Consider the following 56,036-nt stretch of genomic DNA (forward strand, 5'->3'; position numbering starts at 1 on the left):
CCTGGGTGCCCCCCCAAACCCCTGGGTGCCACCCCGGACCCCTGGGTGACCCCCCCTGGACCCCTGGGTGCCCCCCCCGAGCCCCTGGGAGCCCCCCTCAAACCCCTGGGTGACCACCTTGACCCCTGGGTGCCCCCCCCCGGACCCCTGGGTGACCCCCCTGACCCCTGGGTGCCCCCCACCCCTGCATCCCCCACTCATAGCCCCTCCCCCCCAGGCACCCCCCGCACCCAAGGGTCCCCCCCCGGGTGACCCCCCAACACCCCTGGGTGTGTGTCCCCAACCTTGGGTTCCCCCCCTCCATCCCACCCCCAAATGGGTGCCCCCCCCCCCCCATGGGTGCGTCCCTCCCCCATGGGTGCCCTCCCCCATGGGTCCCCCCCCCCCCATGGGTGTCCCCCCCCCCATGGGTGCCCCCCCCTCCATGGGTGCCCCCGCCCCCCCCCAGGTGCTGCCCCAGCTCAGCCCCGCGACGCTGCAGGAGCTCGAGACCCTCCTGGGGGAGGCGGCCACGCCCTAGGCCACGCCCCTCCCCTCCCATTGGCTGCCTCCCGCATGAGCCACGCCCCCTCCCCTCCAGCTGGCTCCAGGCCCCGCCCCTCGGGCGAGGGAGGGGGTGTGGCCGGGGGGGCGGGGCCCCGCCTGGCCCTTCCCTCCTCGTTGGTTGGTTGAGGGGGCGGAGCCGGTGAGCAAAGCCCCGCCCACCCCTTCCCACAATGCCTTGTGCCCCCGGGAGGGGGCGGAGCCATGTAAATGAGAGCAATAACACCGCCCCCCCGCCAGGGGGCGGCACCTTCGAAGCACAAACCCCGCCCCTCTCTGTCCGTCCCCCAATCGCAGCGCTTCCAGTGGGGGCGGGGCCCCGCATTGCCCCGCCCCCACCCCTCCCCCCCCAAAGGTGGGGCAATAAAGCGGCTTTTCCCACGCGGGGGGAGGGGCAGCGGCCTCGTGTTTGGGGGGGGGGGGGCTGGAGGGGGGAGGGGCTGGGATTGGGGGGCTGGAGGGGGGGAGGGGCTGGGATTGGGGGGCTGGAGGGGGAGGGGCTGGGATTGGGGGGATGGAGGGGGAGGGGCTGGGATTGGGGGGGATGGAGGGGGGGAGGGGCTGGGATTGGGGGGCTGGAGGGGGAGGGGCTGGGATGGGGGGGCTGGAGGGGGAGGGGCTGGTATTGGTGGGGATGGAGGGGGAGGGGCTGGGATTGGGGGGCTGGAGGGGGGAGGGGCTGGGATTGGTGGGGATGGAGGGGGAGGGGCTGGGATTGGGGGCTGGAGGGGGAGGGGCTGGGATTGGGGGGGCTGGAGGGGGGAGGGGCTGGGATTGGTGGGGATGGAGGGGGAGGGGCTGGGATTGGTGGGGCTGGAGGGGGAGGGGCTGGGATGGGGGTGGTGACGCGGGGCGGGGGAGGGGAATCCAGGTCACCTCCTGCTTTCGCTCCTTCCGCCGGGTTATTTTTGGCTGCGGCAAAACAGCCCCAGTTTTGGGGGAATTTAGGTCAAACCCGCGATTGCCGCAGCCGCCAGGTTTTCGGCTCCCCCCGCCCCACCCCCCCTGCCCCTCCCCCACCCCCCCACCCCCACCCCCCCAGACCACAGGGCCTGCCCCACAGCGTCAGAGTCCGGGGTTAGGTTGGGCTTTAGGTCAGGGTTAGGCTTAATGTTAAAATCATTAAGGTTAGGCTTAGTTTTAGGGTCAGGGTCAGGTTTAGGCTTAGGTCAGGGTTAGACTTAGTGTTAAACCCGTTAGGGCTAGGGTCAGGTTTAGGGGTAGGATTAGGATTAAGACCATTAGGGTCAGGCCATTTTGTTTTAGGATCAGGTTTAGGGTTAAGATTAGGTTCAGTTTTAGGGTTAAATTAGGGTTAGGGCCCTCAGGGTCAGGTTTAGGCTTAAGTCAGGGTTAGAATTAGTGTTAAAAAACCCATTAGGTCTAGTGTCAGGGTGAGGGTTAAGCCCCTTAGGGTCAGGCTTAATGTTAAGACCAGTAGGTTTACAAACCATTAATTTTACGGTTAGGGTTAAGACCATTAGGCTTAGCTTTATGCTTAGATATAGGCTTAGGTTTATTGTTAACACCATAAGGGTTAGAGTTAGGGTTAGGACTATTACGGTTAGGCTTTAATTTAGGTTTAGGGTTAGCGTTAAGTCCGTCAGGCTTGGTATTAAGCTCATTAGGGTCAGGGTTAAGCTTAGACTTAAGCCCACTAGGGTTAGGCTTGTGGTTAAGCTGCACTTTTAGACCAGGGCAGTTTGCCTTAATGCTGGGCTGCCTTACGCTCTGCTTTGGCCTTCCCGGGGGGGATTAAGCCGGGCTTTTAGGACTCCGCTGCCTTAAGCCAGGCCTACACTCGGCTGCCTTGGACCACCCCGTGTCACAGGCTGGGCGGGGCGGGGGGGGCGGAGCCTCGGGCGGGAACGACCTCGTCAAGGTCACCCAAGCGGCTCCACCCCCCCTTAATGAGCATAAGGCAGGTTAAGCGGAGCCCAAAGCAGGTCTTACCTCGTTGGCCCCGCCCACCCCCGCCCCCGCCCCCATCGGCAGCGTCGGTAACGAGCAAAACTTCCGAAATCCAGTTTCAGAATGGTCTAAATTTCTGACCTCCGTTTTTAGCACTTCCAAAATTTCCAAAACCAAATTTCAGCATTTCCAAAATTTCCGAGGTTCAATTTAAGAATTTCCAAAATTCTGGAACCAAAGTTCAACATTTCCAAAACCAAATTTCAGCATTTCCAAAATTTCCAAGGTTCAATTTAAGAATTTCCAAAATTCTGGAACCAAATTTCAACATTTCCAAAACCAAAATTTCCGAGGTTCAATTTCAGCATTTCCAAAATTTCCGAGGTTCAATTTCAGCATTTCCAAAATTTCCAAGGTTCAATTTAAGAATTTCCAAAATTCTGGAACCAAAGTTCAACATTTCCAAAACCAAATTTCAGCATTTCCAAAATTTCCGAGGTTCAATTTAAGAATTTCCAAAATTCTGGAACCAAATTTGAACATTTCCAAAACCAAATTTCAGCATTTCCAAAATTCTGGAACCAAAGTTCAACATTTCCAAAACCAAATTTCCGCATTTCCAAAATTTCTGAGGTTCAATTTAAGAATTTCCAAAATTCTGGAACCAAATTTGAACATTTCCAAAACCAAATTTCAGCATTTCCAAAATTTCTGAGACTGAATTTCCGAATTTCCGCCATAAATTTAGGTTTTTGGGGTTCCCCCCCCCCCCCCCCCCCCCCGTTTCCGCCCAGGGCTCCCGTAGCTGCACCGGACCCGGGTGGGGGCGGGGCTGGGGGGCGGGGCGGGGGCGGGACCAGCCAGAACCGGCGCTAAGCCGAGCTGGGGCCAGGAGCAGCCTCTTCCCTGACGGCTGGAAAAGCCCCGCTGGGGAGATTTAGCCTCTTAGGCTGGGCCTTAACCGCGCTAGGCTGGGCATAAACCGCGCTAGGCTGGGCATTAACCGCGCTAGGCTGGGCATTAACCGCGTTAGGCTGGGCATTAACCGCGCTAGGCTGGGCATAAACCGCGCTAAGCTGGGCATAAACCGCGTTAGGCTGGGCATTAACCGCGTTAGGCTGGGCATTAACCGCGCTAGGCTGGGCATTAACCGCGTTAGGCTGGGCATTAACCGCGTTAGGCTGGGCATAAACCACGCTAAGCTGGGCATTAACCGCGCTAGGCTGGGCATTAACCGCGCTAGGCTGGGCATTAACCGCGTTAGGCTGGGCATTAACCGCGTTAGGCTGGGCATAAACCGCGCTAGGCTGGGCATTAACCGCGCTAGGCTGGGCATTAACCGCGCTAGGCTGGGCATAAACTGCGTTAGGCTGGGCATTAACCGCGTTAGGCTGGGCATAAACCGCGCTAGGCTGGGCATTAACCGCGCTAGGCTGGGCCTTAACCGCGCTAGGCTGGGCCTTAACCGCGTTAGGCTGGGCATTAACCGCGCTAGGCTGGGCATTAACCGCGCTAGGCTGGGCATTAACCGCGCTAGGCTGGGCATTAACCGCGTTAGGCTGGGCATTAACCGCGCTAAGCTGGGCATTAACCGCGCTAGGCTGGGCATTAACCGCGTTAGGCTGGGCATTAACCGCGCTAAGCTGGGCATTAACCGCGCTAGGCTGGGCATTAACCGCGCTAGGCTGGGCATAAACCGCGCTAGGCTGGGCATTAACCGCGCTAGGCTGGGCATTAACCGCGCTAGGCTGGGCATAAACTGCGTTAGGCTGGGCATTAACCGCGCTAGGCTGGGCATAAACCGCGCTAGGCTGGGCATTAACCGCGCTAGGCTGGGCCTTAACCGCGCTAGGCTGGGCCTTAACCGCGCTAGGCTGGGCATTAACCGCGTTAGGCTGGGCATTAACCGCGCTAAGCTGGGCATTAACCGCGCTAGGCTGGGCATTAACTGCGCTGGGCTGGGCATAAACCGCGTTAGGCTGGGCATTAACCGCGCTAGGCTGGGCATTAACCGCGCTAGGCTGGGCATAAACCGCGTTAGGCTGGGCATTAACCGCGCTAGGCTGGGCATTAACCGCGCTAGGCTGGGCCTTAACCGCGCTAAGCTGGGCATTAACCGCGCTAGGCTGGGCATTAACCGCGTTAGGCTGGGCATAAACCGCGCTAGGCTGGGCATTAACCGCGTTAGGCTGGGCATAAACCGCGCTAGGCTGGGCATTAACCGCGCTAAGCTGGGCATTAACCGCGTTAGGCTGGGCATAAACCGCGTTAGGCTGGGCATTAACCGCGCTAGGCTGGGCATAAACCGCGCTAGGCTGGGCATTAACCGCGCTAGGCTGGGCATAAACCGCGCTAGGCTGGGCATTAACCGCGCTAGGCTGGGCATTAACCGCGTTAGGCTGGGCATAAACCGCGCTAGGCTGGGCATTAACCGCGTTAGGCTGGGCATAAACCGCGCTAGGCTGGGCATTAACCGCGTTAGGCTGGGCATAAACCGCGCTAGGCTGGGCATTAACCGCGCTAGGCTGGGCATTAACCGCGCTAGGCTGGGCATTAACCGCGTTAGGCTGGGCATTAACCGCGCTAGGCTGGGCATTAACCGCGCTAGGCTGGGCATAAACCGCGCTAGGCTGGGCATAAACCGCGCTAGGCTGGGCATTAACCGCGCTAGGCTGGGCATTAACCGCGCTAGGCTGGGCATAAACCGCGCTAGGCTGGGCATTAACCGCGCTAGGCTGGGCATTAACCGCGCTAGGCTGGGCATTAACCGCGCTAGGCTGGGCATTAACCGCGCTAGGCTGGGCATAAACCGCGCTAGGCTGGGCATTAACCGCGTTAGGCTGGGCATTAACCGCGCTAGGCTGGGCATTAACCGCGTTAGGCTGGGCATTAACCGCGCTAGGCTGGGCATAAACCGCGCTAAGCTGGGCATAAACCGCGTTAAGCTGGGCATAAACCGCGTTAGGCTGGGCATTAACCGCGTTAGGCTGGGCATTAACCGCGCTAGGCTGGGCATTAACCGCGCTAGGCTGGGCATTAACCGCGCTAGGCTGGGCATAAACCGCGTTAGGCTGGGCATTAACCGCGTTAGGCTGGGCATTAACCGCGTTAGGCTGGGCATAAACCGCGCTAAGCTGGGCATTAACCGCGCTAGGCTGGGCATTAACCGCGCTAGGCTGGGCATTAACCGCGTTAGGCTGGGCATAAACCGCGCTAGGCTGGGCATTAACCGCGCTAGGCTGGGCATTAACCGCGCTAGGCTGGGCATTAACCGCGTTAGGCTGGGCATAAACCGCGTTAGGCTGGGCATTAACCGCGTTAGGCTGGGCATAAACCGCGCTAGGCTGGGCATTAACCGCGCTAGGCTGGGCCTTAACCGCGCTAGGCTGGGCCTTAACCGCGCTAGGCTGGGCATTAACCGCGTTAGGCTGGGCATTAACCGCGCTAAGCTGGGCATTAACCGCGCTAGGCTGGGCATTAACCGCGCTAGGCTGGGCATAAACCGCGTTAGGCTGGGCATTAACCGCGCTAGGCTGGGCATTAACCGCGCTAGGCTGGGCATAAACCGCGTTAGGCTGGGCATTAACCGCGCTAGGCTGGGCATTAACCGCGCTAGGCTGGGCCTTAACCGCGCTAAGCTGGGCATTAACCGCGCTAGGCTGGGCATTAACCGCGCTAGGCTGGGCATAAACCGCGTTAGGCTGGGCATTAACCGCGCTAGGCTGGGCATAAACCGCGTTAGGCTGGGCATAAACCGCGCTAGGCTGGGCATTAACCGCGCTAGGCTGGGCCTTAACCGCGCTAGGCTGGGCATTAACCGCGTTAGGCTGGGCATAAACCGCGTTAGGCTGGGCATTAACCGCGCTAAGCTGGGCATTAACCGCGCTAGGCTGGGCATTAACCGCGCTAGGCTGGGCATTAACCGCGTTAGGCTGGGCATAAACTGCGCTAGGCTGGGCATAAACCGCGCTAGGCTGGGCATTAACCGCGTTAGGCTGGGCATAAACCGCGTTAGGCTGGGCATTAACCGCGTTAGGCTGGGCATAAACCGCGTTAGGCTGGGCATTAACCACGCTAGGCTGGGCCTTAACCGCGCTAGGCTGGGCCTTAACCGCGTTAGGCTGGGCATAAACTGCGCTAGGCTGGGCATAAACCGCGCTAGGCTGGGCATTAACCGCGCTAGGCTGGGCATTAACCGCGTTAGGCTGGGCATAAACTGCGCTAGGCTGGGCATAAACCGCGCTAGGCTGGGCATTAACCGCGTTAGGCTGGGCATAAACCGCGTTAGGCTGGGCATTAACCACGCTAGGCTGGGCATTAACCGCGCTAGGCTGGGCATTAACCGCGTTAGGCTGGGCATAAACCGCGTTAGGCTGGGCATTAACCACGCTAGGCTGGGCATTAACCGCGCTAGGCTGGGCATAAACCGCGCTAGGCTGGGCATTAACCGCGCTAGGCTGGGCATTAACCGCGCTAGGCTGGGCATAAACCGCGTTAGGCTGGGCATTAACCGTGCTAGGCTGGGCATAAACCGCGTTAGGCTGGGCATAAACCGCGCTAGGCTGGGCATTAACCGCGCTAGGCTGGGCCTTAACCGCGCTAGGCTGGGCATTAACCGCGTTAGGCTGGGCATTAACCGCGCTAGGCTGGGCATTAACCGCGTTAGGCTGGGCATAAACCGCGCTAAGCTGGGCATAAACCGCGTTAGGCTGGGCATTAACCGCGCTAAGCTGGGCATTAACCGCGCTAGGCTGGGCATTAACCGCGCTAGGCTGGGCATTAACCGCGTTAGGCTGGGCATTAACCGCGCTAAGCTGGGCATAAACCGCGTTAGGCTGGGCATTAACCGCGCTAAGCTGGGCATTAACCGCGCTAGGCTGGGCATTAACCGCGCTAGGCTGGGCATAAACCGCGCTAGGCTGGGCATTAACCGCGTTAGGCTGGGCATAAACTGCGCTAGGCTGGGCATAAACCGCGCTAGGCTGGGCATTAACCGCGTTAGGCTGGGCATAAACCGCGTTAGGCTGGGCATTAACCGCGCTAGGCTGGGCATTAACCGCGCTAGGCTGGGCATAAACCGCGCTAGGCTGGGCATTAACCGCGCTAGGCTGGGCATTAACCGCGCTAGGCTGGGCATAAACCGCGCTAGGCTGGGCATTAACCGCGCTAGGCTGGGCATAAACCGCGTTAGGCTGGGCATTAACCGCGCTAGGCTGGGCATAAACCGCGTTAGGCTGGGCATAAACCGCGCTAGGCTGGGCATTAACCGCGCTAGGCTGGGCATTAACCGCGCTAGGCTGGGCATTAACCGCGCTAGGCTTGGGAAAACCACGTTAGGCTTGGGAAAACCATGTTAGGCTTGGGAAAAACCACGTTAGGCTTGGGAAAACCATGTTAGGCTTGGGAAAACCATGTTAGGCTTGGGAAAACCATGTTAGGCTTGGGAAAAACCACGTTAGGCTTGGGAAAACCCACGTTAGGCTTGGGAAAAACCACGTTAGGCTTGGGAAAAACCACGTTAGGCTTGGGAAAACCCACGTTAGGCTTGGGAAAAACCACGTTAGGCTTGGGAAAACCATATTAGACACGTTAGACTCCGAGTCCCAGAGCCCCAGAATCCCGGGCTGGGCGGGACCTCAGGGATCGCCTCATCCCACCAATCCAGGATAATCCCGGCCTAGAGAAGCTGCTCCCACCCCCTTTCCCGCGATGCCTGAAGGTGCCCGACGTGGCCGATCCAACCCCTTCCCGGAGGGGGATTTTTCCAATTATTCCAATGATTCCAATAGCGTTATTCCAGTATTCCCAAGGTGCCCGGTTTCACTGGGAAAACTTCCCCCTCGTGGCCCATCGGGGTCTCCCAGAGGCAACCCTTGTCCCGCCCCCTTGTCCTCTCCCTGGGACCCCCGTGAAAAGGGACCCTCGTCTCCTTGTGGCTGCCCTTAAGTGCCGGTGGTGGGGACGGGACGTCGTCACCGCTGGGCCCTTGAGCTCGGCCTAACGGGGTCGTTGGGAAGGTTTTAGGCGATGGTCATGGCTCAAATCCGGGAGGAATCGCCCCAAAATGCACGTGGGCCCGACCCCAGGCTGGCGCGAACGTTATTTCTGCGGAAATGAGGCGGTTTACGCCCGACACCCGCCCCGGGGGAGGCCGGCGGTGGCGGCGGCGGCGTCCGCCTGACGAGCGGTGTTTGCGGCCCGTCCCCACCCGCCGCCGCCGCCGCCTGCTCTGGGACGCGGCCGCGCCGGAGGGTCGCGCGCTGGAGGTGGTTTCTCTCTTCCCAGGTCAGTTTGAACCCACCCCCCCACCCCAGGGGTGACAGGACCCCCAGTGTCACCACCCCAGGGGTGATGGACCCCAGGTGTCACCGCCCCAAGGGTGACGGGCCCCAGGTGTCACCGCCCCAAGGGTGACGGGCCCCAGGTGTCACCGCCCCAGGGGTGACGGGCCCCAGGTGTCACCGCCCCAGGGGTGATGGACCCCAGGTGTCACCGCCCCAAGGGTGACGGGCCCCAGGTGTCACAGCCCCAAGGGTGACGGGCCCCAGGTGTCACCGCCCCAAGGGTGACGGGCTCCAGGTGTCACCGCCCCAGGGGTGACAGGCCCCGGGTGTCACCACCCCAAGGGACACTGGGTGTCACCAGTCCAAGGATGGCGGAAAGCAGGAGACCCCCCGGGTTCACCCCACTTGGCCGGGCCCCAGGAGGTCCCGCAGGGGTCGTGGGGCTGGTGGCCCCCCCCATCCTTGGGGACACGGGGAGGGGGGGAGGGGACAGGGGGTCTCCCAGACGCCAGGCTGGGGTTGGGGGGCTCCCAGACCCACAACAGGCCCGGGACAGCACCTCCTCCCAGTGACACCCACCGGGACCCCCCCTCCTTGTCCGTCTGTCTGTCCACCCTTGGGTACCCAGCTCCCTCCACCCACCCATCCCCCCATCTGTCTGTCTGTCCGACTGTCCTGCTGACCATTCCCCAACGGATCCTCCATCCCTCCCCCTCATCCATCTGTCCCCTCATTCCTCTGTCCGTCCCCTCGTCCCTCCATCTGTCCCTCCCCGTCTGTCTGTCCCGTCGTCCCTCCAGCCAGGAGTCCCCGACCATGACCACAATGGTGGCCATGATCACCTGGTTGACCATCGCCATGGAGGCCATGACCGTGGCCATCCATGTGACCAGCCAGTGGCCACCCCCATGACGTTGGTGGCCACCATCACCCAGTTGACCATAGCCATGGTGACCATGACCATGGCCATCAACGTGACCACCTGGTGGCCATCCCCACGACCACGTTGGTGGCCATGATCACCCAGTTGACAATTGCTACAGTGGCCATGACCGTGGCCATCCCCATGATCACCTGGTGACCATCCCCATGACCATGTTGGTGGCCACCATCACCCAGTTGGCCATTACCAAGGTGGCCACTGCCATGGCCATCCCCATGACCACACCGGTGGCCATCCCCATGCCCACATTGGTGGCCACCATCACCCAGTTGACCATTACCTTGGTGGCCATGACCACGACCATCCCCATGACCACACCGGTGGCCATCCCCATGACCATGTGGGTGGCCACCATCACCCAGTTGACCATTACCACGATGTCCATGACCGTGACCATCCCCATGACCACGTTGGTGGCCACGATGATGTGGATGACCGCTCCCATAGTGGCCGTGACCATGGGCATCCCCATGACCACCTGGTGGCCACCCCCATGACCACGTTGGTAGCCACCATCACCCAGTTGACCATTGCCACGATGTCCAAGACTGTGGCCATCCCCATAACCATGTTGGTGGCCACGATGACGTGGCTGACCATTGCCATGGTGGCCATGACCATGGCCATCCCCATGACCAGACAGTGGCCACCCCCATGACATTGGTGGCCACCATCACCCAGTTGACCACTACCACGATGTCCAAGACTGTGGCCATCCCCATGACCATGTTGGTGGCCACGATGACGTGGTTGACCATTGCCATGGTGGCCATGACCATGGCCATCCCCATGACCAGACAGTGGCCACCCCCATGACATTGGTGGCCACCATCACCCAGTTGACCACTACCACGATGCCCAAGACTGTGGCCATCCCCATGACCATGTTGGTGGCCATGATGACGTGGCTGACCATTGCCATGGTGGCCAAGACCATGGCCACCCCCACGCCCACGTTGGTGGCCACCGCCCCCCCCAGGCAGCCCGTCCCCACGCTCACCCACGACCGTGACGGGTGACCGTCCCCACAGCGGCGCGGGCGGCCCCGCGGGTGACGGTGACGCCGAGGGACGAGCGGAGCCGGGTGCCGTAGCCAAGGAACCGGGTTTTATTCTGCTGCGGTTAAACAAGTGCCCGAGCCCCGGGGGGGGGGGCCTGGGGACACCGGGGGACCCCGGGGAGGACACCGGGGCCACCCGGACACCGGGGTCCCCCCCCCCGCCACCGGGGATATATATATATATTCATATTTATAGTTGCAGTGGTCCTCGTCACCCCCCCTCCCCCAAACACCCCCACCCCTGGGTGCTGCCCCACCCCCGCACCGGATTTAGGGTGAAACGAGGCATTTCTGGCAGTGTGCCCCCTCCCCCCCCGCCCCCCCCCCTCAACCTCCGCATTTGGGGGTGGGTGAGGGGGGGGTGGGCGGCGGCCCCGGGTGGGGGAGCGGGGGTGGGGGGGGCCCCCCACGGCCCCCCCCCTCCCTCAGTCGTCGATGCAGATGACTTCGCCCCCGCGCGGCTCCTTCTTCTCCGGCCCTTCGGCCTCGCGCTCCCGTTTCACCAGCACCGGGGGGCCGTTGGCGGCGGCTGCGGGAGGGGGATGGACCCAGGCGTCCGGGGGGGGGTCCCAGAGAACCCCCGCCCCCACCCCCCGACGCCTGACACCCTCCCGGGGACCCCGACATCCAGAGAACCCCTCCCCCAAGGGACCCAGGTGTTCGGCCACCCACCTCTGCCCCTGTGGACCCAGATGTTGGGGGGTCCCCACCCACAGACCCAGGTGTCTGGGGACCCCCACCCATGGACCCAGACATCGGGGTGCCCCCACCCACAGACCCAGGTGTCTGGTGACCCCCACCCACAGACCCAGGCATCCAAAGACCCCCACCCATGAATGCAGGCATCCAGGGGCCCCCACCTACAGACCCAGGCATCTGGGGACCCCCACCCATGAACCCAGGTGTCCAGGGACCCTCCCCACCCACGGATCCAGGTGTCCAGGGACCCCCCCCCACCCATGAACCCAGGCATCTGGGGACCCCCACCCATGGACCCAGGTGTCCAGGGACCCTCCCCACCCATGGACCCAGACATCGGGGTGCCCCCACCCACAGACCCAGGCATCTGGGGACCCCCACCCATGGACCCTGGTGTCCAGGGACCCCCACCCACAGACCCAGGCACTCGGGTGCTCACCGGTGATGAAGGAGCCAGGCGGCATCTGGCTGTAGTTGGCCCCTCCAGGGGGGAGGGCTCCGGCCGGGGGGGTCCCAAAGGTGCCCCCGTAGCTCTGGGGGGTGGCGTAGGGCCCCGGCGGGAAGGTCTGGAGAGACGGGGGACACCGCTGTCACCCCCTCCTGCTGCCACCGGGGGGGGGAGGGGGCGATTCTGGAGAGGTCTGGGTGGGGGTCGCCGAGGTGGGGGTCCCCAAGGGTGAGGGGTGTCCCCGGAACCGGGTTTCACTAGGACGGGGTGTCCCCAGGACAGGGTGTCCCTGGAACTGGGTGTCACTAGGATGGGGTGTCCCCAGGACGGGGTGTCCCCAGGATGGGGTGTCCCCAGGATGGGGTGTCCTTGGAACAGGGTGTCCCCAGGACGGGGTGTCCCCACGACGGGGTGTTCCCAGGATGGGGTGTCCCCAGGACGGGGTGTCCCCAGGACGGGGTGTCCCCACAGTGACGGCTGTCCCCAAGGTGAGGAAGACCCCAGGGGAAGGACGTCCCCGAGGGGGGGAGGAAGGTCCCCGAGGCGGGGCGGGGCGGGGGTGTGACTTACGGGCGGGGGGTGGCTCTCGGTGCCCTTGCTGGCGAGGCGGCTGAGGATGCTGCGCTCCGACATCTGGAGGCGGGCGGCGATGGGGGGGATGCGGGAGAGGGTGGCGGGGAGGCGGGTGACGTCCGCCTTCATGTCACTCAGCAGCTCCTCCAGCTGGTTCAGCACTGGCACCGGGGGCGGGGGGGGGGGAGAGAGAGAGAGAGAAAAAGAGGGGCGGGGGGGGCCCGTCAGCGCCAGGGGGCCGCCCCGCACCTCCTCACAACTTACTCACAGGTTACTCATAGGTTACTCAGAGGCTACTGGAAGGCGTGTGGGGGGGTGGAGATACTCACGTGAGAGCGGGGAGGGGGAGAGGGAGGGGAAGCCTGAGAGCTACTCAAGGGATACTCAGGGGACGCACCGGGGCGGGGGCATGCTCCAGGGTGGGGGGGACTCGGGGTTGTACTCTGGGTGTACTCCTTACACACGCCAGGTACCCTCCTTAAACGCACCGGAGATACTCAGATTATACTCTTTACTCCGGGTGTTTCCTCTAGACCCACTGGAGATACGTCAGGTTTACTCTTTCCACTCTGGGGATACTCCTGCGACACACCAGAGATACTCTGGGCATACTCCTTACATACTCCAGGTCTACTACCTAGACACGCTGGAGATACTCCGGGCACGCACTCCTAGAGACACCAGAGATCCTCCAAGCCTATTGCTCGGGCACCTGGGGGGGTCTACGCTGTAGCTACACTGGAGATACTCCAGTTGTACTCCCGGTACACTCGCCAGGCACCCCAGAGCTACTCCGGGTACAACATTTAGCAACACCCGAGATACTCTGGGTATGCTCCTTAGTCACCCTGGGCGTATTCTGTAGATACACCAGAGATACTCCTCCGACACTCTGGATATACTCCTTAGACACACTAAAGATACTCCGGGTGTACGCCCTGGTTACACCAGAGATACCCCAGCTCCATCCTACAGCCACACCAGAGGTACGCCGGGCATCCTCACCGCTCGCTCCTGCTCAGGGCTAAGAGGCCGCAGCCACAACACCGATACTCTGGGGATACTCACGCCACAGAGCCGTCAGCCTACAACAACGATACTCGTTGCTTACTCCAGCAACACCGCTGGCGAAGACATCAAAGACACCAGAGATGCTCCGGGCTTACTCAGCACCTTCCTCTGGAGTGCTCCGGGCTTACTCGTTAAATACACCAGAGATACTCCAGGCTTAGTCCTTAAACACACCAGAGATAGTCCAGGCTTAGCCCTTAAATACACCAGAGATTCTCCGGGCTTAGTCCTTAAATACACCAGAGATTCTCCGGGCTTAGTCCTTAAATACACCAGAGATACTCCAGGCTTAGTCCTTAAACACACCAGAGATACTCCAGGCTTAGTCCTTAAACACACCAGAGATACTCCAGGCTTACTAACTACATACATTCAGGCTACTCCAGGCTTACTCATTAAATACACCGTTACTCATTACTAATTAAATACACCAGAGCTACTCCAGGCTTACTCATTAAATACACCGTTACTCATTACTAATTCAATACACCAGAGCTACTCTGGGCTTACTCATTAAATACACCAGAGCTACTCCGGGGGTGCCCCAGAAGTGCTCCGGGGAAACACCGTCCCTGCTCCGGGGATACTCCGGGCCCACCCGCTCCACGCAAGCGGGGCCACCTCGCCCCGCATCAGCAATTACTCCAGGGATACTCTGGCCACGGGGCTACTCAATATACACCTTCCACGCCCCCACAACACTCCGGGTAAACGCCTTACAGCCTCCAGAAGCACTCGGGACGTACTCGGGACACGGTCCAGGCTCACGCGACAGATACTCAGCAGATACACCTTAGCGCAAAGCGACAGAGGCCCCCGCCTGCTCCTCACGCACCCCCAGAGCCCCTCGGCCGCCCTAAATCCACACCCCGACTTTACACCGAGGTTACTCCAGGTTTACTCACACCCCACAAAAACACCCCCCGGGGACCTTCCAGCAGCTTCCCCGCCATCTCCCCACCCCCCCCCCCCCCACCCGCCGACCCCCACCGCCGCCGCCGCCGCCCGCCCAGAAAGCACACGCAGAGCAAGGATACACCGGGAGCCGGTTGGGAGGAGAACCCCACTTTAATGATTGAGAGCGCGGTACAGAGGTGCGAGGCGCTACACGGGGCGTCCGCGCCGGGCGCGCCGGCCCACCCGCCTCTTACCCTTGTGCAGGACGGCGTTCGCGGGCTTGTTGCCCGCCAGCGACTCCTTGGACAAGTGCTGGTGGCTCTCGGCCAGGCACTCGACCTCGGCGAAGCGCGTGTTGAGGGCCATGGCGGGGTGGCTGGGGTCCTGCGTCATGTTCAGGTAGGCGGCACGGCGGAGCTGCTCCTCGATCACCAGCGCCTGCTCCAGCAGCTGCGGGGAGGAGGGGGGGGAACACAGAGAGGGGGTGCTGGAGGGGAGCCGGGTGTGCAGGACGCCCAGCCCCGACCTCGCACCGCGACAACACCCAGCGAGGACACAGGCGTTGGGCACCCAACTCTGACCTCGCACCGCAACAACACCTGGCGAGGACACAGGCGTTGGGCACCCAGCTCTGATCTCGCACCGCGACAACACCAGGCGACGACACAGGCGTTGGGGCACCCAACTCTGACCTCGCACCGCGACAACACCCGTTGAGGACACAGGCGTCTGGGCAACCAACTCTGACCTCGCACTGCGACAACACCCGGCGAGGACACAGGCGTCTGGGCACCCAGCTCTCATGTCACACCATTACAACACCTGTTGAGGACACAGGCGTTGGGGCACACAGCTCTGACCTCGCACCGCGACAACACCCGGCGAGGACACAGGCGTCGGGGCACCCAACTCTCATGTCACACCATTACAACACCTGTTGAGGACACAGGCGTTGGGGCAGCCAGCTCTGACCTTGCCCACAACAACACCCGGCGAGGACACAGGCGTCTGGGCACCCAACTCTGACCCCGCACCACAAAAACACCCAGAGAGGACACAGGCGTCGGAGCACCCAACTCTCATGTCACACCATTGCAACACCCGGCGAGGACACAGGCGTCGGGGCACCCAGCTCTGACCTCGCACCGCGACAACACCCAGCGAGGACACAGGCGTCAGGGCAACCAACTCTGATGTCACACCACGACAACACCCGGCGAAGGCACAGGCGTTGGGGCACCCAGCTCTGACCTCGCACCGCGACAACACCCAGCGAGGACACAGGCATCTGGGCAACCAGCTCTGACCTCAAATCGCGACAACACCCGGCGACGACACAGGCGTCGGGGCACCCAGCTCTGACCTCGCACCGCGACAACACCCGGCGAGGACACAGGCATCTGGGCACCCAACTCTGACCTCGCACCGCAACAACACCCGGCGAGGACACAGGCGTCTGGGCACACAGCTCTGACCTCGCACCACGACAACACCCGGAGAGGACACAGGCGACTAGGTACACAGCTATGACCTCGCACCACGACAACACCCGGAGAGGACACAGGTGTCTGGGCACACAGCTCTGACCTCACACCGTGACAACACCCAGCGAGGACACAGGCATCTGGGCACCCAACTCTGACCTCGCACCGCGACAACACCGGGTGAGGACACAGGCGTCCGGGCACCCAACTCTGACCTCGCACAACGACAACACCCGGCGAGGACACAGGCGTCTGGGCAACCAACTCTGACCTCGCACCGCGACAACACCCGGCTAGGACACAGGCGTTTCGGCACCCAACTATCATGTCACACCAGTACAACACCTGTTGAGGACACAGTTGTCTGGGCACCCAGCTCTGACGTCGCACCGCGACAACACCCGGTAAGGACACAGGTGTCTGGGCAACCAACTCTGATGTCACACCACGACAACACCCGGCGAGGACACAGGCGTCGGGGCACCCAGCTCTGACCTCGCACCGCAACAACACCCAGTAAGGACACAGGTGTCTGGGCAACCAACTCTGATGTCACACCACGACAACACCTGCCGTAGACACAGGCGTTGGGGCACCCAGCTCCGACCTCGCACCGCGACAACACCCGGCGAGGACACAGGCGTCGGGGCACCCAGCTCTGACCTCGCACCGCCACAACACCCAGCGAGGACACAGGCGTCTGGGCACCCAGCTCTGACCTCGCACCGCGACAACACCCGGCGAGGACACAGGCGTCTGGGCAAAAAAATCTGACTTCGCATCACAACAACACCCGGCGAGGACACAGGCGACGGGGCACCCAACACTGACCCCGCACCACAAAAACACCCGGCGAGGACACAGGCGTCGGGGCACCCAGCTCTGACCTCGCACCGCCACAACACCCAGCGAGGACACAGGTGTCCAGGCAACCAACTCTGACCTCGCACCGCGACAACACCCGGTGAGGACACCGGTGTCTGGGCACACAGCTCTGACCTCGCACCGCGACAACACCCAGAGAGGACACAGGCGTTGGGGTACCCAACTCTCATGTCACACCATTACAACACCTGTTGAGGACACAGGTGTCTGGGCACACAGCTCTGACCTCGCACCGCGACAACACCCGGCGAGGACACAGGTGTCCGGGCAACCAACTCTGACCTTGCACCGCGACAACACCCGGCGAGGACACCGGTGTCTGGGCAACCAGTTCTGACCTTGCACCGCGACAACAACCAGTAAGGACTCAGGTGTCTGGGCAACCAACTCTGATGTCACACCACGACAACTCCCGGCGAGGACACAGGCGTCTGGGCACCCAACTCTGACCTCGCACCGCAAAAACACCCGGCGAGGACACAGGCGTCGGGGCACCCAGCTCTGACCTCGCACCACGACAACACCCGGCGAGGACACAGGCGTCAGGGCACCCAACTCTGACCTCGCACCGCAACAACACCCGGCGAGGACACAGGCGTCTGGGCACCCAACTCTGACCTCACACCACGACAACACCCGGCGAGGACACAGGCGTCGGGGCACCCAGCTCTGACCTCGCACCGCGACAACAACCAGTAAGGACACAGGTGTCTGGGCAACCAACTCTGATGTCACACCACGACAACACCTGCCGTAGACACAGGCGTTGGGGCACCCAGCTCCGACCTCGCACCGCGACAACACCCGGCGAGGACACAGGTGTCTGGGCAACCAACTCTGATGTCACACCATTACAACACCTGCCGTAGACACAGGCGTTGGGGCACCCAGCTCTGACCTCGCACCGCGACAACACCCGGCGAGGACACAGGCGTCTGGGCAAAAAAATCTGACTTCGCATCACAACAACACCCGGCGAGGACACAGGCGACGGGGCACCCAACACTGACCCCGCACCACAAAAACACCCGGCGAGGACACAGGCGTCGGGGCACCCAGCTCTGACCTCGCACCGCCACAACACCCAGCGAGGACACAGGTGTCTGGGCACCCAGCTCTGACCTTGCACCACGACAACAGCCGGCGAGGACACAGGCGTCTGGGCACCCAACTCTGACCTCGCACCGCGACAACACCCAGCGAGGACACAGGAGTTGGGGCACCCAGCTCTGACCTCACACCGCGACAACACCCGTTGAGGACACAGGTGTCTGGGCACACAGCTCTGACCTCGCACTGCGACAACACCCGGCGAGGACACAGGTTTCCGGGCACCCAGCTCTGACCTCGCACCGCGACAACACCCGGCGAGGACACCGGTGTCTGGGCACCCAGCTCTGACCTCGCACCACGACAACACCCGGCGAGGACACAGGCGTCGGGGCACCCAGCTCTGACCTCGCACCACGACAACAGCCGGCAAGGACACAGGCGTCGGGGCACCCAACTCTGACCTCACACCACGACAACAGCCGGCGAGGACACAGGCGTCTGGGCACCCAGCTCTGACCTCGCACCGCAACAACACCCGGCGAGGACACAGGCGTCGGGGCACCCAGCTCTGACCTCGCACCACGACAACACCCGGCGAGGACACAGGCGTCTGGGCACCCAGCTCTGACCTCGCACCACGACAACAGCCGGCGAGGACACAGGCGTCTGGGCAACCAACTCTGACCTCGCACCGCGACAACACCCATAGAGGACACAGGCGTCGGGGCACCCAACTCTGACCTCGCACCACGACAACAGCCGGCGAGGACACAGGCGTCTGGGCACCCAAGTCTGACCTCGCACCGCAACAACACCTGGCGAGGACACAGGCGTCGGGGCACCCAACTCGGACCTCGCACCGCAACAACACCCGGCGACGACACAGGCGTCGGGGCACCCAGCTCTGACCTCACACCACGACAACACCCGGCGTGGACACAGGCGTCTGGGCACCCAACTCTGACCTCGCACCACGACAACACCCAGAGAGGACACAGGCGTCTGGGCACCCAGCTCTGACCTCGCACCACGACAACACCCGGCGAGGACACAGGCGTCTGGGCACCCAGCTCTGACCTCGCACCGTGACAACAACCAGAGAGGACACAGGCGTTGGGATGCCCAACTCCAACCTCGCACCACAACAACACCCGGTGAGGACACAGGCGTCGGGATGCCCAACTCCGACCTCGCACTGCGACAACACCCGTTGAGGACACAGGCGTTGGGGCACTCAACTGTGACCTCGCACCGCAACAACACCCGGCGAGGACACAGGCGTCTGGGCACCCAGCTCTGACCTCGCACCGCAACAACACCCGGCGAGGACACAGGCGTCGGGGCACACAGCTCTGACCTCGCACCACGACAACACCCGGCGTGGACACAGGCGTCTGGGCACCCAGCTCTGACCTCGCACCGCAACAACACCCGGCGAGGACACAGGCGTCGGGGCACACAGCTCTGACCTCGCACCACGACAACACCCGGCGTGGACACAGGCGTCTAGGCACCCAGCTCTGACCTCACACCGCGACAACACCCGGCGTGGACACAGGCGTCTGGGCACCCAGCTCTGACCTCGCACCACGACAACACCCGGCGAGGACACAGACGTCGGGGCACCCAGCTCTGACCTCGCACCGTGACAACAACCAGGGAGGACACAGGCGTCTGGGCACCCAGCTCTGACCTCGCACCGTGACAACAAGCAGAGAGGACACAGGCGTCGGGATGCCCAACTCCGACCTCGCACCACAAGAACACCCGGTGAGGACACAGGCATCAGGATGCCCAACTCCGACCTCGCACTGCGACAACACCCGTTGAGGACACAGGTGTCTGGGCACACAGCTCTGACCTCGTACCGCGACAACACCCGGCGAGGACACAGGTTTCTGGGCAACCAACTCTGACCTCGCACCGCGACAACACCCGGCGAGGACAACGGTGTCTGGGCACCAAGTTCTGACCTTGCACCGCGACAACAACCAGTAAGGACACAGGTGTCTGGGCAACCAACTCTGATGTCACACCACGACAACACCCGGCGAGGACACAGGCGTCGGGGCACCCAACTCTGACCTCACACCACGATAACACCCGGCGAGGACACAGGCGTCGGGGCACCCAGCTCTGACCTCGCACCACAACAACAGCCGGCGAGGACACAGGCGTCTGGGCACCCAGCTCTGACCTCGCACCGCAACAACAGCCGGCGAGGACACAGGCGTCGGGGCACCCAACTCTGACCTCGCACCACGACAACACCCAGAGAGGACACAGGCGTCTGGGCAACCAACTCTGACCTTGCACCACGACAACACCCGGCGAGGACACAGGCGTCGGGATGCCCAACTCCGACCTCGCACTGCGACAACACCCGTTGAGGACACAGGCGTTGGGGCACCCAACTGTGACCTCGCACCGCGACAACACCCAGCGAGGACACAGGCGTCTGGGCACCCAGCTCTGACCTCGCACCGCAACAACACCCGGCGAGGACACAGGCGTCGGGGCACACAGCTCTGACCTCGCACCACGACAACACCTGGCGAGGACACAGGCGTCTGGGCACCCAGCTCTGACCTCGCACCACGACAACACCTGGCGAGGACACAGGCGTCTGGGCACCCAGCTCTGACCTCGCACCGCAACAACACCTGGCGAGGACACAGGCGTTGGGGCACCCAACTCTGACCTCGCACCGCAACAACACCCGGCGACGACACAGGCGTCGGGGCACCCAGCTCTGACCTCACACCACGACAACACCCGGCGTGGACACAGGCGTCTGGGCACCCAGCTCTGACCCCGCACCACGACAACACCCGGCGAGGACACAGGCGTCTGGGCACCCAGCTCTGACCTCGCACCGTGACAACAACCAGAGAGGACACAGGCGTTGGGATGCACAACTCCGACCTCGCACCACAACAACACCCGGTGAGGACACAGGCGTCGGGATGCCCAACTCCGACCTCGCACTGCGACAACACCCGTTGAGGACACAGGCGTTGGGGCACCCAACTGTGACCTCGCACCACGACAACACCCAGCGAGGACACAGGCGTCTGGGCAGCCAGCTCTGACCTCGCACCGCAACAACACCCGGCGAGGACACAGGCGTCGGGGCACACAGCTCTGACCTCGCACCACGACAACAGCCGGCGAGGACACAGGCGTCTGGGCACCCAGCTCTGACCTCGCACCACGACAACACCCGGCGAGGACACAGGCGTCTGGGCACCCAACTCTGACCTCGCACCGCAACAACACCCGTTGAGGACACAGGCGTCGGGGCACCCAGCTCTGACCTCACACCACGACAACACCCGGCGAGGACACAGGCGTCTGGGCAACCAACTCTGACCTCGCACCACGACAACACCCAGAGAGGACACAGGCGTCTGGGCACCCAGCTCTGACCTCGCACCACGACAACACCCGGCGAGGACACAGGCGTCTGGGCACCCAGCTCTGACCTCGCACCACGACAACACCTGGCGAGGACACAGGCGTCTGGGCACCCAGCTCTGACCTCGCACCACAACAACACCCGGTGAGGACACAGGCGTCGGGATGCCCAACTCTGACCTCGCACTGCGACAACACCCGTTGAGGACACAGGCGTCTGGGCACCCAGCTCTGACCTCGCACCGCAACAACACCCATAGAGGACACAGGTGTCGGGGCAACCAGCTCTGACCTCGCACCACGACAACACCCGGCGTGGACACAGGCGTCGGGGCACCCAGCTCTGACCTCACACCGCGACAACACCCGGCGTGGACACAGGCGTCTGGGCACCCAGCTCTGACCTCGCACCACGACAACACCCAGAGAGGACACAGACGTCGGGGCACCCAGCTCTGACCTCGCACCGTGACAACAACCAGGGAGGACACAGGCGTCTGGGCACCCAGCTCTGACCTCGCACCGTGACAACAAGCAGAGAGGACACAAGCGTCGGGATGCCCAACTCCGACCTCGCACCACAAGAACACCCGGTGAGGACACAGGCGTCAGGATGCCCAACTCCGACCTCGCACTGTGACAACACCCGTTGAGGACACAGGTGTCTGGGCACACAGCTCTGACCTCGTACTGCGACAACACCCAGAGAGGACACAGGTTTCCGGGCAACCAACTCTGACCTCGCACCGCGACAACACCCGGCGAGGACAACGGTGTCTGGGCACACAGCTCTGACCTCGCACCGCGACAACAACCAGTAAGGACACAGGTGTCTGGGCAACCAACTCTGATGTCACACCATTACAACACCCGGCGAGGACACAGGCGTCTGGGCACCCAACTCTGATGTCACACCACGACAACACCCGGCGAGGACACAGGCGTCGGGGCACCCAGCTCTGACCTCGCACCACAACAACAGCCGGCGAGGACACAGGCGTCTGGGCACCCAGCTCTGACCTCGCACCGCAACAACAGCCGGCGAGGACACAGGCGTCGGGGCACCCAACTCTGACCTCGCACCACGACAACACCCAGAGAGGACACAGGCGTCTGGGCAACCAACTCTGACCTCGCACCGCAACAACACCCGGCGAGGACACAGGCGTCGGGGCACCCAACTCTGACCTCGCACCGCAACAACACCCGGCGACGACACATGCGTCGGGGCACCCAGCTCTGACCTCACACCACGACAACACCCGGCGTGGACACAGGCGTCTGGGCACCCAACTCTGACCTCGCACCACGACAACACCCAGAGAGGACACAGGCGTCTGGGCATCCAGCTCTGACCTCGCACCACGACAACACCCGGCGAGGACACAGGCGTCGGGGCACCCAGCTCTGACCTCGCACCGTGACAACAACCAGAGAGGACACAGGCGTCGGGATGCCCAACTCCGACCTCGCGCCACAACAACACCCGGTGAGGACAGAGGCGTCGGGATGCCCAACTCTGACCTCGCACCGCGACAACACCCGGTGAGGACACAGGCATCTGGGCAACCAACTCTGACCTCGCACCACGACAACAGCCGGCGAGGACACAGGCGTCTGGGCACCCAACTCTGACCTTGCACCGCAACAACACCCGGCGACGACACAGGCGTCTGGGCACCCAGCTCTGACCTCGCACCACGACAACACCCAGAGAGGACACAGGCGTCGGGGCACCCAGCTCTGACCTCGCACCGTGACAACAACCAGAGAGGACACAGGCGTCGGGGCACCCAACTCCGACCTCGCGCCACAAAAACACCCGTTGAGGACACAGGCGTCGGGGCACCCAACTCTGACCTCGCACCACGACAACACCCAGAGAGGACACAGGCGTCTGGGCACACAGCTCTGACCTCGCACCGCGACAACACCCGGAGAGGACACAGGCGTCTAGGCACACAGCTCTGACCTCGCACCACGACAACACCCAGAGAGGACACAGGTGTCTGGGCACACAGCTCTGACCTCGCACCGCGACAACACCCAGCGAGGACACAGGAGTCGGGGCAACCAACTCTGACCTCGCACTGCGACAACACCCGGCGAGGACACAGGCGTTGGGGCAATCAACTCTCATGTCACACCATTACAACACCTGTTGAGGACACAGGTGTCCGGGCAACCAACTCTGACCTCGCACCGCGACAACACCTGCTGTAGACACAGGCGTTGGGGCACCCAGCTCCGACCTCGCACCGCGACAACACCCGGCGAGGACACAGGCATCTGGGCAACCAACTCTGACCTCGCACCACGACAACAGCCGGCGAGGACACAGGCGTCTGGGCAACCAACTCTGATGTCACACCACGACAACACCCGGCGAGGACACAGGCGTCTGGGCACCCAACTCTGACCTCGCACCGCAACAACACCCGGCGACGACACAGGCGTCGGGGCACCCAGCTCTGACCTCACACCACGACAACACCCGGCGTGGACACAGGCGTCTGGGCACCCAACTCTGACCTCGCACCACGACAACACCCAGAGAGGACACAGGCGTCTGGGCACCCAGCTCTGACCTCGCACCACGACAACACCCGGCGAGGACACAGGCGTCTGGGCACCCAGCTCTGACCTCGCACCGTGACAACAACCAGAGAGGACACAGGCGTCGGGATGCCCAACTCCGACCTCGCGCCACAACAACACCCGGTGAGGACACAGGCGTCGGGATGCCCAACTCCGACCTCGCACTGCGACAACACCCGTTGAGGACACAGGCGTTTGGGCACCCAGCTCTGACCTCGCACCACGACAACTCCCGGCGAGGACACAGGCATCGGGGCAACCAGCTCTGACCTCACACCACGACAACACCCGGCGAGGACACAGGCGTCTAGGCAGACAGCTCTGACCTCGCACCACGACAACACCCAGAGAGGACACAGGTGTCTGGGCACACAGCTCTGACCTCGCACCGCGACAACACCCAGCGAGGACACAGGAGTCGGGGCAACCAACTCTGACCTCGCACCGCGACAACACCCGGCGAGGACACAGGCGTTGGGGCAATCAACTCTCATGTCACACCATTACAACACCTGTTGAGGACACAGGTGTCCGGGCAACCAACTCTGACCTCGCACCGCGACAACACCTGCCGTAGACACAGGCGTTGGGGCACCCAGCTCCGACCTCGCACCACGACAACACCCAGAGAGGACACAGGCGTCGGGGCACCCAACTCTCATGTCACACCATTACAACACCCGTTGAGGACACAGGTGTCTGGGCACTCAGTTCTGACCTTGCACCGCGACAACACCCAGTAAGGACACAGGTGTCTGGGCAACCAACTCTGATGTCACACCACGAAAACACCCCAGCTCTGACCTTGCACCGCGACAACACAGGTGTCTGGGCAACCAACTCTGATGTCACACCATTACAACACCTGCCGTAGACACAGGCGTTGGGGCACCCAGCTCCGACCTCGCACCGCGACAACACCCAGCGAGGACACAGGCGTTGGGGCACCCAGCTCTGACCTCGCACCGTGACAACAGCCGGCGAGGACACAGGTGTCTGGGCACCCAACTCTGACCTCGCACCGCGACAACACCCATAGAGGACACAGGTGTCTGGGCAACCAAATCTGATGTCACACCACGACAACACCCAGCGAGGACACAGGCGTCGGGGCACCCAACTCTCATGTCACACCATTACAACACCTGTTGAGGACACAGGTGTCTGGGCACCCAGCTCTGACCTTGCACCGCGACAACACCCAGCGAGGACAGAGGCGTCTGGCACGCAGCTCTGACCTCGCACCACGACAACACCCGGCAAGGACACAGGCATCTGGGAACCCAGCTCTGACCTCGCACTGCGACAACACCCGGCGAGGACACAGGTGTCCGGGCAACCAACTCTCCTCGCACCGCAACAACACCCGTTGAGGACACAGGCGTTGGGGCACCCAACTCTGACCTCGCACCGCGACAACACCCGGCGAAGACACAGGCGTCGGGGCAACCAACTCTCATGTCACACCATTACAACACCCGTTGAGGACACAGGTGTCTGGGCACACAGCTCTGACCTCGCACCACGACAACACCCAGAGAGGACACAGGCGTCGGGGCACCCAACTCTCATGTCACACCATTAAAACACCTGTTGAGGACACAGGTGTCTGGGCACCCAGTTCTGACCTTGCAACGCGACAACACCCAGAGAGGACACAGGCGTCGGGGCAACCAACTCTCATGTCACACCATTACAACACCTGTTGAGGACACAGGTGTCTGGGCACCCAGTTCTGACCTTGCAACACGACAACACCCAGTAAGGACACAGGTGTCTGGGCAACCAGCTCTGATGTCACACCACGACAACACCCGGTGAGGACACAGGCGTCGGGGCAACCAACTCTCATGTCACACCATTACAACACCCGTTGAGGACACAGGTGTCTGGGCACCCAGCTCTGACCTCGCACCACGACAACACCTGCCGTAGACACAGGCGTCGGGCACCCAGCTCTGACCTCGCACCGCGACAACACCCAGAGAGGACACAGGCGTCTGGGCACACAGCTCTGACCTCGCACCACGACAACACCTGCCGTAGACACAGGCGTCGGGCACACAGCTCTGACCTCGCACCGCGACAACACCCAGCGAGGACACAGGAGTCGGGGCAACCAACTCTGACCTCGCACCGCGACAACACCCGGCGAGGACACAGGCGTTTCGGCACCCAACTCTCATGTCACACCATTACAACACCCGGCGAGGACACAGGTGTCTGGGCACCCAGCTCTGACCTTGCACCGCAACAACACCCAGTAAGGACACAGGTGTCTGGGCAACCAACTCTGATGTCACACCACGACAACACCTGCCGTAGACACAGGCGTTGGGGCACCCAGCTCCGACCTCGCACCGCGACAACACCCAGCGAGGACACAGGCATCGGGGCACACAGCTCTGACCTCGCACCGCGATAACACCCGGCGAGGACACAGGCGTCTGGGCAAACAAATCTGACTTCGCATCACAACAACCCCGGCGACGACACAGGCGACGGGGCACCCAACACTGACCCCGCACCACAAAAACACCCGGCGAGGACACAGGTGTTGGTGCAATCAACTCTCATGTCACACCATTACAACACCCGGTGAGGACACAGGTGTCTGGGCAACCAGCTCTGACCTTGCACTGCGACAACACCCAGTAAGGACACAGGTGTCTGGGCAACCAACTCTGATGTCACACCATTGCAACACCTGTTGAGGACACAGGTGTCTGGGCACACAGCTCTGAGCTCGCACCGCGACAACACCTGCCGTAGACACAGGCGTTGGAGCACCCAGCTCCGACCTCGCACCGCGACAACACCCGGCGAGGACACAGGCGTCGGGGCACACAGCTCTGACCTCGCACCACGACAACACCCGGAGAGGACACAGGCGTCTAGGTACACAGCTCTGACCTCGCACCGCGACAACACCCAGAGAGGACACAGGCGTCTAGGTACACAGCTCTGACCTCGCACCGCGACAACACCCAGCGAGGACACAGGCGTCTGGGCAACCAACTCTGACCTCGCACCACAACAACACCCGGCGAGGACACAGGCGTCTGGGCAACCAACTCTGACCTCGCACCGCGACAACACCCGGCGAGGACACAGGCGTTTCGGCACCCAACTCTCATGTCACACCATTACAACACCCGTTGAGGACACAGGTGTCTGGGCAACCAACTCTGATGTCACACCACGACAACACCCGGCGAGGACACAGGCGTTGGGGCACCCAGCTCTGACCTCGCACCACGACAACACCCGGCGAAGACACAGGCGTCGGGGCACCCAGCTCTGACCTCGCACCGCGACAACACCCGGTGAGGACACAGGCGTCTGGGCACACAGCTCTGACCTCGCACCGCGACAACACCCAGAGAGGACACAGGCATCTGGGCACCCAACTCTCATGTCACACCATTACAACACCTGTTGAGGACACAGGTGTCTGGGCACCCAGTTCTGACCTTGCACTGCGACAACAACCAGTAAGGACACAGGTGTCTGGGCAACCAACTCTGATGTCACACCACGACAACACCCGGCGAGGACACAGGCGTCTGGGCACCCAAGTCTGACCTCGCACCGCGACAACACCCGGCGAGGACACAGGCGTCGGGGCATCCAGCTCTGACCTCGCACCGCGACAACACCCAGAGAGGACACAGGCGTCGGGTCACCCAGCTCTGACCTCGCACCACGACAACACCCGGCGAGGACACAGGCGTCGGGGCACCCAGCTCTGACCTCGCACCGCGACAACACCCGGTGAGGACACAGGCATCTGGGCAACCAACTCTGACCTCGCACCACGACAACAGCCGGCGAGGACACAGGCGTCTGGGCAACCAACTCTGACCTTGCACCACGACAACAGCCGGCAAGGACACAGGCGTCTGGGCACCCAACTCTGACCTCGCACCGCAACAACACCCGGCGACGACACAGGCGTCGGGGCACCCAGCTCTGACCTCACACCACGACAACACCCGGCGTGGACACAGGCGTCTGGGCACCCAACTCTGGTCTCGCACCACGACAACACCCAGAGAGGACACAGGCGTCTGGGCACCCAGCTCTGACCTCGCACCACGACAACACCCAGAGAGGACACAGGCGTCGGGGCACCCAACTCTGACCTCGCACCACGACAACAGCCGGCGAGGACACAGGCATCGGGGCAACCAGCTCTGACCTCACACCACGACAACACCCGGCGAGGACACAGGCGTCTGGGCACACAGCTCTGACCTCGCACCGCGACAACACCCGGAGAGGACACAGGCGTCTAGGCACACAGCTCTGACCTCGCACCACGACAACACCCAGAGAGGACACAGGTGTCTGGGCACACAGCTCTGACTTCGCACCGCGACAACACCCAGCGAGGACACAGGAGTCGGGGCAACCCACTCTGACCTCGCACCGCGACAACACCCGGCGAGGACACAGGCGTTGGGGCAATCAACTCTCATGTCACACCATTACAACACCTGTTGAGGACACAGGTGTCCGGGCAACCAACTCTGACCTCGCACCGCGACAACACCTGCCGTAGACACAGGCGTTGGGGCACCCAGCTCCGACCTCGCATCGCGACAACACCCAGCGAGGACACAGGCGTCGGGGCACCCAGCTCTGACCTCGCACCGCGACAACACCCAGAGAGGACACAGGCGTCGGGGCACCCAACTCTCATGTCACACCATTACAACACCCGTTGAGGACACAGATGTCTGGGCACCCAGTTCTGACCTTGCACCGCGACAACACCCAGTAAGGACACAGGTGTCTGGGCACCCAACTCTGATGTCACACCACGAAAACACCCCAGCTCTGACCTTGCACCGCGACAACACAGGTGTCTGGGCAACCAACTCTGATGTCACACCATTACAACACCTGCCGTAGACACAGGCGTTGGGGCACCGAGCTCCGACCTCGCACCGCGACAACACCCAGCGAGGACACAGGCGTTGGGGCACCCAGCTCTGACCTCGCACCGTGACAACAGCCGGCGAGGACACAGGTGTCTGGGCACCCAACTCTGACCTCGCACCGCGACAACACCCATAGAAGACACAGGTGTCTGGGCAAACAAATCTGATGTCACACCACGACAACACCCAGCGAGGACACAGGCGTCGGGGCACCCAACTCTCATGTCACACCATTACAACACCTGTTGAGGACACAGGTGTCTGGGCACCCAGCTCTGACCTTGCACCGCGACAACACCCAGCGAGGACAGAGGCATCTGGCACCCAGCTCTGACCTCGCACCGCGACAACACCCGGCAAGGACACAGGCATCTGGGAACCCAGCTCTGACCTCGCACTGCGACAACACCCGGCGAGGACACAGGTGTCCGGGCAACCAACTCTGACCTCGCACCGCAACAACACCCGTTGATGACACAGGCGTTGGGGCACCCAACTCTGACCTCGCACCGCGACAACACCCGGCGAAGACACAGGCGTCGGGGCAACCAACTCTCATGTCACACCATTACAACACCCGTTGAGGACACAGGCGTCTGGGCACACAGCTCTGACCTCGCACCGCGACAACACCCGGAGAGGACACAGGCGTCTAGGCACACAGCTCTGACCTCGCACCACGACAACACCCAGAGAGGACACAGGTGTCTGCTCTGACCTCGCACCGCGACAACACCCAGCGAGGACACAGGAGTCGGGGCAACCAACTCTGACCTCGCACCGCGACAACACCCGGCGAGGACACAGGCGTTGGGGCAATCAACTCTCATGTCACACCATTACAACACCTGTTGAGGACACAGGTGTCCGGGCAACCAACTCTGACCTCGCACCGCGACAACACCTGCCGTAGACACAGGCGTTGGGGCACCCAGCTCCGACCTCGCATCGCGACAACACCCAGCGAGGACACAGGCGTCGGGGCACCCAGCTCTGACCTCGCACCGCGACAACACCCAGAGAGGACACAGGCGTCGGGGCACCCAACTCTCATGTCACACCATTACAACACCCGTTGAGGACACAGATGTCTGGGCACCCAGTTCTGACCTTGCACCGCGACAACACCCAGTAAGGACACAGGTGTCTGGGCACCCAACTCTGATGTCACACCACGAAAACACCCCAGCTCTGACCTTGCACCGCGACAACACAGGTGTCTGGGCAACCAACTCTGATGTCACACCATTACAACACCTGCCGTAGACACAGGCGTTGGGGCACCCAGCTCCGACCTCGCACCGCGACAACACCCAGCGAGGACACAGGCGTTGGGGCACCCAGCTCTGACCTCGCACCGTGACAACAGCCGGCGAGGACACAGGTGTCTGGGCACCCAACTCTGACCTCGCACCGCGACAACACCCATAGAAGACACAGGTGTCTGGGCAACCAAATCTGATGTCACACCACGACAACACCCAGCGAGGACACAGGCGTCGGGGCACCCAACTCTCATGTCACACCATTACAACACCTGTTGAGGACACAGGTGTCTGGGCACCCAGCTCTGACCTTGCACCGCGACAACACCCAGCGAGGACAGAGGCATCTGGCACCCAGCTCTGACCTCGCACCGCGACAACACCCGGCAAGGACACAGGCATCTGGGAACCCAGCTCTGACCTCGCACTGCGACAACACCCGGCGAGGACACAGGTGTCCGGGCAACCAACTCTGACCTCGCACCGCAACAACACCCGTTGATGACACAGGCGTTGGGGCACCCAACTCTGACCTCGCACCGCGACAACACCCGGCGAAGACACAGGCGTCGGGGCAACCAACTCTCATGTCACACCATTACAACACCCGTTGAGGACACAGGTGTCTGGGCACACAGCTCTGACCTCGCACCACGACAACACCCAGAGAGGACACAGGCGTCGGGGCACCCAACTCTCATGTCACACCATTACAACACCCGGCGAGGACACAGGTGTCTGGGCACCCAGTTCTGACCTTGCAACGCGACAACACCCAGTAAGGACACAGGTGTCTGGGCAACCAACTCTGATGTCACACCACGACAACACCCGGTGAGGACACAGGCGTCGGGGCAACCAACTCTCATGTCACACCATTACAACACCCGTTGAGGACACAGGTGTCTGGGCACCCAGCTCTGACCTCGCACCACGACAACACCTGCCGTAGACACAGGCGTCGGGCACCCAGCTCTGACCTCGCACCGCGACAACACCCAGAGAGGACACAGGCGTCTGGGCACCCAGCTCTGACCTCGCACCGCGACAACAGCTGGCGTGGACACAGGCGTCGGGGCACCCAGCTCTGACCTCACACTGTGACAACACCCGGCGAGGACACAGGCGTCTGGGCAACCAAATCTGACCTCGCATCACAACAACACCCGGCGAGGACACAGGCGACGGGGCACCCAACTCCGACCCCGCACCACAAAAACACCCAGCGAGGACACAGGCGTCTGGGCAACCAACTCTGATGTCACACCATTACAACAGCTGGCGAAGACACAAGCGTCGGGGCACCCAACTCTGACCTCGCACCACGACAACACCCGGTGAGGACACAGGCGTCGGGGCAACCCACTCTGACCTCGCACCGCGACAACACCCGGTGAGGACACAGGCGTCGGGGCACCCAGCTCTGATCTCACACCACGACAACACCCAGAGAGGACACAGGCGTCGGGGCACCGAACTCTCATGTCACACCATTACAACACCCGGCGAGGACACAGGTGTCTGGGCACACAGCTCTGACCTCGCACCGCGACAACACCCGGCGAAGACACAGGCGTCGGGGCAACCAACTCTCATGTCACACCATTACAACACCCGTTGAGGACACAGGCGTCTGGGCACACAGCTCTGACCTCGCACCGCGACAACACCCGGAGAGGACACAGGCGTCTAGGCACACAGCTCTGACCTCGCACCACGACAACACCCAGAGAGGACACAGGTGTCTGCTCTGACCTCGCACCGCGACAACACCCAGCGAGGACACAGGAGTCGGGGCAACCAACTCTGACCTCGCACCGCGACAACACCCGGCGAGGACACAGGCGTTGGGGCAATCAACTCTCATGTCACACCATTACAACACCTGTTGAGGACACAGGTGTCCGGGCAACCAACTCTGACCTCGCACCGCGACAACACCTGCCGTAGACACAGGCGTTGGGGCACCCAGCTCCGACCTCGCATCGCGACAACACCCAGCGAGGACACAGGCGTCGGGGCACCCAGCTCTGACCTCGCACCGCGACAACACCCAGAGAGGACACAGGCGTCGGGGCACCCAACTCTCATGTCACACCATTACAACACCCGTTGAGGACACAGATGTCTGGGCACCCAGTTCTGACCTTGCACCGCGACAACACCCAGTAAGGACACAGGTGTCTGGGCACCCAACTCTGATGTCACACCACGAAAACACCCCAGCTCTGACCTTGCACCGCGACAACACAGGTGTCTGGGCAACCAACTCTGATGTCACACCATTACAACACCTGCCGTAGACACAGGCGTTGGGGCACCCAGCTCCGACCTCGCACCGCGACAACACCCAGCGAGGACACAGGCGTTGGGGCACCCAGCTCTGACCTCGCACCGTGACAACAGCCGGCGAGGACACAGGTGTCTGGGCACCCAACTCTGACCTCGCACCGCGACAACACCCATAGAAGACACAGGTGTCTGGGCAACCAAATCTGATGTCACACCACGACAACACCCAGCGAGGACACAGGCGTCGGGGCACCCAACTCTCATGTCACACCATTACAACACCTGTTGAGGACACAGGTGTCTGGGCACCCAGCTCTGACCTTGCACCGCGACAACACCCAGCGAGGACAGAGGCATCTGGCACCCAGCTCTGACCTCGCACCGCGACAACACCCGGCAAGGACACAGGCATCTGGGAACCCAGCTCTGACCTCGCACTGCGACAACACCCGGCGAGGACACAGGTGTCCGGGCAACCAACTCTGACCTCGCACCGCAACAACACCCGTTGATGACACAGGCGTTGGGGCACCCAACTCTGACCTCGCACCGCGACAACACCCGGCGAAGACACAGGCGTCGGGGCAACCAACTCTCATGTCACACCATTACAACACCCGTTGAGGACACAGGTGTCTGGGCACACAGCTCTGACCTCGCACCACGACAACACCCAGAGAGGACACAGGCGTCGGGGCACCCAACTCTCATGTCACACCATTACAACACCCGGCGAGGACACAGGTGTCTGGGCACCCAGTTCTGACCTTGCAACGCGACAACACCCAGTAAGGACACAGGTGTCTGGGCAACCAACTCTGATGTCACACCACGACAACACCCGGTGAGGACACAGGCGTCGGGGCAACCAACTCTCATGTCACACCATTACAACACCCGTTGAGGACACAGGTGTCTGGGCACCCAGCTCTGACCTCGCACCACGACAACACCTGCCGTAGACACAGGCGTCGGGCACCCAGCTCTGACCTCGCACCGCGACAACACCCAGAGAGGACACAGGCGTCTGGGCACCCAGCTCTGACCTCGCACCGCGACAACAGCTGGCGTGGACACAGGCGTCGGGGCACCCAGCTCTGACCTCACACTGTGACAACACCCGGCGAGGACACAGGCGTCTGGGCAACCAAATCTGACCTCGCATCACAACAACACCCGGCGAGGACACAGGCGACGGGGCACCCAACTCCGACCCCGCACCACAAAAACACCCAGCGAGGACACAGGCGTCTGGGCAACCAACTCTGATGTCACACCATTACAACAGCTGGCGAAGACACAAGCGTCGGGGCACCCAACTCTGACCTCGCACCACGACAACACCCGGTGAGGACACAGGCGTCGGGGCAACCCACTCTGACCTCGCACCGCGACAACACCCGGTGAGGACACAGGCGTCGGGGCACCCAGCTCTGATCTCACACCACGACAACACCCAGAGAGGACACAGGCGTCGGGGCACCGAACTCTCATGTCACACCATTACAACACCCGGCGAGGACACAGGTGTCTGGGCACCCAGCTCTGACCTCGCACCGCGACAACACAGGTGTCTGAGCAACCAACTCTGATGTCACACCACGACAACACCTGCCGTAGACACAGGCGTTGGGCACCCAGCCACGACCTCGCACTGCGACAACACCCGGCGAGGACACAGGCGTCGGGGCACCCAGCCCCAACCTCGCACTGCGACAACACCCGGCGAGGACACAGGTGTCTGGTCAACCAAGTCTGACCTCGCACCACAACAACACCCAGAGAGGACACAGGCGTTGGGGCACCCAACTCTGACCTCGCACCGCGACAACACCCGGCAAGGACACAGGCGTTTCGGCACCCAACTCTCATGTCACACCATTACAACACCCGGCGAGGACACAGGTGTCTGGGCACCCAGCTCTGACCTTGCACCGGGACAACACCCAGTAAGGACACAGGTGTCTGGGCAACCAACTCTGATGTCACACCACGACAACACCTGGCGTAGACACAGGCGTTAGGGCACCCAACTCGGACCTTGCACCGCGACAACACCCGGCGAGGACACAGGCGTCTGAGCACCCAAATCTGAACTCACACTGCGACAACACCCAGAGAGGACACAGGCGTCTGGGCAACCAAATCTGACCTCGCATCACAACAACACCCGGCGAGGACACAGGCGACGGGGCACCCAACTCCGACCCCGCACCACAAAAACACCCAGCGAGGACACAGGTGTCGGGGCAACCAACTCTGATGTCACACCACGACAACACCCAGAGAGGACACAGGTGTCTGGGCACGCAGCTCTGACCTCGCACCACGACAACACCCGGCGAGGACACAGGCGTCTGGGCACCCAGCCCCAACCTCGCACCGCGACAACACCCGGCGAGGACACAGGCGTCGGGGCACCCAGCTCTGACCTCACACTGCGACAACACCCAGAGAGGACGCAGGTGTCTGGGCAACCAAATCTGACCCCGCACCACAAAAACACCCAGCGAGGACACAGGCGTCTGGGCACCCAGCTCTGAGCTCGCACCACGACAACACCCGGCGAGGACACAGGCGTCGGGACACCCAACTCCGACCCCGCTCCACAAAAACACCCAGCGAGGACACAGGCGTCCGGGCACCCAGCTCTGACCTCGCACCGTGACAACATCCGGCGAGGACACAGGCGTTGGGGCACCCAGCTCTGATCTCACACCACGACAACACCCAGAGAGGACACAGGCGTCGGGGCACCCAACTCTCGTGTCACACCATTACAACACCCGGCGAGGACACAGGTGTCTGGGCACCCAGCTCTGACCTTGCACCGCAACAACACCCAGTAAGGACACAGGTGTCTGGGCAACCAACTCTGATGTCACACCACGACAACACCTGGCGTAGACACAGGCGTTGGGGCACCCAGCTCCGACCTCGCACCGCGACAACACCCGGCGAGGACACAGGCGTCTGGGCACCCAGCTCTGACCTCGCACCACGACAACACCCAGCGAGGACATAGGCGTCTAGGCAACCAACTCTGACCTCGCACCACGATAACACCCAGTGAGGACACCGGAGTCGGGGCACCCAGCTCTGACCTCGCACCACGACAACACCTGGCGAGGACACAGGCATCGGGGCAACCAGCTCTGACCTCACACCACGACAACACCCGGCGAGGACACAGGCGTCTGGGCAACCAGCTCTGACCTCACACCACGACAACAGCCGGCGAGGACACAGGCGTCTGTGCACCCAACTCTGGTCTCGCACCGCGACAACACCCAGCGAGGACACAGGCATCTGGGCACCCAGCTCTGACCTCGCACCGCGACAACACCCAGCGAGGACACAGGCGTTGGGGCACACAGCTCTGACCTCGCACCACGACAACACCCGGCGAGGACATAGGTGTTGGGGCACCCAGCTCTGGTCTTGCACCGCGACAACACCCAGCGAGGACACAGGCGTCGGGGCACCCAACTCTGACCTCGCACCGCGACAACACCCAGCGAGGACACAAGCGTCGGGGCACCCAGCTCTGACCTCGCACCACGACAACACCCAGCGAGGACACAGGTGTCTGGGCTACCAAATCTGACCCCGCACCACGACAACACCCAGCGAGGACACAGGCGTCTGGGCACCCAGCTCTGACCTTGCACCGCGACAACACCCAGCGAGGACACAAGCGTCGGGGCACCCAGCTCTGACCTCGCACCACGACAACACCCAGCGAGGACACAGGTGTCTGGGCACACAGCTCTGACCTCGCACCGCGACAACACCCAGCGAGGACACAGGCGTCCGGGCACCCAGCTCTGACCTCGCACCGCGACAACACCCGGCGAGGACACAGGCGACGGGGCACCCAACTCCGACCCCGCACCACAAAAACACCCAGCGAGGACACAGGCGTCGGGGCAACCAACTCTGGTCTCGCACCGCGACAACACCCAGCGAGGACACAAGCGTCGGGGTACCCGGCTCTGACATCACACCAGGATAACACCCAGTGAGGACACCGGAGTCGGGGGAACCAGCTCTGACCTCGCACCGCGACAACACCCGGCGAGGACACAGGCGTCGGGGCAACCAAATCTGACCTCGCACCGCGACAACACCCGGCGAGGACACAGGCGTTTGGGCACCCAGCTCTGACCTCGCACCACGACAACACCCAGCGAGGACACAGGCGTCTGGGCACCCAACTCCGACCTCGCACTGCGACAACACCCAGCGAGGACACAGGCGTTGGGGCACCCAACTCTGACCTCGCACCACGACAACACCCGGCGAGGACACAGGTGTCTGGGCACCCAGCTCTGACCTCGCACCACGACAACACCCAGAGAGGACACAGGCGTCGGGGCAACCAACTCTGACCTCGCACCGCGACAACACCCGGCGAGGACACAGGCGTCGGGGCACCCAGCTCTGACCTCGCACCGCGACAACACCCAGCGAGGACACAGGCGTCGGGGCACCCAGCTCTGACCTCGCACCGCGACAACACCCGGCGAGGACACAGGCGTCGGGGCACCCAGCTCTGACCTCACACTGCGACAACACCCATAGAGGACACAGGTGTCTGGGCAACCAAATCTGACCTCGCATCACAACAACACACGGCGAGGACACAGGCGACGGGGCACCCAACTCCGACCCCGCTCCACAAAAACACCCAGCGAGGACACAGGCGTCCGGGCACCCAGCTCTGACCTCGCACCGTGACAACATCCGGCGAGGACACAGGTGTTGGGGCACCCAGCTCTGATCTCACACCACGACAACACCCAGAGAGGACACAGGCGTTGGGGCACCCAGCTCTGATCTCACACCACGACAACACCCAGAGAGGACACAGGCGTCGGGGCACCCAACTCTCGTGTCACACCATTACAACACCCGGCGAGGACACAGGTGTCTGGGCACCCAGCTCTGACCTTGCACCGCGACAACACCCAGTAAGGACACAGGTGTCTGGGCAACCAACTCTGATGTCACACCCCGACAACACCTGGCGTAGACACAGGCGTTGGGGCACCCAGCTACGACCTCGCACCGCGACAACACCCAGCGAGGACACAGGCGTCGGGGCACACAGCTCTGACCTCGCACCACGACAACACCCGGCGAGGACACAGGCGTCCGGGCACCCAGCTCTGACCTAGCACCACGACAACACCCAGCGAGGACATAGGCGTCTAGGCAACCAACTCTGACCTCGCACCACGATAACACCCAGTGAGGACACCGGAGTCGGGGCACCCAGCTCTGACCTCGCACCGCGACAACACCTGGCGAGGACACAGGCATCGGGGCAACCAGCTCTGACCTCACACCACGACAACACCCGGCGAGGACACAGGCGTCTGGGCAACCAGCTCTGACCTCGCACCACGACAACACCCAGAGAGGACACAGGTGTCTGGGCTACCAAATCTGACCTCGCACTGCGACAACACCCGGCGAGGACACAGGCGTCGGGGCACCCACCTCTGGTCTCGCACCGCGACAACACCCAGCGAGGACACAGGCGTCAGGGCACCCAGCTCTGGTCTCGCACCGCGACAACACCCAGAGAGGACACAGGCATTGGGGCACCCAGCTCTGACCTCGCAACGCGACAACACCCAGCGAGGACACAGGCGTCGGGGCAACCAAATCTGACCTCGCACTGCGACAACACCCGGCGAGGACACAGGCGTCGGGGCACCCAGCTCTGGTCTCGCACCGCGACAACACCCAGCGAGGACACAGGCATTTGGGTACCCAACTCTTACCTCGCACCGCGACAACACCCAGCGAGGACACAGGCGTTTGGGTACCCTACTCTGACCTCACACCGCGACAACACCCAGCGAGGACACAGGCGTTTGGGTACCCTACTCTGACCTCACACCGCGACAACACCCAGCGAGGACACAGGCGTCGGGGCACCCAGCTCTGACCTCGCACCACAACAACACCCGGCGAGGACACAGGTGTCTGGGCACCCAGTTCTGACCTTGCAACGCGACAACACCCAGTAAGGACACAGGTGTCTGGGCAACCAACTCTGATGTCACACCACGACAACACCCGGTGAGGACACAGGCGTCGGGGCAACCAACTCTCATGTCACACCATTACAACACCCGTTGAGGACACAGGTGTCTGGGCACCCAGCTCTGACCTCGCACCACGACAACACCTGCCGTAGACACAGGCGTCGGGCACCCAGCTCTGACCTCGCACCGCGACAACACCCAGAGAGGACACAGGCGTCTGGGCACCCAGCTCTGACCTCGCACCGCGACAACAGCTGGCGTGGACACAGGCGTCGGGGCACCCAGCTCTGACCTCACACTGTGACAACACCCGGCGAGGACACAGGCGTCTGGGCAACCAAATCTGACCTCGCATCACAACAACACCCGGCGAGGACACAGGCGACGGGGCACCCAACTCCGACCCCGCACCACAAAAACACCCAGCGAGGACACAGGCGTCTGGGCAACCAACTCTGATGTCACACCATTACAACAGCTGGCGAAGACACAAGCGTCGGGGCACCCAACTCTGACCTCGCACCACGACAACACCCGGTGAGGACACAGGCGTCGGGGCAACCCACTCTGACCTCGCACCGCGACAACACCCGGTGAGGACACAGGCGTCGGGGCACCCAGCTCTGATCTCACACCACGACAACACCCAGAGAGGACACAGGCGTCGGGGCACCGAACTCTCATGTCACACCATTACAACACCCGGCGAGGACACAGGTGTCTGGGCACCCAGCTCTGACCTCGCACCGCGACAACACAGGTGTCTGAGCAACCAACTCTGATGTCACACCACGACAACACCTGCCGTAGACACAGGCGTTGGGCACCCAGCCACGACCTCGCACTGCGACAACACCCGGCGAGGACACAGGCGTCGGGGCACCCAGCCCCAACCTCGCACTGCGACAACACCCGGCGAGGACACAGGTGTCTGGTCAACCAAGTCTGACCTCGCACCACAACAACACCCAGAGAGGACACAGGCGTTGGGGCACCCAACTCTGACCTCGCACCGCGACAACACCCGGCAAGGACACAGGCGTTTCGGCACCCAACTCTCATGTCACACCATTACAACACCCGGCGAGGACACAGGTGTCTGGGCACCCAGCTCTGACCTTGCACCGGGACAACACCCAGTAAGGACACAGGTGTCTGGGCAACCAACTCTGATGTCACACCACGACAACACCTGGCGTAGACACAGGCGTTAGGGCACCCAACTCGGACCTTGCACCGCGACAACACCCGGCGAGGACACAGGCGTCTGAGCACCCAAATCTGAACTCACACTGCGACAACACCCAGAGAGGACACAGGCGTCTGGGCAACCAAATCTGACCTCGCATCACAACAACACCCGGCGAGGACACAGGCGACGGGGCACCCAACTCCGACCCCGCACCACAAAAACACCCAGCGAGGACACAGGTGTCGGGGCAACCAACTCTGATGTCACACCACGACAACACCCAGAGAGGACACAGGTGTCTGGGCACGCAGCTCTGACCTCGCACCACGACAACACCCGGCGAGGACACAGGCGTCTGGGCACCCAGCCCCAACCTCGCACCGCGACAACACCCGGCGAGGACACAGGCGTCGGGGCACCCAGCTCTGACCTCACACTGCGACAACACCCAGAGAGGACACAGGTGTCTGGGCAACCAAATCTGACCCCGCACCACAAAAACACCCAGCGAGGACACAGGCGTCTGGGCACCCAGCTCTGAGCTCGCACCACGACAACACCCGGCGAGGACACAGGCGTCGGGACACCCAACTCCGACCCCGCTCCACAAAAACACCCAGCGAGGACACAGGCGTCCGGGCACCCAGCTCTGACCTCGCACCGTGACAACATCCGGCGAGGACACAGGCGTTGGGGCACCCAGCTCTGATCTCACACCACGACAACACCCAGAGAGGACACAGGCGTCGGGGCACCCAACTCTCGTGTCACACCATTACAACACCCGGCGAGGACACAGGTGTCTGGGCACCCAGCTCTGACCTTGCACCGCAACAACACCCAGTAAGGACACAGGTGTCTGGGCAACCAACTCTGATGTCACACCACGACAACACCTGGCGTAGACACAGGCGTTGGGGCACCCAGCTCCGACCTCGCACCGCGACAACACCCGGCGAGGACACAGGCGTCTGGGCACCCAGCTCTGACCTCGCACCACGACAACACCCAGCGAGGACATAGGCGTCTAGGCAACCAACTCTGACCTCGCACCACGATAACACCCAGTGAGGACACCGGAGTCGGGGCACCCAGCTCTGACCTCGCACCACGACAACACCTGGCGAGGACACAGGCATCGGGGCAACCAGCTCTGACCTCACACCACGACAACACCCGGCGAGGACACAGGCGTCTGGGCAACCAGCTCTGACCTCACACCACGACAACAGCCGGCGAGGACACAGGCGTCTGTGCACCCAACTCTGGTCTCGCACCGCGACAACACCCAGCGAGGACACAGGCATCTGGGCACCCAGCTCTGACCTCGCACCGCGACAACACCCAGCGAGGACACAGGCGTTGGGGCACACAGCTCTGACCTCGCACCACGACAACACCCGGCGAGGACATAGGTGTTGGGGCACCCAGCTCTGGTCTTGCACCGCGACAACACCCAGCGAGGACACAGGCGTCGGGGCACCCAACTCTGACCTCGCACCGCGACAACACCCAGCGAGGACACAAGCGTCGGGGCACCCAGCTCTGACCTCGCACCACGACAACACCCAGCGAGGACACAGGTGTCTGGGCTACCAAATCTGACCCCGCACCACGACAACACCCAGCGAGGACACAGGCGTCTGGGCACCCAGCTCTGACCTTGCACCGCGACAACACCCAGCGAGGACACAAGCGTCGGGGCACCCAGCTCTGACCTCGCACCACGACAACACCCAGCGAGGACACAGGTGTCTGGGCACACAGCTCTGACCTCGCACCGCGACAACACCCAGCGAGGACACAGGCGTCCGGGCACCCAGCTCTGACCTCGCACCGCGACAACACCCGGCGAGGACACAGGCGACGGGGCACCCAACTCCGACCCCGCACCACAAAAACACCCAGCGAGGACACAGGCGTCGGGGCAACCAACTCTGGTCTCGCACCGCGACAACACCCAGCGAGGACACAAGCGTCGGGGTACCCGGCTCTGACATCACACCAGGATAACACCCAGTGAGGACACCGGAGTCGGGGGAACCAGCTCTGACCTCGCACCGCGACAACACCCGGCGAGGACACAGGCGTCGGGGCAACCAAATCTGACCTCGCGCCGCGACAACACCCGGCGAGGACACAGGCGTTTGGGCACCCAGCTCTGACCTCGCACCACGACAACACCCAGCGAGGACACAGGCGTCTGGGCACCCAACTCCGACCTCGCACTGCGACAACACCCAGCGAGGACACAGGCGTTGGGGCACCCAACTCTGACCTCGCACCACGACAACACCCGGCGAGGACACAGGTGTCTGGGCACCCAGCTCTGACCTCGCACCACGACAACACCCAGAGAGGACACAGGCGTCGGGGCAACCAACTCTGACCTCGCACCGCGACAACACCCGGCGAGGACACAGGCGTCGGGGCACCCAGCTCTGACCTCGCACCGCGACAACACCCAGCGAGGACACAGGCGTCGGGGCACCCAGCTCTGACCTCGCACCGCGACAACACCCGGCGAGGACACAGGCGTCGGGGCACCCAGCTCTGACCTCACACTGCGACAACACCCATAGAGGACACAGGTGTCTGGGCAACCAAATCTGACCTCGCATCACAACAACACACGGCGAGGACACAGGCGACGGGGCACCCAACTCCGACCCCGCTCCACAAAAACACCCAGCGAGGACACAGGCGTCCGGGCACCCAGCTCTGACCTCGCACCGTGACAACATCCGGCGAGGACACAGGCGTTGGGGCACCCAGCTCTGATCTCACACCACGACAACACCCAGAGAGGACACAGGCGTTGGGGCACCCAGCTCTGATCTCACACCACGACAACACCCAGAGAGGACACAGGCGTCGGGGCACCCAACTCTCGTGTCACACCATTACAACACCCGGCGAGGACACAGGTGTCTGGGCACCCAGCTCTGACCTTGCACCGCGACAACACCCAGTAAGGACACAGGTGTCTGGGCAACCAACTCTGATGTCACACCCCGACAACACCTGGCGTAGACACAGGCGTTGGGGCACCCAGCTACGACCTCGCACCGCGACAACACCCAGCGAGGACACAGGCGTCGGGGCACACAGCTCTGACCTCGCACCACGACAACACCCGGCGAGGACACAGGCGTCCGGGCACCCAGCTCTGACCTAGCACCACGACAACACCCAGCGAGGACATAGGCGTCTAGGCAACCAACTCTGACCTCGCACCACGATAACACCCAGTGAGGACACCGGAGTCGGGGCACCCAGCTCTGACCTCGCACCGCGACAACACCTGGCGAGGACACAGGCATCGGGGCAACCAGCTCTGACCTCACACCACGACAACACCCGGCGAGGACACAGGCGTCTGGGCAACCAGCTCTGACCTCGCACCACGACAACACCCAGAGAGGACACAGGTGTCTGGGCTACCAAATCTGACCTCGCACTGCGACAACACCCGGCGAGGACACAGGCGTCGGGGCACCCACCTCTGGTCTCGCACCGCGACAACACCCAGCGAGGACACAGGCGTCAGGGCACCCAGCTCTGGTCTCGCACCGCGACAACACCCAGAGAGGACACAGGCATTGGGGCACCCAGCTCTGACCTCGCAACGCGACAACACCCAGCGAGGACACAGGCGTCGGGGCAACCAAATCTGACCTCGCACTGCGACAACACCCGGCGAGGACACAGGCGTCGGGGCACCCAGCTCTGGTCTCGCACCGCGACAACACCCAGCGAGGACACAGGCATTTGGGTACCCAACTCTTACCTCGCACCGCGACAACACCCAGCGAGGACACAGGCGTTTGGGTACCCTACTCTGACCTCACACCGCGACAACACCCAGCGAGGACACAGGCGTTTGGGTACCCTACTCTGACCTCACACCGCGACAACACCCAGCGAGGACACAGGCGTCCGGGCACACAGCTCTGGTCTCGCACCACAACAACACCCGGTGAGGACACAGGCGTCTGGGCACCCAACTCTGGTCTCGCACCACAACAACACCCGGCGAGGACACAGGCGTTGGGGTACCCAACTCTTACCTCACACTGCAACAACACCCAGCGAGGACACAGGTGTCTGGGTACCCAACTCTGATCTCGCACTGTTACAACACCCGGTGAGGACACAGGCGTCTGGGCAACCAGCTCTGACCTCGCACCGCGACAACACCCGGCGAGGACACAGGCGTTGGGGTACCCAAAAAACTCACTACACCCCATCAACACCCGTCAGGGGCCCGAGGTCCCCGCACCCAAATCTGACCTCATACCCCAACAACACCCAGAGCAGACTCAGTGTTCGGGCACCCAACAACCCCCGTGCCCACCAACCTTCCCCCCGGCATCCTCTTGCACACAGCCCCTCCTCGGCCAATCCTCACCCCTTGTGCGCAGCCCACGTGCAAGCCCCTCCCCCTTTTCACAGCCACCTCGCTCTGCCCGGGCGCTTGTGCAAGCCCCTCGTGCAAGCCCCACCCTCACGAGAGCCCAGCCCTCGCATGATCCGGTCCTCGTGCGAGCCCCTCGTGCAAGCCTAGCCCTTGATCGTGCCCCCGCTGCAAGGGAGCAAAAGCTGCCCTCGTGCGAGACCCTGGCACGAGGCCAGCCTTAGCGCGAGACCCTCGTGTGAGGCCCTCGTGCAAGCCCCCCGTGCGAAAGCAGCCGCCGCCCCGCGCTCCTTGCACCAGCGCCGCCCTGCAACGAGCCCCACGCGGGCGCCGGCCCCGTGCGAGCACAACCCTCGTGCAACCCTCGCGCCAACCCTCACGCAACCCCCGTGCGAGCCCTCGTGCAACCCTCGTGCGAGCCCTCGTGCGCTCACCTTGAAGCGGCGTGCGAGGAACTTGTTCTTCATCTCGAGGAAGTTCCCCTTGGAGGCTTCGCCCTTAAAGGGTTCGTTGATGACCCCGAAGGCGCCGTCGTTCTGGATGTCCGTCCAGCGCGCGTAGCCGTGGCTGCGCGCTAAGGACTGTCACCGTGTCACCGTGTCACCGTGTCACTGCGTCACCCCGTCCCCAACATCCCCCCTCGCCCCCCATCTCCAGCGCACGGAGCCGTGGCTGCGTGCTAAGGGCTGCCACCTCGTCAGCACCACCGTTAAGGACTGTCACCACATCATCGTCACCACCACGTCACCGTCACCACCGCGTCACCGTCGCTGAGTCACCGCATCAGCATCGCCGCGTCAGCCTGTCCCCAACGTCCCTCTCACCCCTGCCCCCTCCCCCCCCGCATCCCCTGGACAGCCTGTGGGGCTGCGGCTGTGCGATAAGGACTGTCACCGTGTCACCGTCACCATGTCACCGTGTCCACCAGGTCATCACCCAGCCATCGCACGGAGGCGTGGATGCACGTTAAGGACTGTCACCACGTCACCGTCCCCGGGTCACCACTGCGTCGCCACCACTGAGTCACCGCATCACTGTCACCACGTCACGCTGTCCCCAACGTCCCTCCCAACCGCCCCATGTCACCCCCCATCCAGTTCAGAGGCCTGTGACTGTGCACTAATGACTATCACCGTGTCACCGTCGCCATGTCACCATCACCGTGTCACCACATCACTGTCACCGTGTCACCCGGTCCGCAGCGTCTCCCTCTTGTCCCCCCAGGTCATCCCCCCTCCAGCATACGGAGCTGTGGCTGTGCGATAAGGCCTGTCACCCCGTCACCGTCACTGCGTCACCACCATGTCACCGACACCGCATCACCGTCACCCCGTCCCCAGCATCCCCCTGAACACCCCCAGGTCATCCCCCGTCCATCAGGCAGAGCCGTGGCTGCACGTTAAGGACTGTCACCGTGTCACTGCGCCACCAACACAGCGTCACCGTCACCGCGTCGCCATCACCACATCACCGTGTAACCACCACCGCATCACCATCACCGTGTCACCCCGTCCCCAACGTCCCTCTCACCGCCCCCACCATAAGGACCGTCACCATGTCGCTGCCTCGCCACCGCTGCGTCACCGTCACCACATCACCCTCACAGCGTCACCCCGCCGCTAGCGTTCCCCTTGTCCCCTCCCCCACATCACCCCTGTGTTCAGCGCACGGAGCCGTGGCTGCGCGCTGACGACTGTCACCGTGTCACCGCGTCACCGTCACCACACCACCGAGGTTCCCCTCACCCCCACCCAGGTCACCCCCGCCAGCACACGGAGTCGCGGCTGTTCACTAAGGAGCGTCACCGCGCCCCCATCACCACCGCCCCCCGCGTCACCTGCCCCTGTGTCACCCCCACCTTGGCATCACCCTCCTTGGTGCTGTCACTGTCACCGGCTCTGGGGAGGGTGACAGCACCTGGGGGGGACACCAGGGTGCCACAGGGGGACCCTGGGGTGCTGTAGCAGGACCCTGGGGTGTTGCAGGGGGACCCCGGGGTCTCACGGGTTGACCCTGGCGTGTCGTGGGGAGACCCTGGGGTGTTGTGGGGGGACCCTGGGGTGCCGTGGGAGGTCCCTGGGGTACCACGAGGGGACCCCATAATGCCACAGGGGGACCCTGGGGTGTTGCAGGGAGACCTTGGGGTGCTGTGCGGGGACCCTGGGGTGTCACAGGGAGACCCTGGGGTGTCACAGGGAGACCCTGGGGTGCCGTGGGAGGTCCCTGGGGTGCCACGAGGGAACCCCAGAATGCTACAGGGGGACCCAAGAGCGCTGTGAGGGGACCCCGGCACGCCGTGGAGGGACCCTGGGGTGCTGTGGGGGGACCCTGGGGTGCCGTGGGAGGTCCCTGGGGTACCACGAGGGGACCTCAGAATGCCACAGAGGGACCCTGGGGTGCTGCAGGGGGACCCAAGAGCGCTGTGAGGGGACCCCGGCAGGACGTGGAGGGACCCTGGGGTGTCGGGGGGAGACCCTGGGGTGCTGTGGGGGGGTCCCCGGGGTGCTGGAAGGATACAGGACGATGCCGGCCAGCAGCCAGTAGTCGTGGCGCCGGTGCCAGATCTCATTGAGCTTCCCCGAGGAGATGGCGGCGCGCTCCTCGTTCTGCCACAGCGTGTGCAGCTCTGCGGGGGGTGGGGTGGGGGCGAGGGGTGGGGGGCGTCAGGTAAGCGGGAACCCCGGCCTGTCCCGTCCCCCACCCCGCCCCACCCCCTCGTCACCCACTCACCCGTGAAGCCGCCGTCGGCAATGTTGAACATGAAGCGCGGCTTCTCGGCCTTGTCGTCCCGCCGGCCGTTGGCGCGCGCCTCCAGCTTGGGCTCCTTCTCAGCCTTCACCTCCTCTGCGCGGGGGCGTGGAAAGGGGGGGGCCACACATACGGCGGTCAGCGCCATGTTGTGACCCCCCTTTGGCCCCCCTCCCAAGCGCCCCCCCACCCCCCATGAAGCAGAAAAACATTCGCAGCCATCAGTAGGCTTCAGAGTGAACGTGACAAGATTAAGAGCAAAGCGCTCCAGGCCCATCCCTTTGGTTAAGACCCGCCCCCTCTGGCTCACCCACAGCCTGGGGGGGGCTAGGCCCCACCCCCGCAGTCAAGCCCCGCCTCCCAGGTACCTCGTTTGGGGTCAGGGTCCCCCGGCCGCTCCTTGGGCTCCTCCTCGGGGGGTTTCTCATCACCCTTCTCTCCCCCGGGACCCTTCTCGGCCTCGGCGCCTGCAGGGGGGGACGGGGGTGCTCAGACGCCTGGGTCCCCCAGGGGGGATTTAGGGGGGGATTTGGCTGATTTAGGGGGGCACCCGAACGCCTGGGTCCCCCTGGGGGAATTTGGGGGGTGGGGGCACCCAAATGCCTGGGTCCCCCTGGGGGAATTTGGGTGGGCACTCGAATGCCTGGGTCCCTCTGGGGTGATTTGGGGGGGCATCTGATTGCCTGGGTCCCCCCAGGGAGATTTATGGGGGGGCACCCAAATGCCTGGGTCCTCCAGGGGGATTTGGGGGGCACCCAAATGCCTGGGTCACCCTGGAGGAATTTGGGGGGCACCCAAATGCCTGGGTCCCCCGGGAGGAATTTGGGGGGCACCCGAACGCCTGGGTCCCCTGGGGGGATTTGGGGGGGCACCCAAATGCCTGGGTCACCCTGGAGGAATTTGGGGGGCACCCGAACGCCTGGGTGCCCCGGGGGAATTTGGGGGGGCACCCAAATGCTGGGTCCCCCCTGGAGGAATTGGGGGGCACCCGAACACCTGGGTCCCCCCAGGGAGATTTTGGGGTGGGTCTCACCTGCTCGCTCCTCGCGGGCCGGGGGCCCTTCGGCCTCGGGCTCCCGCTGGCCGGGTCCCTCCTCCTCCTCCCCCTTCCGCGGCCCTTCGGCCTCGCTGCCGTCACCCGGGGACGGTGGCACCTCGGGGACAGGAGGCTGCGGGGACGGGGCGGGGGCTGGTGTCACCCCGGACGCCGGGGCCCCCCCGCTGTGACATCCCCCCACCCCCCTCCGTACCCCTGCGGTGACCGGGGGGGACACGGGGACAACGGTGGGGAGGGGACAGGGTGGGGAGAGAGGGGACGGGGGTGGGGACACGGGGAGGGGAAGAGGACACTGGGGACAGGGACAAGGACAGGAGGGTGACACAGTGTTGGGGACAGGGACAGGGTTGGGGACAACAGGGCTGGGGGAGACAAGTGAGGATGGGGCTGGGACAGGGTTGGGGACAGGGAGGACACGATGGGGGACAAGGAGGACATGGTTGTGGTCAAAGATGGGGACAGAGAGGACACGACTAGGGACAAAGGTTCAGACAGAGTTGGGGACGGCGAGGACAGGGTTGGGGACAGGGCTGGGGACAGGGAGGACATGCCTGGGGACAGGATGGGGACAGTGAGGACAGGGCTGGGGACAGTGAGGACAGGGATGGGGACAGGGTTGGGGACAGAGAGGACAGGGATGGGGACAGGATGGGGACAGAGAGGACAGGGATGGGGACAGGGCTGGGGACAGGATGGGGACAGTGAGGACAGGGTTGGGGACAGAGAGGACAGGGATGGGGACAGGATGGGGACAGTGAGGACAGGGATGGGGACAGGATGGGGACAGTGAGGACAGGGTTGGGGACAGAGAGGACAGGGATGGGGACAGGGATGGGGACAGGATGGGGACAGTGAGGACAGGGTTGGGGACAGGATGGGGACAGTGAGGACCGGGTTGGGGACAGTGAGGACAGGGCTGGGGACAGTGAGGACAGGGCTGGGGACAGGATGGGGACAGTGAGGACAGGGTTGGGGACAGAGAGGACAGGGATGGGGACAGGATGGGGACAGTGAGGACAGGGCTGGGGACAGGATGGGGACAGTGAGGACAGGGTTGGGGACAGAGAGAACAGGGCTGGGGACAGGATGGGGACAGTGAGGACAGGGCTGGGGACAGAGAGGACAGGGATGGGGACAAGATGGGGACAGTGAGGACAGGGCTGGGGACAGAGAGGACAGGGATGGGGACAAGATGGGGACAGTGAGGACAGGGCTGGGGACAGTGAGGACAGGGCTGGGGACAGAGAGGACAGGGATGGGGACAGGATGGGGACAGAGAGGACAGGGTTGGGGACAGAGAGGACAGGGTCGGGGACAGGATGGGGACAGTGAGGACAGGGTTGGGGACAGGATGGGGACAGTGAGGACAGGGTTGGGGACAGAGAGGACAGGGATGGGGACAGGGATGGGGACAGTGAGGACAGGGTTGGGGACAGAGAGGACAGGGCTGGGGACAGGAAGGGGACAGTGAGGACAGAGCTGGGGACAGAGAGGACAGGGATGGGGACAGGATGGGGACAGTGAGGACAGGGATGGGGACAGTGAGGACAGGGCTGGGGACAGAGAGGACAGGGATGGGGACAAGATGGGGACAGTGAGGACAGGGATGGGGACAGAGAGGACAGGGATGGGGACAGGATGGGGACAGTGAGGACAGGGTTGGGGACAGAGAGGACAGGGCTGGGGACAGGATGGGGACAGTGAGGACAGGGATGGGGACAGAGAGGACAGGGATGGGGACAGGATGGGGACAGTGAGGACAGGGATGGGGACAGAGAGGACAGGGACGGGGACAGGATGGGGACAGTGAGGACAGGGATGGGGACAGTGAGGACAGGGCTGGGGACAGAGAGGACAGGGATGGGGACAGAGAGGACAGGGATGGGGACAGAGAGGACAGGGACGGGGACAGGGATGGGGACAGGATGGGGACAGAGAGGACAGGGATGGGGACAGGATGGGGACAGTGAGGACAGGGCTGGGGACAGAGAGGACAGGGACGGGGACAGGATGGGGACAGTGAGGACAGGGCTGGGGACAGAGAGGACAGGGCTGGGGACAGTGAGGACAGGGTTGGGGACAGAGAGGACAGGGATGGGGACAGGATGGGGACAGAGAGGACAGGGCTGGGGACAGAGAGGACAGGGCTGGGGACAGGGCTGGGGACAGTGAGGACAGGGCTGGGGACAGAGAGGACAGGGCTGGGGACAGAGAGGACAGGGTTGGGGACAGTGAGGACAGGGCTGGGGACAGGATGGGGACAGAGAGGACAGGGCTGGGGACAGAGAGGACAGGGCTGGGGACAGGGCTGGGGACAGAGAGGACAGGGCTGGGGACAGTGAGGACAGGGCTGGGGACAGGATGGGGACAGTGAGGACAGGGCTGGGGACAGAGAGGACAGGGCTGGGGACAGGATGGGGACAGTGAGGACAGGGCTGGGGACAGGGAGGACAGGGCTGGGGACAGGATGGGGACAGTGAGGACAGGGCTGGGGACAGGATGGGGACAGTGAGGACAGGGCTGGGGACAGTGAGGACAGGGCTGGGGACAGGATGGGGACAGTGAGGACAGGGCTGGGGACAGAGAGGACAGGGCTGGGGACAGGATGGGGACAGTGAGGACAGGGCTGGGGACAGAGAGGACAGGGCTGGGGACAGGATGGGGACAGTGAGGACAGGGCTGGGGACAGGATGGGGACAGTGAGGACAGGGCTGGGGACAGTGAGGACAGGGCTGGGGACAGGATGGGGACAGAGAGGACAGGGTTGGGGACAGAGAGGACAGGGATGGGGACAGGATGGGGACAGAGAGGACAGGGTTGGGGACAGAGAGGACAGGGATGGGGACAGGATGGGGACAGAGAGAACAGGGTTGGGGACAGAGAGTACAGGGATGGGGACAGGATGGGGACAGTGAGGACAGGGCTGGGGACAGAGAGGACAGGGATGGGGACAGAGAGGACAGGGATGGGGACAGAGAGGACAGGGCTGGGGACAGGATGGGGACAGAGAGGACAGGGATGGGGACAGTGAGGACAGGGTTGGGGACAGAGAGGACAGGGTTGGGGACAGGATGGGGACAGAGAGGACAGGACTGGGGACAGTGAGGACAGGATGGGGACAGTGAGGACAGGGCTGGGGACAGAGAGGACAGGACTGGGGACAGTGAGGACAGGATGGGGACAGTGAGGACAGGGCTGGGGACAGAGAGGACAGGGCTGGGGACAGTGAGGACAGGATGGGGACAGTGAGGACAGGGCTGGGGACAGAGAGGACAGGGATGGGGACAGAGAGGACAGGGTCGGGGACAGGATGGGGACAGTGAGGACAGAGCTGGGGACAGAGAGGACAGGGATGGGGACAGGATGGGGACAGTGAGGACAGGGCTGGGGACAGTGAGGACAGGGCTGGGGACAGGATGGGGACAGTGAGGACAGGGCTGGGGACAGTGAGGACAGGGCTGGGGACAGAGAGGACAGGGCTGGGGACAGGATGGGGACAGTGAGGACAGGGTTGGGGACAGGGCTGGGGACAGTGAGGACAGGGTTGGGGACAGAGAGGACAGGGATGGGGACAGGATGGGGACAGTGAGGACAGGGTTGGGGACAGGGAGGACAGGGATGGGGACAGGATGGGGACAGAGAGGACAGGGTTGGGGACAGAGAGGACAGGGATGGGGACAGGGCTGGGGACAGAGAGGACAGGGATGGGGACAGGATGGGGACAGTGAGGACAGGGTTGGGGACAGAGAGGACAGGGTTGGGGACAGGATGGGGACAGTGAGGACAGGGCTGGGGACAGGGTTGGGGACAGAGAGGACAGGGATGGGGACAGGGATGGGGACAGGGTTGGGGACAGAGAGGACAGGGCTGGGGACAGGATGGGGACAGAGAGGACAGGGCTGGGGACAGGGCTGGGGACAGGGTTGGGGACAGAGAGGACAGGGCTCGGGACAGGGATGGGGACAGGGTTGGGGACAGAGAGGACAGGGCTGGGGACAGGATGGGGACAGTGAGGACAGGGTTGGGGACAGCCCTGTCACCCACCTCCGTCTCCATCTTCTCGGGGCCCTTGAGCTCCTTCTCGTCCCTGGTGTCACCGTCGTCCCTCTCCGCGGGTGGCCCTGGCCCGTCCCCGCGCTCGCTGGGCGCCGGCGTGGCTGGGGACAGGGGACGTCAGGACATGGGGACGGGGTGTCCCCAGAACCCTGTCCCTGTGTCCCCCACCCTTGTGCTCCCCGCGTCCCTCTGTCCCCCCCACGTCCACGTGTCCCCGTGCTGTCCCCGGCGTCCTTGTCCCCGGTCCCCCATGTGCTCACATCTCCATCCCCACACCCTGTCCCCATGTCCCCCTTCCTGCCCCCCAGGTCATCCCCCCCATCCCCCTGTCCCCCTTCCTGCCCCCCAGGTCCCCCACCCCCGTCCCCTGTCCCCCTCTTGTCCCCCAGGTGCCCCCCCCATCCCCTGTCCCCCTCCTGCCCCCCAGGTCCCCCACCCCCGTCCCCTGTCCCCCTGTCCCCCTCTTGTCCCCCAGGTCCCCCACCCCTGTCCCCTGTCCCCCTGTCCCCCTCCTGCCCCCCAGGTCCCCCCCCCATCCCCTGTCCCCCTCCTGCCCCCCAGGTCCCCCCCCCCCATCCCCTGTCCCCCTGTCCCCCTCTTGTCCCCCAGGTCCCCCACCCCAGTCCCCTGTCCCCCTCCTGCCCCCCAGGTCTCCCCCCCATCCCCATCCCAGTGCCCCCCTCATGCCCCCCAGGTCTCCCCCCCATCCCCCATCCCAGTGCCCCCCTCATGCCCCCCAGGTCTCCCCCCCATCCCCAGTCCCCTGTCCCCCTCCTGCCCCCCAGGTCTCCCCCCCATCCCCCATCCCAGTGCCCCCCTCATGCCCCCCAGGTCTCCCCCCCATCCCCAGTCCCCTGTCCCCCTCCTGCCCCCCAGGTCTCCCCCCCATCCCCCATCCCAGTGCCCCCCTCCTGCCCCCCAGGTCTCCCCCCCATCCCCACTCCCCTGTCCCCCTCCTGCCCCCCAGGTCTCCCCCCATCCCCCATCCCGGTGCCCCCCTCATGCCCCCCAGGTCTCCCCCCCATCCCCAGTCCCCTGTCCCCCTCCAGCCCCCCAGGTCTCCCCCCCCATCCCCTGTCCCCAGTCCCCTGTCCCCCTCCTGCCCCCCAGGTCTCCCCCCCATCCCCCATCCCGGTGCCCCCCTCCTGCCCCCTGTGCCCCCGGTACCGGGCGTGGGGGGGCCGGGGCTGGGGGGGCCGCTCTGCTCGGGGCTGGGGGGGCAGGTCTTGCGGGGGAGGAGGCGCGGGACGAGCGCTTGGAGTCGGCGCTGGGCTCCGGGGCCAGCTCGGGAAGGCTCCAGCGCCCGTTGATGTGCTCGAACTCCTGCACCTGCGGGGGCACCCACGCGTCGGGGGGGGCACCCAGGGGTCTGGGGGGGGGACTCAGGGATCCAGGTGAGGGACCCCAGGATCCAAGGTGGAGCACCAGGGATCTACGGGGGGACCCCAGGATCTGGGGGGGGGGCAACCCAGGGATCCGGGGGGGGCACCCAGGGATCTAGGGGGGCACCCAGGGATCTGGGTGAGGGACCCTAGGATCCAGGGTGGAGCACCCAGGGATCTAGGGGGGACTCAGGGATCTGGGGGGGGGGGGGGCACCCAGGAATCCGGGGGGGACCTCAGGGATCTGGGGGGCACTCAGGGATCTAGGGGGGACTCAGGGATCTAGGGGGGACTCAGGGATCTGGAGGGGAGCACCCAGGGATCTGGGGGGTACTCTGGGATCCGGGGGGGACGACCCAGGGATCTGGGGGGGGACTCAGGGATCCAGGTGAGGGACCCCAGGATCCAAGGTGGAGCACCCAGGGATCTACGGGGGGACCCCAAGATCTGGGGGGGAGCACCCAGGGATCGGGGGGACACCCAGGGATCTGAGGGGGACCCCGGGATCGGGGGGGGTGGGGGGGCACCCAGGGATCTGGGGTGGACTCAGGGCTCCAAGGGGGGCACCCAGGGATCTGGGGGGGCACCCAGGGACCCCAGGTGTCTGGGGGGGGGGGGGTGGGGTGTCGTCGTACCTTCTTCTTGACGAGGGACATGACGCCGATGCGGGTCAGCACCTGCTGCCGCGAGAGCCCCTCCCGGGGGACCCCGTCCGCGAAGGTCTCGGAGCCGTCGGCCCCCGGCTCGCAGAGGTGGCGCATGAACAGGGACACGTAGGCCCTGGGGGACACGCTCAGGGCCACCGTCGCCGCGAGACCCCCCCCCCGGCCCCTCCAGGGGAGCCTGTCCCCACAGAGCCCCTCCCCAGGGGACCTTGTCCCCAGAGACCCCATCCCCAGGGGATCTTGACCCCACAGACCCCATCCCCAGGGGACCTTGTCCCCACAGACCCCATCCCCAGGGGACCTTGTCCTCACAGACCCCATCCCCAGGGGATCTTGACCCCACAGACCCCCTCCCCAGGGGACCTTGTCCCCAGAGACCCCATCCCCAGGGGACCTTGTCCTCACAGACCCCCTGCCCAGGGTCCCTGTCCCCACAGACCCCCTGCCCAGGGGCCCCTGTCCCCACAGACCCCATCCCCAGGGGACCTTGTCCCCACAGACCCCATCCCCAGGGGACCTTGTCCCCACAGACCCCCTGCCCAGGGTCCCTGTCCCCACAGACCCCATCCCCAGGGGCCCCTGTCCCCAGGGGCCCCTGTCCCCACAGACCCCATCCCAGGGTCCCTGTCCCCACAGAGCCCCTCCCCAGGGACCTTGTCCCCATAGTCCCTGTCCCCAGGGGACCTTGTCCCCACAGAGCCCCCCCCCAGGGCCCCTGTCCCCACAGACCCTGTCCCCAGGGGACCTTGTCCCCACAGACCCCATCCCAGGGTCTCTGTCCCCATATTCCCTGTCCCCAGTGTCCCTTGATCCCAGAGACCCCATCCCCAGGGTCCCTTGTCCCCACAGACCCCATCCCTGGGTCTCTGCCTCTGTCCTCTGAGGATCCCATCACTGTCCCTGTCCCCAGTGTCCCTGTCCCCAGGCTCCCTGTTCTCAGGGTCCCCAGTGTCCCCAGCACGCCTGACCCCAGTGTCCCCAGCGTCCCCCGGTGTCCCTGATGTCCCCAGCGTCCCCGGTGTCCCCGGTGTCCCCAGCGTCCCCGGTGTCCCTGATGTCCCCGGTGTCCCCAGCGTCCCCGGTGTCCCTGATGTCCCCAGCGTCCCCGGCATCCCCGGTGTCCCCAGCGTCCCCGGTGTCCCCAGCGTCCCCGGTGTCCCTGATGTCCCCAGCATCCCCGGTGTCCCTGATGTCCCCAGCGTCCCCGGCATCCCCGGTGTCCCCAGCGTCCCCGGTGTCCCCAGCGTCCCTGGTGTCCCCAGCGTCCCCGGTGTCCCTGATGTCCCCAGCATCCCCGGTGTCCCTGATGTCCCAGCGTCCCCGGCATCCCGGTGTCCCCAGCGTCCCTGGTGTCCCCAGTGTCCCCACGCCATCAGCCTGTCCCCTCATCACAGCGCCCGTCCCCGGCTGTGCCGGCTCTGGCCGGGTCCTGCCACCGCTCTGGCGTCCCCTGGGCCAGACCCGGCCCCCCGAGGGGACGTGGGGACCCCGGGGGTGACTCTGTGTCGGGGTGAGGGGGACACGGGCTCGTCCGCTCCCCAGGAAAACCGACAGCGATGGCGCTCGGCTGAGTAAGGGCTCATCACGCGGCGGGGGGACACGGGGGGACACGGGAAGGTGGAGGGACACGGGGGGACACGGGAAGGTGGGGGGACATGGGGGACACAAGACGATGGGGACACGGGAAGGTGGGGGGACATGGGGGACATGGGGGGACACAAGACGATGGGGACACATGGGGACATGGGGACACACCGGGACATGGGGGACACAGGGACAAGGGAGGGACATGGGAGGGACATGGGTGGATGTGGGGGGCACAGAGGGACACGGGACATGGGGGACACAGAGACAAGGGAGGGACACGGGTGGATGTGGGGGCACAGAGGGACACGGGGACATGGGGGACACAGGGACAAGGGAGGGACATGGGTGGATGTGGGGGGCACAGAGGGACACGGGGACATGGGGACATGGGGACACAGAGAGACAAGGGACATGGGGGACATGGAGACATTGGGGGACACACAGGGACATGGGGGACACAGAGGGACACAGGACGATGGGGACAAGGGGACATTGAGGGGGACA

At 63.8% G+C, this 56,036-nt stretch overlaps 1 protein-coding gene across 2 annotated transcripts; it reads right to left on the reverse strand.

Moving 5' to 3' along the window:
• Positions 1–10,768: 10,768 nt before the first annotated feature.
• Positions 10,769–54,209, reverse strand: LOC142051480 (chromodomain-helicase-DNA-binding protein 3-like). 2 transcript variants are annotated; one of them, XM_075080582.1, is made up of 12 exons: positions 53,916–54,209; positions 53,066–53,227; positions 51,887–51,999; positions 47,819–47,954; positions 47,154–47,252; positions 46,768–46,881; positions 46,557–46,663; positions 44,472–44,600; positions 14,684–14,879; positions 12,459–12,622; positions 11,880–12,006; positions 10,769–11,270 (listed from the first exon to the last, which is right to left on the reverse strand). In XM_075080582.1, exons 1-12 carry the CDS (start codon positions 54,202–54,204, stop codon positions 11,167–11,169), a joined length of 1,740 nt encoding a protein of 579 aa, XP_074936683.1. In that variant the 5' UTR covers positions 54,205–54,209; the 3' UTR covers positions 10,769–11,166. The 2 variants fall into 2 exon arrangements, with proteins under 2 accessions (XP_074936683.1, XP_074936684.1); XM_075080583.1 differs by lacking the exons at positions 10,769–11,270; positions 11,880–12,006; positions 12,459–12,622 and having other exon boundaries at positions 14,582–14,879; positions 44,472–44,604; positions 46,555–46,663.
• Positions 54,210–56,036: the final 1,827 nt, after the last annotated feature.

Source organism: Phalacrocorax aristotelis, unplaced genomic scaffold, assembly GCF_949628215.1.
Source record: "Phalacrocorax aristotelis unplaced genomic scaffold, bGulAri2.1 scaffold_244, whole genome shotgun sequence".
Taxonomy (NCBI): domain Eukaryota; kingdom Metazoa; phylum Chordata; class Aves; order Suliformes; family Phalacrocoracidae; genus Phalacrocorax; species Phalacrocorax aristotelis.

What these genes read in the sequence shown, in the direction of transcription:
- LOC142051480 (XM_075080582.1), bottom strand. Translation starts at nt 54,204, where the DNA reads ATGGGGTCTGTGGGGTCAAGATCCCCTGGGGATGGGGTCTCTGGGGAC. An exon ending in TGCCGACGGCGGCTTCACGG is followed by an intron (nt 46,664 to 46,767) that starts GTGAGTGGGTGA and finishes CACCCCCCGCAG; the next exon opens with AGCTGCACACGCTGTGGCAG. An exon ending in CCGAGAGCCACCCCCCGCCC is followed by an intron (nt 12,007 to 12,458) that starts GTAAGTCACACC and finishes CCGTCTCTCCAG; the next exon opens with ACCTTCCCGCCGGGGCCCTA.